The sequence below is a fragment of the Aythya fuligula genome, chromosome 22, assembly GCF_009819795.1.
Source record: "Aythya fuligula isolate bAytFul2 chromosome 22, bAytFul2.pri, whole genome shotgun sequence".
NCBI lineage: Eukaryota > Metazoa > Chordata > Aves > Anseriformes > Anatidae > Aythya > Aythya fuligula.
The window spans coordinates 7,263,098-7,335,186 of NC_045580.1; positions in this window are offsets into that span (position 1 = coordinate 7,263,098).

Below are 72,089 nucleotides of genomic sequence, written 5' to 3' on the forward strand. Positions count from 1 at the left end.
ATTGAAATGGCTAAAAAAAAAAAAAATCCTGAGAAAGGAAAGAACTGGAACCCAAACAAATACAAAATATAAATGACAGTTTTTGTAATGGCTTCTTCAAAAACACAATACCTGGAAGGATTTTAGAACTATATCAGCTACAACAGGGCAATCTGCTCTGTCAGTTGTACATGTGAAAATATAAGTACTGAGAAGTCTATCATTGCTTTTGTCTGCAGAGAATCACCTGCAATCATCTAAGCTCTTTTCAAAAGATTCAAACCGAGTCCAAGGAAAAGAAAAGAAAAATAAACTAGAAAAAAAAGAATGTTCTTTGTAAAAATACAGTGTTAGAATTTGTTGGATTAGTTGCTTCTTCTTAATATGAATCTGCATTTATGATGTTGTATTGCACTTCTCTTACCTACGAGATTACTGTCCTTGCAGGCCTGATGCTTAAAGTGCTGTCACACTTTTCTGGTGAGAGAGATTATTTCCCTGTACAAACACACCCTCCCTGTATGAGAACTGTGATAGTGAAACTGGCTGCAGGAAAGTGAGAGGCAATTTTTCAGCTGCCGAATATGGTTCTACTATCTCCATTTAGAGCAGAAAATCTCCCATTACCTTGGCTGTGCATAGCATACAAAAAAGCTCGTTTCATTTCCCAGGCAGGGCTGGAGTTGGGGAGAAGTGATATCAGCTAGAAGTAAAATATTTATGCAAATATTTCTTCCCAGAGCAATCTGTATTTTTAAAGCTCTCTCCTCACCACAGATATAATATCTGACTGTCAGCACTGAGCCTGCTGCTGGTCTTCCTAGAGGAGTCATCCTCTGCTAATGGCAAAGATTGTTAATGTCACTTCCCAGCACTAAAGGTTCCCCTGAATTTGTTTGGTCTGTTGCTGGTGATTATTCCTTTCTGCAGGCTGGGTCTGAAAGAACAAGAATATTGGATGCATTGTCCTGGGGAGTCCTGCGGCACAAGCAAAAAGAGATAAGATACAAGGGGCAGGGAAAGTAAAACCAGGTATCTCGTTGACAGCTGTCTCCAGCAGTGCAAACACATCCCTGTTGCTCGTCTGTTGAGGGTCTCTGTGGCCAATACAGATTTATGTGCTGTTACTGATCGGTATTGCAGATATCCACAGTACCAGCCAGGTGGGAAGTTAATGTATTGCTACAGCAACTCTTCCTTGGCCTAATTGAGCTGCAGACTTCAATGTGCTATTTGGCCCCTTAGGAAAAAACAGCCCTGTCTCTAAAGTGCTGTCTGTCTAATAGAGAGAGGAGAGAGCACATGGAGGCACTAGGGTCTAACTTACTGGAAGAGGGTGATGGTGGGTGACAGGGCCTGATGAACAGAGAGGCGATGCCTTCACGGTCACTCAAAGGCTGGCACAGAGCCTGCAGCTGAAGCCAGTTTACTTCAGTGCTTTAAGTGGCCCTAAAAACAACTTGTGAAAGGGGCTTTGCAAGCACCAGCAAGAGATTTCTCACCCAGTTGGGGTGAGAGATGGGGATGCTTTCTAATTAGGAAGAAAAGGAATTGTTCTCCACTAGCCCCCCCTGTGATCTCATCCCTTGTGCACAGGCAGGAATGTCAAGACACCGTCACAGAAAGGAGCACATTATTCCTTGCGTCTCTTGGCAAGGGGAGGTGAGGGACAGGTCAAGCATGAGAATGGGCTGGGGCAGCCCATGGGGCCCAGCAGACCCCCTGGGTGCTGAGCTTCTCTCAAAAAGCCCATCACCCACCCCGGGCCCACCAACTCCAAGGGAATCCCAGCTCCTCTGGTCATAGGCCTGGGACCTGCCCGGGGCCCATCTCAGTCCTTCCTCGTAGTGATTAAATATGCTGTCCCTAATAAGTGGTGACATGGCAATTTTCTCCATCATGTCAGTTGTCAAGGGGGACAGCAGATTCCCCTCACAGCCCAGAACTTCACTGTCAGCCTCCCTGAAACATGCTGAGGAGAAATAAATCAATTACGGAGCCCAGCAACTGCAATCTGCTTCACAGCAGCTGCCCCAGACGGATGGGACAACACTTCTGGCTCAGTGCTGGCAGCCTCCCCTGGACCAGAAACCCTCAGTGTCATGGGGCTGAGCAATACAGAGGTGATTTTCCCCTGTAAATGGTTCCTGGCCCCCAGTTGCCGCTCGCTCTCCTGGGGATGGCTAGGTGCTGGGCAAAGCACAGTTTGGGGGCTGTCTGCTCACAAAGCAAGCACCTGGGTTACTGCAGTTGTGGCATGGACATAGAGTGTATGTTCCTTTTTAATTGAAGAAGAAAAGACAAAGCTGATAGAGAGCATAAGGGTCTTGTGAGATGTACAGTCAGCCCAGGCATCAAGTGATGCTCTGTGCTGAGCACATGGGCCAAGTAACCCCACTCAGAAATTTGCTCTTGGTTTTCTGAGGACTACTCATCAAAACAGCCTTTTTATTTCAGTTCTTTTTTCCCCTTTGTATTCTTCACTTGCATCTGTTGTTTTCAGGGGCAGAACTGCTGGTACAAAAATTCCCTGGTTTATCAATCCCTCCTGAAATTAACCATCTAGAGCATTTGAGTCTGATTTCTGAGGATGTCTTCTGGTCAGAAGCAGTGGGGATAACGCTGATTTGTAAGAGTTAAGTGGCTCTTGTTGAAATTATGGGCTTTAATTTTCTCTGTTCCTCTTAGCATTCATTTACTGACACAACTAGCCACTTGCTACCTTTATTAGTGCAATTGGTGGGCAACTTTCCAAATCAATTAATGTTATTGTTTCATTTCTTAGGGCTGTAAAATCACAAGATTTATAAGAAATACGTAAGTCTATGAAGTATGCCATAGAACTATGGCAGAGATGGAGAGTAATTAGATCAGCTAGAGCCACTGCAATCCCATCTGCTGAGCATGTTCCATTAAAATACCTTTCTCTTTGCTTCAAGAAATATTATTAGCTTAAATATCACAGGAAGGGGGGAGGAAAACAAAACGGGCTTTCATATTAATGCTTCTTAGATACATTTGAAGGGGAAATGGCAAACAGCTCTTCTCTCTTGGGGTGTTTTTTCCCGTTAGAGCTAGTATCCTAAGCAGGACTTGGCACTGAAAGCAGACCTGTCAAGGAAGTGCCCTTGGCATTGGCTTGGCTTTCTTCCCATTTGAAGAGCTAAAAAATTTGGAGGGCGCCAGCCAAGCAAAGCCACAAGAGTGATGACCAGGTCCCCGGAGGCCTGATCTGCTGTGAACTGACAGAGGAACAAGCTGGCCTGGAGGTGCCCTGGCCTAAACACTCTCTTGTATCACACCCCAATTAAGACTGGATGGGATCTTTGGAGGTCTTTAGTCCAACCCCTGCTCCGAGCCAGGCTAACTACAAGGTTAGATGAGTTTGCTAACCTGACACAATAGATAAAGAACAGGTGGGATAAGAAGAGCAGCAGCAGAACAGAACAGGTAGGTGTCCAAGTGTCCGTGCTCTTGCCCAGATGCTGAACTACCCTTTGGCCTCTCTAGGTACAGCCCCAAAACTGGAGAAGTCTTTAGCTTTGTTGTACAGCAGCAGGAACAGTAGGGAGTGTTCACGAGCTGTCACAGCTCCAGCGCACACGGCTTCCATTCATCTTTTATCCTCAAAGAATAAATAGCCTGAAGGGGCTATAATAATGGTTAAATTGTGTAATGTAAATTAAAAGCAAAATGAAAGAGCAGAAGCCACTGAGACAGTGGAAAGCATCTCTCAGCAAGAAGGACTGAAATCAGCCATCCCAGGGTCCTCCAGCTGAACTTGCCCCTGGACTGGTATTAAAAGTCCTTTTGCGTCAGTGTTCCTTTTTTTTTCCTCATTGGTAAGCTGAGGGAATGAAACCTTTTCTCCAACCCTCAGTCTTGTCAATTTAGGCTTAGATTACAAGTCACAAGGCCCCGTTCTGCTCTTCTAAAGCGCTCTGTGATGGCACCATTTGAAGCAAGCGTTCACCACAGACCTCAGGACTGATGCAGCTGCATGCTGTTGTACAACACCTTGCTCCAGAGGTGGTTTCTTTTCAGCTTGCATTGATGTCCTCTCTTCATAACTTGGGTATCTGACTACACAGCTTGCTCAGTCTTGGTGCTTTTTCCATGACCACAAAAAAAGTGAATCACTTGGGGTGACTGCATTACTTGTTATCTTTAATAACCTAATTTTGACCACATAGGCAGATATCAATTCAAAGATTATAGAGGGAACAACAGCTTCATAGTTTTTAATGTTTCTTTACCTTCCTATATCTTCAGTGCCATTGCTTTTCTTTTTCTTTCTTTCCTGAATCAGCTTACTAGTGGATAATTGGATCAACCACCAAAAACCCCGGTTGCAGAATTTGTGGAATTATTAAACCTTGAGTTTGGAGGATTATTACCAGCAGGTGATTTTAATTTGCTGTAGTGGTCAGCAAAGGTAAAAATGATGTCAATACATTTGTAATCTTGTGTCGCTGCCTTAGTTATTTAATGTGTGTGGAAGGAATAAATTGTGGAGCAGTCTCTTATGGTGTTAAAGTACAAAGATTAAAGAAAAAAAATGACTGGTCATTTTAAGTATGAGATGCTTGTGTCTGAAATTTTAACATTTAAATTTTACAATAAAGTGATGCTTTAAGGAGTTACGAGCCGATTTGTGACAGGAACATTAGGTTCATCTGAGCTGAAGTGCTGGAGCTAAGCACTGCCTCAAAGACATCTTTGTGCGGCATTGCTAAGCAACCCCGTCCGCAGCTCTGTGGCTTGTTAATTTCAGAAGTAAGCTGCAGAAATGAAACTCCCAATTTCAGGAAGGGGATGAAGGAAGCACAAATGTTAATTTTGTCATCTGTTGTCTGCTTTTAAAGGGGGGCTGCAAAGTGGCAGCTGGTGGGATGGATCGGAAGTAATAGCCTTTTGCAGCCAACAGGCATTCCTCCTTGATGTTCAATGCCCGGAGCTTTCGGGATTACCAGGCTCCAAGAGGAACAGGAAAGGCTGATTGACTCGCCAGGAGGGGAACTGAGCCTGCTGTCTCTGCCCCACACATGGGGTCTAACAAACAAGAAAACCTTGGGAGCTTGGGAGCAGTGCTCACAGGGAGCTTATCACAGGAGGAGAGGGTTTGGTTTGGGGAAAGTTCAGGCCCCAGAGGCAGAAGTGAGGGGTGAGATAGCCCAGGAGAGGGGAGTCAGGATGCACAAAGCAAGAGAAACACACCAGTAACAGGATAAGGAATTTCCTTTAAGATATCCAGGCCCATCCTGCATGTGTAGCCTGCGGCCCAGTTTTCAGACTGATTCAGGTTGCACTGGTGACAGAGGCCAGGTGGGCCCAGGGGATGGATGAGTGACTGAAAAAATCAGATGCTCTTTCTCTGGAGCATAAGAAGCACGAGTAAGCGTTACATTATACAGGTCAGAAAGAGTCAGCTCCATTTACTGTGGTTGCACTTGTCTTTACAACAGGGCAGCTCAGCTTAGTGTTTGTTTGTTTGTTTTCTTAAATTGATTACCAGCTGACTTGGTCTGAACTGGAGGTATGAAATGAAACAGGAGCACCCACATTCCTCTGAGCACCAGTGAAGCAACACTGTTTTAAAATTTTTCCTTTAAATAAATCATGCTGACCTTCTTGTACATAAGAAAAATCAATCGCTGAGATAATCTTTCTTCCCCTACACCTGGCACGATCCTTCTTTCAGAACACAGAGCAGCACCCAAAGTGTTAAGGGAGGAGGGGGGACATGCAGGTAATTCAGGGTAACCCTTGGAGCTGGATGAGTCCAAAGGGAAAACCACCTTAATGTATACACACATCCTGGGTATGATACTGGAAACAAAGCTGCAGCGATACCAGGGGAGAATTTAGTTCTCAGGTATAATATTTTATTCTAGAAGGAGGGAAAAATAAATAAATAAATAAAAATAAAGGAAAAAAAAAAATGATGTGAACATTTTCCTCCTAATATTGTCAGACAACTACAGTAGCCATGGCAACCGGAGGAGCAAACGTCTCAGGGACTGTATGTCTGGTAAACATATTCTCTGGACTCCCATTTATTATGTTATTAAATAGCATGTTTGCGCCAAGACCCAGCACAATATATTATTACACTGTTATCACTAAGGGCCAAACCCACTGGTTGAGCACTCAGCAGAGCTACCATGCCTCAGTGCAGAAATTACAGCCCATGGTCCATGGACTCCTTGTGGGAAAACAAAGCTGGTGGCTCTGCCAACAGCCCAGCCTCCTGGGAGGCTTGGTGGCAAGGTCGGGCCTCTCACAAGAAAAGCCCAGACAGGCAGAAAAACCTTCATCGGCAAGGTTAGGGCTTGATCCTGCCCAGACTTGGGAGCTGGGAGGAAGTTTTGGTCCCTGCTCCCTGCCTGCTGCCCAGATGTGCTGCAAGCCATTAGCAGAAAAAAACAGGAGACTTCACACTTCTACAAAGGATTGGCTCCAGATGTTATAACACAGCACTCTATGTCTTTCCTCAGTGTAGATGCTGAAGAATATATTTTACCATTTTACTGCTCCCCACCTCTCCTCCCTGCTGCTGGTTGTACTGCAAAAAATAACACAAGAAGAGCAGTAAAGCTGACCCCAGTGAATGCAGCTCTGGGCAGTTCAGGAGCAGGAGGCTGAATCCTGTAACTGTTTTTCAGTGCTGCAGGTACATGTGTAAATGAAACAGAATCCCTTTCTGCACACCCCTACGGTGTCCTACGGTGTGTGCTTCTCTGTGGAATGAGACGAGCCCTCAGTTCAGGAGCACCATCCAGCTGAGCATGACCTCCCTCCAGGTCCCCGTCCTCCTTGCCCTGCGACAACCCCAGCTCTGCCACCTCTCAAAAATATTGACCTCATCTGCTTAAAAACAAACAGTGGAGTGAAGCCTTGGTCTTCCACTGTTTCCCACTACTCCAGTAGGTCTGCTAAATACTGTTATTATTGTGGTAGGTTACTTGAATGTAAACCCTTCTCAAGACCTGAAAGTCGAGTAATTTCCCTTCTGTTCCTGCAAGCATTGTTTTAGGAGCTTTTTCAGGCTGGAGGCTCCATTCCATGCTAATCCTATAAGCAGCCCTGTCAGGTTTCATGGTGGGAGTCAAGAGGGGAATGAAGAAGAAATTCAAGCAATGCTCAGCCCACCTGAAAATCCAACCTGAGCAGCCCCCAGACAGAGCCTTTGTCCAAGTTTATTTCCCTTCAGCCACCGGGTGCAATCAGCAGATGTGGCCTCATTTCAAAGGCTGCTTTTCCTCGAAGACCAAGGAAGTGCTTGTTGCTCTGCCTTTATTTTGTCTTTGCTTTTCTGCAACAAGTCTGTCTTATGGCTGGCTACCAAAGGAAACCTAAAAAGCTCTGCCTCCTGCTGCACTGCTCTCGAAACTATGCTCTCTTGAAAGCAGAACCTTGAAGTTTGCTGAATACAGTTTCTTGAATACAGTAGTAAAAGGTTCACGCACATTTATTTTTAAAAAGAGAAGGAAAAGAAATGAGAATTTAGCATGCTCCTCTAATAATCAAATTAACTGTAACTTGGCCTGCTGCCCTTGTCTTCCTAATTTTGACAGTAGCTTCTGGGAATTAAACAATCTAAGCTGAGGACCAGGCAGGCAGCATGCAGGATTCTCATTTTAAAAAAAATAGTCTTTCAAGGGAGCATGAATGCTTACAAAGCAGAGACATACTTCTAATATTTTTCTTTACAAACACACTGTTTTTATCCCAGGAAACCCACTGAGAATAAGCGAATCTGGGGCACAAATAATGGTAGGTTGTAGAAAGGGATAGGGATAGAGCAGGGCTGTCAGCGTGGCACAGTGCTTCAGGAGCAAGGTTCACTGAAAGGTTGAATTTGATGTTTCACTCCTCCATTTCCCAGTAAAAAACAAATGTCTTGCTGAGGAAAATCCCCCAGAGGAAAGACCCTCTGAAGGGTCTCAAGGCAAAGTCAGGTCCTACCTCTCTCAGATGGGCATGGAAGGGGCTGGGGCAGGCAGCCAGGGCACAGAGGCTTTTCTTAAACAATCCCTCTCTCATTCCCCTCCCTCCCTCAAAACAAAGTTTTTCCCTCCCTCCTTGGGCTTCTCCTCAGCCTTCCTCATTCCCATCTGCTTCTAAATCAGGACCACACCAAGATGCTGTACACGGTGAGCATTGACTGAGCATTCAATAGCAAACGTGTTCTGATTTTCTCCCCTTGATTAATTTTGTTAGAGAGGTGATGAACTCCACCTCTGACCTTCCCTCCCCGCCTGTCAGTCGGCTTTCACTGATGCAGGCAGCTTTTAAGCGACTCTGGTAACTTAATCATCCCTGCAGAGCCTTTTTGTGGCCGGGAATAGAACATCTTTTGTCCACAATGGGGAAGTGAGATTAATGACTCTGAGTGGCCCCAGTGATTTCAATATTCATGTTGTGGGTAAATGTGCTAATGCTGATGGAGTGACCTACAGCATCATGTTGTAACATTGCTGATTAACTCCACCTCTGGTTCTTGAAGTCTAAGCTGGGGGAGCTCAATTGTGTGGGAAAGGTAAAATTGATTTGCTCTTCCCTTGCTTCCCCCGTTTCTCTTGCATAATATCACTGCTGTTCCACTGCTTACAGCATGGCTTTTGAATGCTACCATGTTTTGTAGTCCAGATGTGGAAGCATCATGCTGTGCACCTGTACAAGACTTGGCCCAACTCTCTGGACCTTGGGCTTCACCTCCTCTTGAAGCCCAGTCCAAAGAGCAAGTATCTCAGCCAAGCCTCAGTGCGAGATCTTGCAGTGCTCCAAGGATCTCTCTGCCTGTGCTGATTTCACCCTTGGGGCACCAAGAAACAAACAGAGCTCTTCTCCCACCTTTCCTGATCCACGCTGTTCCTACTCCTTCACCTGCCAGGGTTTTTACCTTCCCTCTGGCTCCACCTTCACGAATCAAAATGCTTTCTGGAGCATAATAACTCCTTGCTACCTGAACACCAGACTTCATTCATTTCTGTGTACAGTGGGAGCACCTGGAAGCTCTCAGTGGTCCTAAAAATTCCTCTGCTAAGCCCTATGCAAACAAAGACTTTGAGCAAAACTTTTTTTTTTTTTTTTTTTTAAAGATCTGGCAAAGTATTTAACTTTGTCCAGAGCTTGGTATAAGAATGGAGACTTTAAGAAGGCTACCAGCCAGAGTTTGGGGTTTGCATATAATTTGTAAAAGGCCTGGGATTTAAGGGACAGAAATAAACAGAAATGTTGAAAAATTTGCAGATTTTCTTTCTATTAATAGCATAGGGTGTTTAGATAGAGAAACAGAAAGAATCCTAGACAGAGGTGCTGTGGGGAGCTGACAGTCATCTAATTTATTTGACAAAGAGAAGCGGTTCATCAAATGAGACTGTTATTAAAGGTTCTGGACCTGTTCAGAAGAGCAGAGCTGGCTGTGCCATCCCCGGGCTGGCTCTGCAACCCCTCACTGCTGGGAGAAGCCCACTTGTCCTAGAGATAGTTTGGCTTCGTCCCTGCCATTTGCTGTGCAGAGCTGAACATAAACCAAGTCAGAGGCTGCCCTGGGGAAGGTGAGGGGAGGAACAGGCATAATGTAACCCTCTATCAGGGAAATGAGAGCACTGTCCTCACTGAGGGTTGCCACTCCTGCAAGAAATCAATTCAGCTGAATCAATGATGCTGAGAGGAGAGAAAGAAAAAATAAAAATAAAATAAAATAAAATAAAATAAAATAAAATAAAATAAAATAAAATAAAATAAAATAAAATAAAATAAAAAAATAAAATAAAATAAAATAAAATAAAATAAAATAAAATAAAATAATAAAATAAAATAAAATAAAATAAAATAAAATAAAATAAAATAAAATAAAATAAAATAAAATAAAATAAAATAAAATAGCCACAGAGAGCTGTGCATTTGCACATGCACAAATCACACAAGGGGTTCATTAATGATACAAACTGCAAAAGGAGCACAATGTACCTGCCCAGGTAGGAGCATTTTAATCTGTGAAAAGATGCATCAAAGCAAGACTGGAGAAAGTGAGAGAGGAGCAAAGGACAGGTGAGTGGAAAGTAGGCCAAATTAGCAATGCAGGGAAGACTCCAGCAATCAGCAGATGTCCTAGGGCAAAGTCAAAGCCCCCTTTACATGGCAATCATTTTCTTTAGAAGTACAAACTTCCAGCAGCCGCGTACAGAAAACCACCCCAAATCTCCACTATTTTGTCAAAAACATACCACCACCCCTCATCTCATCCATGCTGCATTAAAATGGACAACCTCTTAGCAGAAGGGGGGAGAAAAGCATTAAAACCAGAAGAAAATAACCTGGCGAGATGGTAGGGCAATCAATTAACAGATGAGAATGACAGCTCATTGCAGCAGGCACTGGGCACAATGCAGCCCGAGCAGGCAGGGAAGCCCCAGCCTGAGATCCAAGAGCTCCTGCACTTGCAGCAAAACACCAGCACAAACCCCTGGAGATGCCCAAAAGGTCAGAGAAAATAGGCTCCTGTATTAAAACACTGTTGTTGTTTCTGAAATAAAATTAACTCTAGGGAAACACAAGCTCTGATGAACATACTCTGCAGTGGGCTTGACACAAAAATCTGAAGTTTAGATCAATATTTTGAAACATGCTGACAAACACCCTCTTGTTTTGACTCAAGCTGATCTTTTTGTTGCATTTGTTCTCCCTCTCCAAAACAAATAGGGTAAACGTGCCGTTCTGGTCAGCCTTTCCCTGCGCCATTCCTGCTCCTCCGTTGCACATCTGCTAAACCTTTCCAGGAAACATTTTTATTTTTATTTTTTATATTACCTATGCCAGAGCTAAGACGGGTTACCAAGAGCCGTACCTGGGACTTGTAACACCTCTGCCACTGTCCCCTGGCTGGAGCAGTGCCTGCAGCCATGCCACAGCGGGGCTGAGCATCCCTTGTCAGCAATAGTCCTGGTTACTCTCTCTGATCAGCTAACAGGCAGGGACAAATGAGGCAGGTGGCTTTTAGGAGAGCCATAACAGAAAAAAAAAAAAAAAAGACAGCTCCTCGTTCCCCCAGCTCTGACCAGGTCAGAGGCTGGAGCAGCAGCACCCATGGAGGGCAGCGCAGGAGCCACGTTGCAGCCTGCAAGGATGGAAATTTGTTACTGGGGCTGCTCCTTCCAGTGCCGCGATGACAGGGAGCAGCAGGGCCACATCCTGCCCGGGTCACGTCACTCAGCCAACGGGACAGTAGCTGCTGGCTGCTGCTAAAAGCATCTGTAACTTAGTGCCTCTGGCTCCTGCTCAAGTAAAGGAAATACAATTAAAGCCAGGAGTGACAAGGCTTTTCCCCAAAAGCCAGAGCACTGCGGCTGTGGGACTGAGAGGAAAGCTGCTTCTGCACAAACCCAAGGGCATGAGCTACTGATTTTCTCCCCTTTCCACCGAGTAAAGGACAAGCTGTCCCCAAAAAACAATTCTGAGTTGTGCTCCAGTGCTGCAGGAGCAGACTCTCACGGGAGGACAGGCTGCTGCCCCTCCTCAGCCATGGGTGCTCCCCAGAGCCCTGCAGGCAGAGCTCTTCCCTAAGGAATGGGATGCCAAACTAGGTGGTAGGAGAAGAAATGAGACTGGGATGTGAAATCAGTGGTGGCTATGAATGCAGGAGGCTTACACGTGCGCCGTGGGAAGCCTCATCCTCAGCTTTTTTTTTTTTTTTTTTTTCTGGGAAAGCTTCCAAGGTCAATATTTATATTCATATCAAGAGGTTTTCTGAACACCACTTACCATTAGCAGCTAAAATCTGGCCACCTGAAAAGGCTGCAAGACAAATCGTTGTCTGCTCGTCTCGGAGAGCTCCTTTTACAGACTGCAAGTGAGGAGGCTGCCTGGGGTGTGCATGAGCACACCTGAGCACCGTGCAGGATTTAATACTGCTTTCTGTGATGCTCCAGGGTGGACTCTGTAGGGTATTCTGGGAGACGATGCTCCAAACACAGGTGCCAGGACTCTGCTCAGCCCAGCACCATTTCCTGACATATAGGTGTGCCTGGTTCCAGAATATCAGGGATGTAGACTGAGAAACCAGCTCTCCACGGATTATTCCAGTATGAGTTACAGGCAGCCAATATGCTTTTCCCAACCAAGCCTGCACAAGTGTTGCTCAGGACCTTGCACAGCAGGTAACACACAGAGAAATATACATTATGCTTGGATTTGCTGGAGTGTTTGCCAGTTTATGAGGATAAAATTAATTAGCAAAGCTCATTAGTTTCAAAGAGAATTTCATTTGGGATGAATATACATTCCTTGGTCTCTTTCTGCAAAATACAGAATGATGAATTTGAGACTAATCTTCCATCCCACAGTAATGGTGAACATTAACGAAGTGGTGAGATTTAATCCAGGGACAGGTTTTGTTGCTGCAAACATCTGGATGCAAATCTCAGGCTGACAAATTTGGGGGCAGCATTAGTTATATCCATTATGATAATTTTAAAATCTATCATACAGGGCTGTGTTATTTTTTTTTTTCTGTTGTAGCATGTGTAGTACTAGTCAGACAGGATCTTGTGCAAAACCCGTGTACTGCAGAAGTCCCAGACATTAAAGCCTGGATGAATTGCTTCAGCATTGTCCTAGCGATGCAGCTTTTGAGGCATGCTTTCCCTTGTCTTGACAGGTTTATGCTAAAGAAGATTCAAGATAGCAAATATTTACAGGTGAAATATTAATCAGGCTTCTTACAGAGGATAAGACACAGGCCTAAAATCATTCATCAGAACAGTGGTAGCAAGGTGCACCTGCATAGAGTTAGCTCATATAGGACCTAGGCTGGCTGCTTGCCCTGAGGAGAGCTGTCTGGGTACAGGGGATCAGCAAGAGTTGCTCCAAGCTGCCAGGCACCCAAAGGAGCAAAGTGCACCCAAAGCGCATGCAAAAACCCCTTGCGTAATGAGGCCTGGTTGGGATATCTTTGCCTATCACCCCGGTTTTGATGCAGTGCCTATTCACTGGGTATTTATATATGTTTATGACATATCCACACATGCACGCCGTTCTGCATTGCGGTCCTCTCATTAGATACAGCTTGTGTACCGATGTTTCCCCGAGTTTCCCACTGGAAACAAATGCCAGGGGTGGGCTGCAGCCCTCCACCTGCAGGACAAGTCCCTTCTGGCCCCCCAAGGGCACACGGGGCCCAGCAGACCCTGCACAGTGACTGAAGGGTGGGAGCAGAGCCCAGCAGCTTCTCCTGCCAGGGTTACTGCTTGCACTGCAGACGTGAGCGAGAGCAGCAGCCTGATGTTTACAGCACCAAAAACCTCTGTGGGATCAGATTTATCTCCCTCCTCCTGCAGATGCAGCGGTTATTAATAGGAACAGACGGGGTACTCTGGGGCAGCTGTTGCAGAGATTACGCCTCTGACTTGAGCTGATTTCTCCTACTTGCTTAAGCCCTCAGCTTCTCTCCTGACAAGTTCTTCCTGACACAAAGCCACCTCAGCCTCACATCCTCTGCAAGCCGAGTGTGTGGGGGTGTCGAGGACACTCAGGAAGATGCTGTAACTTCTCTGCAAAGAAATTATCCCCCACATTGCTGAGCTTTCCCAATGCCTGTGCTCAGAGGATGCTGGGGACAAAAAGCCCTTCTCCTAGGGAAGGGACAGGCAACAGTGGGAGCAGCCCTGAGTCCTGCAGCATAGCAGTGTTTTGCTGTGAAATCCCTGGCTTAGGAAACAGCTGGGTAAGGAATAAGGACTCGTAGCTGTTCCTGAAGGCAGTGTCCTCTCTGTATGAGCAAGTATTTGGTGCTGAAGTAGCAAACCATTTTTGCCTGCTTCCTTGGATGGCTGAGCGCTTTGATGTGGCATTAGTCAAAACAAGGATGAGTAAGAGAGAAAAACTGTTCTTGGGGTGGGGGCACAACGATGACACTGGCTGTTTTTAAGCATTTGATGCATATGTTAGTCTGAAAATGAAACTGGATTTTTTCTGATGTTTCTTTCTTCCACTTCTCTACCACCTAAAGAAGTCTTACAGATCAGACACCAGCCCTTTCAATTTGTCACTATTCTGATTTAATCAGGACACCTCCGGAGAAACTACATCCCGATCAAAGCAAAGGAAAGGCAGCGTGTAGTGTCCTGATTTCTCTTCCCATATATATTCATACATATAGAACTATGGAAAGCAAATTAAGTTTGTATCAGTAGGAAAGCAAAGAAACCAGTAAGAAAGACAGCATAGTACTGAGTACCAAGAAGCTGCTGAACTCCCCACTGTGTGCAGTCCTGTTTGTGCTCACTCTGTAGGACTCACTCATTGCAAAGGTTTGGACGTTTCCCCTGAACTACTGGGGGCTGGGAAATCAACTGACTTGGCGTGGACCTGGATCCTCAGGGTTTTGATTCAATTTCTTTTTCAGGCAGAAATCGGGCATCAGGACCTGCTTCTATTCCCATAAAAGACTACACCCTCCATGCTGCAACCAGAACCAAGCTGACCTTAAACTAGCTCGGCTGGGTTTCACTTATAACAGCCCAGGCTTCACAGAAGGAAGCTGGAAAACTACCCAGAGACTTGGAGATCTACCCGGGCATCTGTGTTGAGCTCACATTTGCATGGGATGATTTTGCAATGTAACTCACGCTCTGAGTTATAACATGGCAATATCTATCATACATAGCATACAAGCCTCACCTATCTCCTCAGCTGAAATGACTTCCCCGGGCTCAGGGGTTACCCCTGAGAAGGACACGACACATGGGTAGTAAATGAACCCAAATTCTGGCTTCTCCTGATAAGCTGTGTAACTTGTCGGCTGGAGTTCTGCGTGGTTGCTGATGATAGGCAATCAGGCAGAAGCATGTATAAATGCCTCCACCACGGATCCCTTATTAGGGAACATTTCGTCTCCTGATGCTCCCAACAGCTTTACTTCAATGTAAGGCAAGTTCTGGAAAGGCTTTTAAAGGCAAGGGAGAGCAAGAGATTATGCTGTACTGCAAATCACTCGTATCTAATTTTCCCCACCCTTTTGCAACCTAAATCCTTCATGTTTTTTTTGTTTGTTTGTTTGTTTGTTTTTTTTTCCTCTTAGCCCTTGTGTACATGCAAAAAGACAAAAGAGAGAGGCTTCTTTCCTTGAAGAAAGTGTGCAAGTGAAGGAAGAACCAAAGCAGAGTAAATTTAGTATAAAATGGCATTACTAACCTCAAAGGAAAAGCAGCCTTTATGTCTCCTGTGTTTTGAAGTGCTTGCTGCTGTTCATTACCAGCATTTTTTATACATGGTCCTGTCCAAGAGCTGCCTCTCACCTGCTAGGTGATGTAAAAACATGCTTAAAGACATGGTCGCTGCCTTGGATGCTGTACTCCAAACAAACAAGTCAGATACGAAGAACTGAGGAATTAGAAAGGTAACCGTGGGTGGCCAAGAGCTGCTGCTGCTCACCCAGCCACCAGCATCCCCTGGCTACACTGAAGAAATTCAGCAAACCAGACCGGTTCCTCGGTGCCCAGCAAACTGGATGCAAGGGCAGCTGGTTTGCCTTGGATGTCTTTTTTGTTGAGATGCTCTCAGGTGCAAGACTCTCATTCATTGCAAGACTTTGTAACAAGAGGAAAAAAAAAAAAAAAAAAAAAAAAGAAGAAAAAAAAGAAAAAAAGAAAAAAAATCCTAGACAGCTCTCACAGCAGTTTTTCCACCGGACATCAGTAGTGTTTAACTTTTTTTTTTTTTTTTTAGAACAGCATAAAAAAGCCCTCTCATCATGGCAGAGCACAATTACCCTAGCTGTGAATGGAAAACAATAATATTGGCTGCATAACGAGAAACTGCTCCTGAAGGCACATCCTACTGGAAATCCTACCCGTTTCCAGCCTTCTTAAACTGCAGCATTTTGCTGTGCTATCATAGAAAAGGTTTTTTAAAGTTGTTTTGCTGAACACAACTCCCTGAGCAGCACCACTCCTGGAAGAACCATTTAATTACTTGTAAATCAACAGACTGACCTACAGCAGTCAGGGGAGGAGGGGGGAAAAGTAACCAGGAGGCTAGAAGCCCTGAAGAATCTGGATGTGCTCCTCTGCTGAGTACTGGAAATGCTCAGAGAAGACCTTAAAAATGGGCTCGCAGGTGCATGGGAAGGCTTCTCCCTGGGAGAGGCACCACTGTACTGCCTGCAGCTTCTGCAGAGGTACCCACATGATTTTCAGCTATAAAATCCTAATGCAGAGTGATATCCCAAAGGCTCACACCCTCCTTGGCTCAAACCCACATTGCTCTGCTCCCTGTGCTGCTGCACAAGCACCCAAGGCATGCCCTCCCTTGGTAGCAGAGGTTACACATGGGTTATGGTTCCCAAAGCAAAGTTTTCCCCCTAGCCCCGTTTCTGGGATGCTGAGGACAATGAGTGCAAGGAGCTATGCTGAGCAGGGGCTGAGCCACTCGAGGCTTCAGAGCACAGGAAATCAGGATCATCAGCTGAGCCTGCGCAAGTTGTCTGCACGCTCACCAAAAAAACCTTTCTGATGGAAATTTGGCTACCTATGCGGGGAGAGGAAATCGATCTCATCATCTGTTCTTCTTCTCGCCTCAGCTGGGGAAACCTGAAAGCCGCCAGCAGTTCCCCTCTGGGACACACAGAACAACTTGAGACAGATTCATTGAGAGGAGTCATCCGAGCAGCTTCCCCTCCAAGTACAGGAGCGATGTTTTGCTGACTTGCACTTGGGTTTGTTTCACAGCTGCATTAGCAGTCATCGCCTGGCTGGCACATGGGGACCAGCAAAATGCAGCTCACTTCCCATTCTAGGATCCAGATTTTAGAAGGCAAAGGGGTTAGCAGCAAGGATTTTGCAGCAAGATTTTCCACAGTAGGATGACCCAATAGAAATAAATAATTTAACCCGGTTAAATCACCAGGTTTTACAGGGTGCAAATAAATGTCTACCAAATATGCCTCCTGGCTCAATGATGCCTAAAATTGTGACCAACACACTCAACTAGTGGTCATAAATTTTCAATCTCTTTTTCTGGGTGTCACCCAGAGCCTTCCGTGTGATGCTACACTATTTATTGAGATCCAGAACACGATTTTTCCAGTTTACATGCACAACTGAGAAAATTCAACAAACATTTGACAAATTCCTACCAACTAGGGCAAAAAGGAGCTGTGAGAGTTTATCTGGACTCCGGTGCCTCAAGGCAGGATCAGCCTTGCCTGAACTCAAGTCTATTACTTCACATGATAATGATCCTACCAATTCATCAAACAATTTGTTCCTTGAACTATCCTACAGCTATAAACCTTTTCCTAATGTCTATCTTGAAACCAAATGCTGTATTTGAAATATTAAAAAAAAAAAAAAAAAAAGCAGTGATCAGAAAAGTGTCGAGCTCTGGCACTCAGACTGAGCAGGGGAGAAGAGCAATGGCCACTGGTGGGGGACAGCTGATGGACACATCTGCACGCCACTCACACGAGGAGCAGATGTGCATAAATAAATATTTATGTGATCGTTTCACACGAGTTCAACTGAGCTTTGTTTCTAACCTTAGAGTTTTCTTTCTCCAGTGCAAGGATTTCAGCAGCTCTCATAAAATCTCAGAGCTGACATTCCAGTAAACAACTCCCCAGCTTTCAGATCTCATTGCTGCTCCATCCCCCAGCTCCCCGTTGCTGTCTGTACTCGTGGATATGCTAACAAACAGGAGACCTAGAGCTGGCAAAGTGAGAACAGAAATCTATACCTCACTGTCTCTGCAACTCCAATTCCTGCAAGGATGTAATTATAATTTCTGGCACCTCAGCTGAGTTGTGTTGATGCCCTTCTGAGGCACTGTAGCAGATTTTATCAAGTATTTAACAGGAGTGTCATGCACTGATTCATCATTAATCATTTTGCCATGTAACAGATAAAATATTTTTTAAATCCGAAACACAACCAACTCAAGCAGAGCTGCGATACAGTTCCACCGTTCATTAAAGGATCACAAATTGATGTAGGGAATCATTAATATGTTGTATTTAATTATATTGTGTGCTGGTCACTTAGTGGTTCCTGTAGCTCCAGAAAACAGAATGCTGATGGAAAGGAATACATTCAGAAATTGATGAGATTAGTCACATAATTGATTTTTATAGCATCTGACCATCTTCAAACAAGTTTTTTTGTTGTTGTTGTTGTTGTTTTTTAAAAAAAAGGCAGCAAAAGGCTTGGACAAATTGTGCTACTCTGTATGTTGCCCTGTTTTGTGCAGGCAAGGAATAAAATAATAAAAAATGGAACCCAGCAATGTCTCAATCCCTGTCTACCCTAGGGAGATTCTTCAGCATCCATGAACACATGAAACACAAGCCTGAAGCTCACTTATTTATAATAGTCATGATTGAGCAGTCCGAACTCTCTTTATTTTGGGTTGTGGGGTCTCATCCTTCACAGAGTGCCTTTTTCATCACAATGCCATGATGTGCTTCTGAGGAGGATGGTTTACAAAGACCGTGCAGAGATGCTAATAACCAAGCCCATGCTTTCAGACCAGATTCCTCCTGCTCTCAGCCCACTCTTACATTCACTGCCAGTTCCTCCTCCACCTTGTGTGTGTCCTGCAACCAGACAGACTGCCAGGTCCCCGGGGAAAAGCAGCAAAGCCACTCGCCCCAAGCACAGAGGCAGTGATGACGCACAGGAGACAAAGTTGGCATTAAAGTCAGCACTTTGCAGTTGCAATGCTTCCTGTCATCTGCAGCTGCTGAGCAGAGCGAGGCACCCTTCTTGAAAAACAGCAATCATGGGCTGAGATCACATCTGCCAAACCCTCAGCTCCCTCGTGTTAGCTCCCCGTAAAGCTGGGCTGAGCAGATCTCGAGGGAGTTCTGACATCCTACTCACCTGCCTCGTTTCAGTGGCAATTGCCTTAATCAAGCCACAGCTCCAGGACTGGTTTATTTTAAGCACTTAAAACAAGCTGTCAGAACCCCATGAGAAACAAAGGTTTGAAGCACAGAAGGCAGAATGTGTTCAGTTGCTCCCAAAACAATCCCAGCCCACCATGTCTTTCTGCACTTCCCACTGCAGCGCGCTCAGCACTTTGCAGAGTGAAGTGGCTTGCCAGCAAAGGGCCTCGGTAGCAATTCACTCACATCAATAAACATCTTGCCACCAACTTAACAGGCATCAGATCTGTGCCTCCTCAGGACTCCTCCTCCCAGCCCTCCCCACTGTAGTACCAGCACTCCTTGAAACTGCATTAAGCTGCACAAGTGGCTTCCCCACTCATCTCCCTGCGAGGAATAATTCAACTTACTCTTTTCACTGCCGTTTAGATCCACTCTGTGTTGTTTCTTTTTATGTATTTATATGTATTTATTTCATGTGTTAGACATGCAGGGCTTTGCTTGGAATGACAAGGACGCAGCAAAGGAGAGTGGAAAGCTGTGACCAGATCCCATTGTGGATGTCCACGTCACCACCCTCTTGGGTTTAGAAACACCGTAGCAGGAGGTGGGACAACCCCAGCTATTTCAAGTGATCCTTTAGGTATCCCTTTCAGATCTCACAGTGCCTAGAGAATAAAAAGTGAGCCCGTGGTGAGCTCTTAGAAACCAGGGGGGGAGGCAGAGACAGGGCTTGCACACTCCTGACAACTGCCCCATGCCTTTTGAGAGCCACTTGGGGACTTCACAAGTTACCATAGCAAAGGTACTGTACACATGCAGCCTCCCTGGGGTGGCTCCCTCCTTTCTCGTGCCGTCAAGATTCTCAGGAAGAGATTTAAACCAATTGAAAAGGTTTTGCCTTGGGAATTTAAAATAAAAATATTCCAACCAAACAAAATAACTGACTTAAGTCAAATGTATATAACCATGAGATATGTTTTCCCAGACTATGGTGCTTATGCAAAGCAGGGAAAGTTTTTCAAATGAACTTCTCAGGCTAAAAATATCTTCAAAGTTCCTGTTAATTTTACATACACCATTTAAATAACTAGCATGAGCTCCAGCTGTCTTGGGGACTGATCATGGGCAGCTTTTCTTTGCACAGCGTTCCATCAGCTGAGACACTCTCACAGTCCTCCTGTTTGTGTGTCAAGAATTTGCCCTCCTGGTGTTTGTGACTGAACGTGGGAAGACGTTCAGAGGGACTAAGAGGGGGAAGGCATAATTTCCACCAGGTTCATCTGGAGCCTTTCCAAAAATGAAAACCTTTCACTTAGCTTTAGCAGGTTGTAGCGTGTGACTATACTGATAGCTGGACCACCTCGCTCAAACCTGGCGTAGATAGGAAGGCCTGATATCAGACACAGCTCAGGCAGAGAATTGGATGTGTAAATCTAGCATGATGAGACTAATTATGTGAGTAAGGAAACCCCAGACTGAAGAAGCCTTCTTACTGCCTGGCTGCACCAGCAGCTGGCACTAAATTCACCCCTACCTGTGCAAAGCTCCGGTTGAAGATATCCTCCGGAGACTGAGCACAAGCTGAGTGGCTGTTTGCAAAGCAGAGGAAGACAGCTGAAACCAAGGCTTGAGGAGGCTTGCACAGGGCATGAAAGGTCTTCAGACTGTATGTGGACAAGGTCTGCTGCAGCCAAGCGAAATTCATCAGCTCTCCAGCAGGCTGGATCATACAATATGCAGTGAGCAACTGCATGGCTGATCTCTGACTCTAGGAGCTGGTGGCAGGCTGAGCCTTGACAGCTCCTGCTGGTTGTTCTGACTGGCTTTCAGGAGGTGTGGGCACATGCACAGCAATGCACGGGTCACCCTTGCCTCATCTAACCCGACACATCTGCTTGAGTGAAACCTGACTAGCAAAGACAGGGAAACCATAACTTTTGGGTAGAACAGAGGCTGTGGACATGGTCATTTTCTATTTAGAAAAAATCCTAGCCTCAGCATAGAAAATGTCATTACAACTGCTTTAACGTGGCCATAAACACAGCCAAGATTTGAAGGCTCATAATTCTTTCATACAGATATTGTTTAAATATTTAATGCTATTAATGATATGCTAATCCTTCTGTAATGTATAAAGTTGCACTCGGTTGCATTAATTTTAAGTTGCTGGCTGTTTTGTTAAATCTCGTTATAGAGAGGCCATAGACAATGGCTTGTTGTCAACATGGCTGTTTGCTAATTGTCACCGCAATGTCTGCACCAACAACCCTTTAGTAGCAACCTTCAGTTCAATGAAATAAAAGTTCATAAAAGAGACTGGTGTTGCCTTTCTAACTGGGAGCTGCAATCCTATCCTTCCTGTTTCTTTATGCTATAGGATCTGTTAGATGCCAACTCGTCAGCCATGCCAGCCCCTGAGCACTAAGCTGAAAACAAAACTTTGCAAGAACCTGGGCTTGAGCTGGGCTGGGTCTCTGCCTGGAGACATCTCAACCCTCGGCAGAGGGCGGACAGAGCACATGGGGTTGTGCAGGCACAAGGGGGCTGCTCTCAGCAGCATGCCACCTTAAAATATATGGATACCAATGCCAGAGAAAATGGAGAGTGCAAGTTAGGTGAAATCCCTCAGGATTCTTCCTACATCATATTTTGTTTTTCTTTAATCCCATTTTCTAAATGGCCAGAGTATTTGGTCTAGGCAGATCAAATACCTTCACACTTGAGATGCCAGATGCTTCAGAATTCCCAAAGCCTCCAAAAAATTAACAAGACAGTTCTGAGGCACTCTTTGCTAGTGCAGGATACTGGTTAAAACAACCTGGGCTGCCACCCAAGAGCAATTAACATGCGTGCACACATTTTTCCTGTGCTTTTACTCTGAAGCTGCTCCTTGAATCAAGGAGGAAGCCCCAGTGCTCAGCAAAGCCCCCTCCTCTGCTATAAGCACACTGAAATTTGGGACAGGATATTCTGCCTCTGGTCAGGACAAGCGATTTTAATTCTGACATGTTGATTAGCTCCTTGTTGTGCTCTCAAGTTTTGGCAACTTCTATCAGTGAATGCTGAAGTCTAACCCACGCAGTGAATGGGAACTAATAAGAAGCAATGATATATGGAAAAAAATCCAAATTTATTCACTGAGGATGTGGTTCCTACCACTGAATGAATGAGAAGTATTGCTACACTTCTGCAGCTGGACAGATACAGAGGTGGTTCTGTTAAATACACGGTGCACAAGAAAACCATTTCTGGATTTTCCTATCTTCTTTTTTCCAAAGCCTGACTGGCTTTTGGCTCCCGGGGCTTCTAGGCAAGGCAAATCATCTTGCTAACAAAGCTGACCTGTGACTAACATTTGTTCAAAACAGAAGTAAGAGCAGGGTGGCCAGATGAATGCCACGAGTGCTGCTGGAAAGCACGTTTCTGCCACCTGACACAACTCTAAGACATAGGAAAATAAACCAGGCTTTCTGTGTGCGAAACCTCCCTGTTAGGTCACATGAGAGAGGTGGGAATAATGTCTGCTTAACCCCTGCAAAGGCAGCAGCTCATCACGCGCAACGTGTTTTCATTTGTTGTCAGATGTAATTACCCAGAAACAAAAACGAGTGGGGACAGAGGTTTTGGGGTCCGACAGGTTATCTGCAGCCAGTTGCAGCGAGCAGACCGTTCCCATGGCTCAGCAGAGGCTGGGGCAGGACCACCCACACATCACCTGCCTCCATCACCGAGATGAACAACTTACATTTTTACAGAATCTATTTTGACTGCAAATGTTGGGAAATTCCTAAGTCATAGCATGGGAAGAACATTTCCACTCTTGACACAGAGCATCCTTCGCCAACCTCCTGCTTTTTGCCACTACAGGTTTAGGTGCAGGACTTGACAGAAGCTGTCAGGGCCTGAGGAACACTCACATGTCACGGAGGAGACACAGGAGGTGCTCATCCTACTTGTATCATGTGCAAATCAAAGCAAGGCTGTTTGTTTCTCTCTGATTTTAATAACCTTAATTTCCCCTACAGATTTCTCCTATAGATTTCCACATTAACTAAGTTCCTCATTATGACAAATGCATCCACCTAGCTGTTGACCAGGACTTTTATCGTCCGTGGTTATTCTTGTTCCATGGCCGTGTTCCAACTAAACAACCATCGATGGATCAATAATTCTGCTTTTTTGCTCCCTGAGCCTGGTTGGAAAGCTGTCTGCTGGGTGTGATTCATGCACCTCACCAGTGGGAAAAGGAACTGGAAGCAGGAGGAGGTGTGGGGAGTCAGGATCTGTACAGTACATCCATTGGGTATATTAACAGGGAAAGATATTAAGCCATCCTCAACAGCAGCCCTTTCCCTGGCATGTATCATCATTTACAGAGGGGTTTCCTTCCACAGGGATGAGACTTCATCTCTGTGCTTGGGGGTTCACCTGGGCCAGCAGCAGCCCATTCTCACACTGTCAGAGGGTCCAGCTGGAAGCTAAGATTTGGCATCACAGACACTGCTGCTGTGGATGTATTTCTGTGCTCACAGCCCCTGTCCCTGTGCAGGGAGCCTTTAGAAGGTCTAGATACGCCTGCTAGGCACAGAGGGGCTTACATCAAATAGGTCACAGACAAGCCTAAGTTCAGCCTCAGACCTAAAATTTGCAACGCACAATGATAGTGTCTTATGAAGCAAAACCACAGAGCAAACACAGCTCTGCTAGATAAAGCTGATGAAAAAGAACAAAATGTTCATTTATTATTATTATTATTTTAAAGTGTGTTTGCTGTGACGACACACAACCAATGATCAAATACCTGTTTGCAGGGACAGGCTTACTCATTCCCTTCTCTTCTCTTTTTATTATATGCTTGATATGGCATTTTACAGTGCTTTAATCTGTTTACCAGGCTGAATTTATATTAACAAAAGGAATGTTTAACAGCAGGGTTAATGAAGATTTGCTACCAGGTAATTTAGTATTTGGCGTCACAGACGCAGTGTGTGAAGACTGTTAGTGGCAACAGAGGAAGGGGAGGAGATGGGATAATGAAACTTCAGAGGAAAAAAGGCATGTTTTCAGCACCTGAAACAGGGACATCTTCCCTTCATTGCTCTGCCTTTCACAGAACTGATGGTTCAGAGTCCCCTTCCCATGCCCTACCAGGAGGGCTTCCAGGCCCTCCACAAGGCCACTGCCTGCTGGTGGCTCAGCAGGTGAAGGGAACACCAGTTCTGGGGAAAGCAGGACATCAGCTCTGCATTTCAGTGTTGCATGGTCATGCAGACAAGTTTCTCTCGTTTACCAATGCCAGGCAGTTCTGATTTCCCCAGGAAATCAGCGTCTTCTCTTACAGGTTCTGAGGCAAGTCCTGTGCACGTTCAGTGCTGTATGAGTGCGCAAGAAACACTTGTTAATTCTAATTCATGTTAATAAATGCACGTATTTGCAATCAGGCTGGTTATTATAGGATCCCTTGAGAAGTTTGGTGAAAGCTAGAGACAAAATGTCCAATTGCTGGGGTAATTCTGAAGGGTGGGAAGATGATTATTATGTTTTTCTTTAATAGCAAGAGTCCATGCCACTAAAGGACCTGTCACTTACAAAGACTGCACACGCTGCAAGCAGCAGAGAAGAGAAAAAAAACATCCTTATGCCAACATTTGGCTGTTCAGGGGAGAAAGAAAAGACAAGTCCAGCAGGATGGTCCTCCTGCAGTTCTGCAAAGTCCCTCACGCATCTCCTTTGGTGGGGTTGTGCATAACGTAATGGTGAGCACCAAGAACTCCCTGGGGCAAGCTATCAGATAGTTACAGTAAAAAGAGGGGCATAAATAGCCCAGATGATACAGCATTCTCCGCAAAGTATAGTCCTTTTTCTGCAATTGCTGAAGGTGCAAATGTGGCTGAGACAAAACAAGAACCTCTAAAAAAAAACCACCACAACATTAGTCATGAAGCCAAACTCATGCTTGGATATACCTCTTCTTGGAAAACACATACAGGCAGAGTGGTTGGGCCAATTGGTCCTATCCAGACACATTTTGCACCTGCTTCACTTTAGACTTCACTGCATTTGTGTACCTTCCTCCTGTGTCTCTGGGTCTCTGCTTGAAATTAGATGTCAGTTTAACTCTGTTTTCTCAGCTAGGTCCCTGTCTCTTTGTCATGGTCTCTCTATAACTTGATGGCCACATCTTGATTTCTGCCTCTTAGTGGACTCCTTGTAGACCTGTGCTGTAATTTAACAGTGCAGCAGAGTGGCAGTAACAACAGACCTCCTGAGACCAGTGCAGAAGCCAGCAAGGTATTTTTATGAAGTCTTTTGCGTTGTAGCTGGACCTTCTTTTCTGGATATACCCCGAACCTCTATTCTTGTTCAGGGAATTCGTCTTCTCAGGAAGGCACTTAGAAAATGAGGAGGGATATAAAATACCTAAGCTCTGCCCGGTTCTCCTGATGCAGTGATCAGATTTGATGGATGCTATCTAAGCTCTTATCCTTGCAATTGCTCAGAACCGTAGAAACTGCCTTTAGGAAAATGAATTTTTTCTCACTATTCTCTGCTAGTTTCCCCTGAAACTCAGTGAAGTCTGTAGGAAAGCTTGTGCTGATCCTATGGCTCGAGCCCCAGTAAGGGTCCCTTGCAATCCTACTGTGAAACCAAATGCAAATCAGGAAAACTCCCTGTGCTTTTCAAGCAGTAGTTGACATACATCTCGCCTCCCTGCTAAGCCTATTTGTAGCAATAAGGGCTGCAAAAAAGCACAATCATTTTTATCCATGCATGTGAATGCTTTTTGCTAATTCAAGATCATTTGGAATAGCAAAATATATCTCAAGGACAAATATTTTTCTCTAACACAGAACCTGGTAGGATTAGCAGCCAAATGTGTGCTAATGTGAGTCTGGAGTTCTTGCCCCAGGGTGATAGCATGGACAGGACTGAGCCTCAGCCTTTGACAACCACACAAGGAGCAGATCCTAGGACACTTTTTCAATCCTGTGTGCAGTTCGAAGTTTTTCTAAGGTCTTTGAGATGCTTTCAGGGTGAAGACAGCTGAGAGGAACACTGATTTTTACCATGGATCTGGTTTTTTTGTTTGTTTGTTTGTTTTTAACACATTTGAATCATGCAGCAGGAAAGCCCTCTGAGACCCCAGGGAAGGCAGGATGCAGCTGACTGGAGCACACATCTGCTGTAAGAAGCACTGAACCAAACACCAGCCACAAAATGTGGCTGTTAGGGAAGCTCTCACCCAGACAAGTCACCCAATTCACTGTGTGCAAGCAAAGCAAAGCACACCCAGCTCTAATACCAGCCTGGCACGGGGCAGGAAGGACAAAGCCTTTCCCACAGCAGTGAGCAAACATTCCTCATCTCCAAACACAACAGAGTCTGGGCTCCATTAGGGAGCTCTAAGTGTTTTTCTTTTAATAACTGCAAGATGCACACAGAGCTCCTAAACTTTCTGCAAGTTCAGGAAAAAAGGAATATGCATCTAAAGCAGTTTCTGGTTATTAGATTTCTTTTTCCTGTGACTTTTAGCTTAAATATTAATATTCCTCTTTACACATAAAGTGCTTTACATTTCCTGCTCTACTGTAAGGCACAAAACCTTTGATAGAATGTCCTGGCTTCAGCACAACTATTGTCTAATCAATGTCAGACAGCATGTCTGCGAGACAGCTTGTTTCACCGCTGAAAAAATAAACCCCTCCAGCTAGGGCCCTTCAGCTAAGCACCGAGCTGCAGGCCTGGGTTTCTGTCGCGCAGTAAGAGACAAGATCTTTGGCTGATAGAAGTTAATGGATCCGGCTTTGCTGCAAGCTGCTAAGATCTCTACTGGTTTGGCTCTCATTTGAAAGGGTGGAAAATTTTCCATTTCTGTTTGGTATCTGGAATAAGGCCATATCTGGAAACCATTGGCTTAGCAGGGGACAGCTAAAAGCTATCTTTCCTCATGGAAGAAAAGAGCTTTTAACTCATTCTTGTGGAAGAGGATTATTTTATTTTTTTTTTCTACTGGTTTTCCAGACAACGATGGCTCTCTATATACAAGTAATATCCAGAAGCTGTAAGTGAAAGAGGAGTTTGTCTCTAAGACTTCACAAGGGACAGTTCTGCACCAGTAAAATTAAAAGTGAGGTTGTCAAAGCATACAGGGAAGTTAGGATTCATTATCCTTCTTAATATGTGGCTTGTGCAGGGGTTACCTGACCTTCCTTTAGGGAGGTTCTGACAGCCAGGAATGAGAACTGAATCCTCATCACAAGAGGCGTGCTATTAAGCCCTTCCTTCTCATCTTTAAACCTAACCTTTTGAAGACAGGACTTCTCTTCCCACAGCCCACAACTTTCATTACAAGAGCATGAAGGATGTGCTACGCTGACAACCAGCAAGGCAGAACAGGGGAGAAGCCAGGCTCATTTCTGCAAGGAAAAAGTAGCTTCCTCTGTCCAGAGATGAAAACCCTGCAGAATAAATCCTGTTCAAAAAAAGGTTTGTTTTTCACAACTACAGAAAGTGGTTTGGTCAGCAAAGACAGATCAAAACCCTGTAAGCCAGTGAAACCAGGCCCAGACTTGTTACTTCTTTGTTCTCTTGTTCCTGGCAATTTATGTTTATAAGCCCACTAAAACAGTAATGGGTATTTCACATTGATTTCTATTTATGATCCAATAGATTCCCCTCGAGGTAATTGGTCACTTTTGTTAATATTAACCTTTCAGGTCGAAGCCTAGAATATTGCAGACTCAATATATTTCATATTATGGGTAGCTGTTGCCTTGGGCCGGTTGCACAAGGTTATGGAGGGCCAGCTCAGGCATGGCACTGAAGCAACTTTTATTTTTTTCCTTTTTTTTTTTATTTTTATTTTTTTCTGCAGCTGGAGAATAATTTTAGCTCGATTGCTCTGTTTGCATAGGTCTAAATCAAGAAGCATTTATGGCCTTTGTAAACAAGAAACAGAAAATTCAAACATATTGCAGGATTCCTGAGAAACATTTTTTCCTATTTTATCACACTTTAATAATGGGAAAGAAATGATTCATTCTAAATACAGAAGTGCTGATCCCATTTATTTTAGACAGATACAATATTTGAGTGGGAAAATTAGATTAATCTAACAGGAGAAGATGCTGAAAGACAAAGTTCATTACAAATAATTCAGAATAAGAAATAGTAATTAAACAATTTTAGAGTAACATGTGCTCTGGGTATTTTTTTGTGAAGGAAAATTAGTTGCTGATGAAGTCTGAAATATATTATTTAATCACAGTAACGTCCAACAGCTTCTTTCTGCAAACCACACACGAATGGAAGTTATACCCCTGGGAAGAGACCAAGCCCTCTGAGCCAGCAGGGGATTTGCCAGCTGTAGTGAAAATGAGGAAGGAGTTTCTGAAGTTTTTCTGCCAAAAAGCCCTCCCTACGTGGCAGCAGCCAAGAACTAGTCAGAGGCCCAAGGGTCGCGTGAAAAGAAATGCAAGTAAATGAGAAGAGGCTTCGCTTGAGGTGACACCACAGAAAAGTTGAAGAGGCAATGAGAAGAGGCTGGTGATTTTCTCTGGAGCCGGTACTTGCCGGCAAGAGAAATAGACAGAGCCTTTGCCAAAACCCTCCTCCTCGCCTTTCAAATTTGGAAATGAATGCTCCCCTAACCTTCAGGTCGAATGCTGAAACTGAATCCCAGTTTCCATGAGTCGTGTACCACAGTTAAAACTGCAAAAAATGCTCAGGTCACGTTTCAGGCTCCGTCACAACTCCCTTTGTTTGTTTCTCTGTGGGCTCCGCACTGCTTTTTCCAATACTGGAAATCTGCTGGAGATGTCATTCTCAAACTTATGTGTAATCACTCCCAGCTTCTAACACTTGTGCCCAAGATACACATTTCCCCAAGCTGAGTTTCTAACGTTTATAAAACACATTCAGTTCCTTCAGGCTACTTCAGGCCTTTTAATTTCCTAGGCACAATGGACTGATAAGTATTAATAATAATACCTAGCACAAAGGGAACAAGAAGAGATTGGTTATTACAATTCTGCGATAATAGTCCACTCCCCACCTTTAAAGAAGACAGAAAATGCAGAGAGAATTAATTTTTTTCCAACAAAAGATTAAAAAACTTCTGATAGATTAGATCAACCGGTAGGGAGAGGAGAGAGCACAGCCATTGTAAAAGTATCTCCCTGACACTGTGGAGATGTCATAGAAACTCCCGGGAAGGATGAACAAGCCCTGGCTTTGAACAATGCCAGACATTTCTGCTTGTCATGTAATGCCAAAAGAGAAGCTCAGGTAGGTAGGTGGAGCAAAACAGAAATCAGTCTTAATAAAAATCCTAGCTAGAATAAAAAAGCCTTTCTGAAAAATCAGGGTAGAGCCCAAGCACCCGTGATATGTCTGTGCTGATGTAAATTCATACATTTTAAGGCCAGAAAAGATCATTGCGATCACTTAATCCGACCTCCCACTGGTCAGACCCTAGGTTTCCATGCAGGGACTTCAAATAACTGAAAATCTTCATAGCACAGATGAGAAACGTTTCCCTGAGTTCCAGCTGGAATTTGTCTGTCTTACATTATAGCCTCTTCACCCCATTTTTCCGCTGCAGACATGAAAGACCCTTCTGTTATCAGAAATCGCCTTCCACGCACAGCTATGGGGCATGCTTCCCACCCCCATTGCCCCCTGAAATTGGCTGACCTATTCCATCCACAAGACACAACGCTGGGGCCTGGCCAGATCTGCAGCTGGGCTGCAGAGGATTTCTCCTTTAGGAGATAAATCCTAGAGAAATACTCTGCTACAGGAGAAGCAAAAGTAAGAGAAAACAGCATCAGTTGCTAATTCTGGACTGGGACTGGCTAAGGCAGTGAGCGCTTCTGAACATCACAAGGACAAGGGGACCAGACTTGACAGAGACAGCAGAAGCTGGAAGCAGCGCAGGTACAGAGATGAGTTTGGAGGTTCAGAACCAACTGCAGCTTGGCAAAAGCCACATCAATGTGTTTCATGTCCCAGAGACTGAACAGATTCCTAGCATCAAGGTCAGTGCCAAAGATGGAGAGAGGAAAGACATGACAGATGCAGGCCTGTGAGAACTGCAGAGGGTGGGCAGATAAGGCTCACAAAGCCAAGAGAAAAACAACTTTTCATATTTGCTGAACTACCTTGCACTTTCCCAGGGCCTCCTAATTGTCAGCCCACCGTGTTCAGCTGAAGGGCAAGTTGAGAACAGCTCAAAAAAGAACTTCTCTCTGTGATGGCATCCAGACTGTCCTTGTGCCCTGCCCCTTCTGCCCTCAGATGTCCAATGGTGGCACTCAGAAGTGAGCACAACATTACAGCAATTAAGACCAGACCATTTAAAGGTGATTAAGAGTGTCTCCCCAAATTCCTTGCATCCTGCCCAGCAGTCAGTGTGCTCTGAAGGGAGATGTTGCCCCAAAGCCAGGTTTCCCTTGCTTCCCTTATAGCATGGGATCTCTTAAATTCAGATTGCCCTTTCTTTTTAAAAGCCTCCATAGGATATAGCTTTAGTCTACAAGCCTCACCTACCATCACTGGGGCTGCCTGGCTGGTGACCAGCTCCAGCCCAGGGGCTGCCTCCGCTGGGTTTTCTCGCAGCCAGAGCTCCAAGTCTCAGCTTGTGAGGTGGGGAGCTGCTTCCCCGGGCTGCAGCTGCAGGGCCAGGCATCAGCACCCCCTGACACAGTTCCATTTTTGTGCTACCATAATCCTGTTTACACTGCAGGCACACACTGAGGGCCAGCCTCCTGTTCCTGGCTGAGAGCCTGCTTCTGGTCCCCCTCCCTCCGTCGCGAGGGTGTCTGGGGGGTTTCAGCATGAGCTGGAGCAGGACCAGGCTGCGATATGCTCCCCACCTCCAGGAGGAACACCCCCACTGCAGACAGCCCACTGGAAAACAGCTAGCGTATTGCAGGTACCTCCCCCCACGTATAAATGATGACAATTAAACCCCCTCGATGCTGCAGCGACAGGCGCAATTAGCCATGGATTATTGCCACTGTTTTTTCACAAAAGTTTGGAAGGGCAAAGCATCTCTTCCCAGCTCAACACCCTCTTGCCTCCAAATGAGCTGTCAGCATCCTAATCACAGGCTGTGTCCTTTGCTTAGCACTTCGGGGTCAGGATGAGAGGTACTCCCTTGCTGAGGCTCTGGTGCAGCTGAGCACTGTGTGCAAAGGACACGCTGCTCTAAGGACTCACACTTGCATGGAAGTTTAAGCAACGTATGTGAGCACAAGTTATAGGTCATCCAGGACCCTGCATGCCTCCTTCGCTGCAATGCAAATCCCACTGGCAAGCCCATAGAAATGTGTTTTCTTATTGTAAGTGTTGCAAATGTCTAGGTGGGATGTTTGGAATAACATAGCTGGCTGGTGGTACATGTATCTGTTACAAGGATTTCAGAAAGTGAGGGCTAAGCTGTACTTCAGCCGTAGGCTTCATGTACCACCACAGAAAAACAGCCTGCTTTATGTAACAGTGGGATACAAAATGCTTCCTTTCACCCATCTTTTGTCCTTCTTACACACCTCTACTACCAGCTTTTTGCATGGACATTTATTTATTGTGACAGTAACCAGTCTGAGGAGAAACAACAGTTTTGGTCTTTTTTTGTTGTTGTTTCTATGTAATTATACAGTCAGTCACAGCATTTACGTTAGCCAGAATAGAGTCTTGAATCTCAGCCTCCCATATGTCAGCTGCATGTGCTATGCATACACCTCTGGACGTCCCAGGGCCTCCTACAGCCTAGAGCCACGTCCCTTGGTAAGCACCAGCAGTCAACGAGGGACTGCAAACACGAGGAGTTCCCTGCAGCCTCACTCACCATTGCATCAGAGAGCAGCACTCTAAGAATAAGAGCCTGAACTGTGTGAATTATGTCTGATCGCCAAAATAACCCAGGCATTCTTGGAACACGAGGCACCAGGGCTCAAGATGCTGCTCCAACACCATCAGCTGGGAGCCAGCAGAGTGCCCTCGGGGAGCCATGACTGCTGCATCCCTCTGCTTTCATCTCCCCTTTCCTGGCAGCAGCAGCAGGTATCGGTGCAGACTGGGGAGGCTGTCAGGCAGGAGGCAAAGAGTTAAACAGCTGGGAAAACCTCTCTGCAGTCGTGCTGCAGCTCAAACACATTTACCCAGGACAACGAGGGAGCTGAGCACATTTACACAGTCGGGTTTGTTTAATGCTTTTTAGAGGAATCATAACCAGTTAAATACCCAGGGTATTAATGCTTTAAACATGATTGAATGTAAATATAACAGGAGATAAAATCCATTTGGTCTCTAGAACTATGAAGTTGGGGGTTATGGAGGCTCGTTAGAATAGAACAGCTCTAAACAGATGTTTGCTTTCACAGCACGTTTGGGGGTGATTAAAAAGTGTCATATAATGGACTAGATCCTGAAGAGGTGCAGAGTGACCCACATCTACTAAAAGCATTAGATCACATTCATTTACACTGCTTAGATATTTCACCCAGTATCTCCATGACAATGAACTAAGAAAATGAACTAAGAGTATACATTTCTTTGCTTTTCCATAAAGTACTTTTTTGCCCTAAAACCAAGGTGAGATGTAGAAAGTTCTGATAACCCCTCTGGACAGCTAAATATATTTTTCAGATGTCCTTTTCTAAGAGGCACAGACTGCTAGAAGTGAAACAAAATTCTGATCACTTGAAATCTTTCTTTGCTTCTCATTCTCAATTTCACTTAAATAAAGAAAAAAAAATCATGCTGGTGGGAAGAACTTGCCTGTCACTCCAATGCCTACAGTTCTGGCACAGACTGGATTTCTCCTCTCTTTATTCAAATTGCATTCAGACCTCTTCTCCTGGAGTCACATTAGAGCCTCAGCATTATCCTTCCTAGCCTCAGAAAACCATTTATTTTATGAGCTCAGAAGATTAAGGTAATTTTTTTCCAGAGGCTGTCATTCCATCAGAGCTTGGGCCATGATATACCAATAGGTTTTGAACATCTAATTCATTTTAAGTTCCTAGTTATCTTCACAGCTGACATCCTTTTACCACTTCTCCTCTGCAGATTTCTTCATTGGTTTGGAATTTTTGCACCGTTTGGGGATACCTGGTGGCAGGTCCCACAACCTACACGTTCTGTCCTCACAAGGAAGGCGTTATTTGTGTTCTGGCACACTCAGTGCCATTACAGGGAATCAAATCTGGAGCATCAGCAGGGTCAGTCTGAACAGTCCTGAGGAACGCAAGGGCAACCTCTGCCCTGTTTCCCAGCCTCAGTTACCCGGACACTTCATGTCTGCAATGGAACAATTTGCCAAAACTCCTTCCTTTTTTGGTGACACTCACCAAATTCATCTGCTATTGTGGCAGCTCAGATGACTTAGGTTATCATTAACCACAGCACCCATTGGTTAAACGCAAGCACGTTTAGCACATCTCCAAAATTAGCCTGCCTTGTTAAAAGCACCCCTGGTTTTGTTGTGTTTCTAAATTGAAACAAGTCCCTGGATGAGGGAGACCTGCATCCCGTTACCATAGGAACGAGAGGAGGCCTTGGCCTGCCAGCAGCATCTCGGCCATGACAAGGGATGCTTCAGAGGAGCTGAGCACCACAGCCTGATAAACAGGGGCAAAACTCGCAGAAGCCCCTGCCAGCAGCACACATGCATATTACAGCATGTGTCATACAGCTGTGCTACAGCATCCGTGGAGGAGCTCTGCCAGGCATTTCCAAGCATTATGTCCGTTTTGGTCATGTCCTTGATGTCCTCACCCTGTTTGACGAACACAGGGGCAGCCAGCACACATCCTGCTGTGTGTACAACCTGAGAGGAGCACACCCAGCTCCAAAGGACCCAGACCAGACGCAAAGCATTAGGAGCAGCCACGCACAGCAAACTAGCACTCTTGTTCATTCCTGAGGGGTAAGAGCACATTTTGAAAACAAAACAATGAGAAAAGCACCACCCTGCCAAAGCTATTCTGTACCCTTGATAACAACTTGTCGTGGCTTCCCACAGGGCTTAAAAGCTGCAGTGAGGCTGGCAGAAGCCTAAATGGCAGCGGGTAACTCATCTGAACGTGACAGTCTGAGTTGTGCAAAGGAGGGCAGGCCCCTTCTTCCCTTCTGCAAAATCCTCTGAATGCAGCAAAATGTATTTTACATTATCACAGAATCACAGAATTTCTAGGTTGGAAGAGACCTCAAGATCGAGTCCAACCTCTGACCTAACACTAACAGTCCCCACTAAACCATATCCCTAAGCTCTGCATCTAAACGTCTCTTAAAGACTTCCAGGGATGGTGACTCCACCACTTCCCTGGGCAGCCTGTTCCAGTGTCCAACAACCCTTTCAGTACAGAAGTTCTTCCTAAAATCCAACCTAAAACTCCCCTGGCGCAACTTAAGCCCATTCCCCCTCGTCCTGCCACCAGGCACGTGGGAGAACAGACCAACCCCCACCTCGCTACAGCCTCCTTTAAGGTACCTGTAGAGAGCGATAAGGTCGCCCCTGAGCCTCCTCTTCTCCAGGCTGAACAAGCCCAGCTCCCTCAGCTGCTCCTCGTAGGACTTGTTCTCCAGGCCCCTCACCAGCTTCGTCGCCCTTCTCTAGACTCGCTCGAGCACCTCGATGTCCTTCTTGTAGCGAGGGGCCCAAAACCGAACACAGTACTTGAGGTGCGGCCTCACCAGAGCTGAGTACAGGGGGACGATCACCTCCCTAGACCTGCTGGTCACACTGTTTCTGATACAAGCCAGGATGCCGTTGGCCTTCTTGGCCACCTGAGCACACTGCTGGCTCATATTCAGCCGACTATCAACCATCACTCCCAGGTCCTTCTCTGCCAGGCAGCTTTCCAACCACTCGTCTCCCAGCCTGTAGCACTGCTTGGGGTTGTTGTGCCCCAGGTGCAGGACCTGGCACTCGGCCTTCTTGAACTTCATGCAGTTGACCTCAGCCCATTGGTCCAGCCTATCCAGATCCTCCTGCAGAGCCTTCCTACCCTCGAGCAGATTGACACACACACCTAACTTGGTGTCATCTGCAAACTTGCTGAGGGTGCACTCGATCCCCTCACCCAGATCATTGATAAAGATATTAAAGAGGACTGGCCCCAGTACCGAGCCCTGGGGGGACTATAATTACATGTAGCTTGGTCACAATGCATCTTTGTGACTTTGTCTGAGTCAGCTTGTGTCTAAGATTTAGGGAAAAAAATCTGGTTTTATTTGCAGATCCTACCTGCTTTTGAAATTCACAATCTGACAGAAATCACTCTGCAGTTCCCCCAGAAAATTGTAACCTTTGAGACTTTGCATTTTCAAAAGGATCTTCATGAACTCATCTCATCCCCTGGCAGGAGGATGAGCAGTAGCTCACTTTGCACAGCCAGCACTGGGGTGACCTGAGGCAGTGACAACCCCAACGTGACCCAGGGGCTTCCCCTCACTGTGTGGCTGTGAAGTGATCAGAGGCCCTGCTTGTCACAGCCATCAGCGTACAAGACCTCATTTAGTCCTGCAAATCCACCTACATGCTGGAGGGATGGTGGCATTTAGACTAATTAAACAGATTCTTACCACTGCATCATTGCGGGCATTAATTATTTATGTGCAGGGACAGCAGGAAAACCAACCACACTTGCTTGGATGCTGCACAGAGAGAGAAGGTGACGACAGAGAGCTCAAAAATGCACTTGCAGCTCCTGATCCTTGCAACAACCCCACAGAAATACCATGAAGTCCCCCTCGACTAAATAAGAACAAGAGGAACCTTGCTGCAATGCGCCAGGGTGGAACAGAAGGAAGGGGGGAGATTTCCTTCCTTGTCCCCAGTTCACCCTGAAAAAAGCCCTGAGTCAAGGTAAAAGACTGCCGGTCCAGGAATAGCCACACCATCTGCTTGGAGCGGGGACAAACTGCCCCTACCTGCTGCTCACAAGCAGCATGGCACAGCATGAGATGGAGGGGGGGCTGACACCACAGCTCCCACCAGGCACCAGCCAGCAAATCTGCCCTGCTCGGTTTCATACCCTGCTACACTGGACCAGCAGCAGGGCATCGTTTACAAAGCTGGGCACTCCACGACGGAGCTTGGAGCCAAATCCTCAGCTGAGGACATCTCCTCTGGCCTTTGCACTGTGATGTTTGTCAGCACCAACACAGGCTCGCAATTCTTTGCAGTGTTCATCACCCAAGTCAAAATAAAAGCAAAAAGAGACCCTAATGAGCTGCTACACTTGCCAAATAGAACAGACGCTCAAAAAAGGCACCGCGCAGCCAGCACTATTTTAAAATAAATTTTTTAGGTTAAGTCTTAAAGGAAAAGAGGCAGGCAGGTTTGGAACCTCCTGCTTGCCATGGTTCCTTCCAAAGCTTTTAATTGCCTGTTCTTATCTGAGAAAAGCATCTACATATATTGATACTTATTCATGAGCACTAACGCTGTATCAGAGCAAACACCTCTCTGGTCAGAGATCAAAGCAGGGAAGGTTTTGAGGAGCAGAGCCTGGCACTTGTATTTTGAGGTGCCCACCTCACTAGGGACTTCCCTTGGATCCTCCTTCATTCTCCTTGCACTGTCAGTGTCTGCCAAACACTCAGCTCTCCAAACTCTGTACAAGAAAAAAAAAAAAAAAATTCCCCTTTTGTCTTTGGGGTTTGTTTTAGCACATCCAGAGAAGACCTCACAGCAGGCAGCAGCAGCCCAGGTCTCACAAATGCCCCAGCACAGAGGAACAGCGGGTGCCCGGGGCAGGACCAGGGGCATCAGCACACACCTGGCTCCACAGACAGAGGCACAGGCACTGCCCAAGTGCATTCACAGGGCACCGAGGGCATTTTGTGCAGCGCTCAGATGTAGCTGCTGCCAGAGCTGCCCACGATCCTATCAGGCTAACTCCTCTGACTCATTTATTAAGTACCCAGAGTACTCCAAACTGATAAACAACATCCACAGCTCTCCCCACCCCACCTCTTGCACCACAACCGCATTAGAAAGAAGCTGCAAAACCCGAATACAATACTAGGATTACTGAAATAACTCCCCATTTCCCTATAATTAACAGATAGCACTGGGACTTTATTTAATTGTTTCTGGATTAATATATTCATGGCTCTTTTTACTTTTGATACCATTCCAAAACTCAGCTAGAATTGGAAAGAGGCCTGGATTGGCAAGCCTAGAGCAAAGCTGAATTTAACAGGCTGGGGCAAGGGGAAGGATTAGATGTAATATGAAAAATGTTATTTAGCCCCCTTTTTTTTTTTCCAGAAATGTCATGCTAAGTGGTAGGCTGGCCCCCTGCCAAAGCTTGATGCATCAAGGGTCACAGTGGCTTCAGAATGGCAGTAATTTTTTATTATTATTTTTTTTTTTATGCTGAGCCTCCGTAATTTGATTGTTCAAGCTGATAGATTTACATCACATCGGAGCAGGGGATGCTAAGATGCTGACTATCAATTTAAAGGGCAGAGCATTTGTGTGTGCAGAGAAACACTTAAGTGTGGGCTTGGAAGCACTGAAGGCTTGCTTTTCCTTCTGGATGAACAAATGTTGTTGATTGTGAGATAAGGAGCAGAGGGGCAGAGATATGGGTGAGATACGGCATTTTGGGAAGCCAGAGAATAACTGGATGACTGAATGGATGTGACTGCTGGAGGTACCTCACTGCCTTCCAGTTCAAGCCTTGTAGAGCAGAAGAGGCTTCGCAACACTCCCAGTTGCACACAATGCTCCCTTTTTGCTACTGTTTTTTGGATGAGAAATGAGTTGTGCCTGCTCTCTCATAAATCATCGTAGAAATTTTAATCAGTGACAAAAAGGGGCTGAGCAAACAGGGATGAGGGAGAGTCTGGGACAGAGAAACAGATCAGGAATGGGACCTGGGCAGGTCTCCAGGTGCCAGAGTGACCAGTCACCATGCTGGCCTCCCTTCCTCCTCCCAGGTGTTGTCCTCAGCATCTGCCCTCGTTCCCTGCCTCCAGATGGCCACTGCTAATGACTGGTATTTTGCATCCACCATTACCTGATAGCATACTATCCTCACGATGATTTAATTTGCCTGATTGCTGCTTCTAACAGGCAGACAGAAAGGCCCGTGATTCGTGTGACTCTGATTGAACTGGTAATGATGCCATCGCATGTGCTAATTAACATTTGGGTGTCCTTCACGAACATGCCACACAAATTCTGAGTTTGGATCTCCAGCATCATTAGAAAAAAAACATTGCTCTCAGCAGCAGCTCACTGCAAGCTGCTTCCATGCTGGTTTTGTCATTTGGATGCAGGATTTTTCCTGTAGACTGCTTGTTAGCATGTTGTGTTTGGACATACAAGTTCTTTTTCCCCCCTTAGTCTTTTAGCTACTCTGCAGAATCTCAGAAGCAATTAGCACTTCCACACGTGGACACACGAAAGGGATGTGTGATATCCGAATAAAGATACTTAAAATCAGATTTAGAAGTACCAGCAGGGCTGGAAAAGAGCTTGGGAGGTCAGCTCATTCCTTGCTTCTCTTGTTAATCAAAAGGACACAAAACTTTAAAAAAAATAATAATAAAATGAAATTTAAAAAAAAAAAAAGAAAGAAAAGAAAAGAAAATCTAAGGTCTGGTTAATCTTCTTGATAAAATCACAGCCCATCTTACACTGTTTTCCCCTACCTGTATTAGCATGCATGGTTCATTAGCACTGCAACCACTTTGGTGATCCTTCCCAGGTATTTTATGACCTCTAGCAAATGCAGACCATGCTGGAATCCCACTCTTGTACAGTCCGGTGCTTTAAAAAAAGATCAACAATAGCTGAACCATTCCTAGAAGTGTTTTTCCTACAGTTTCCTTAAAAGTCTTCCGGGGAGAATTTGCCATATCTCACATATTTACTGGCCTGAGTCAAAGCAGAAACTATTAACTATTAAAGAATGTCCAAAATATGCAAAATGTATATAATTTTGGAGTCATACCATTTCAGGTTGATCTAAAACTTTTTCACTGTTAAATCTGATTTTCAGCTTGATTTGTCTTTGGAAAGAAGTCCTGTTAAAATATACATTTCTATCTCCTCATTTTTGGTATAGCTGAGACAAGCTACAACTGTGAAAAGTAGCTGAACAAACTGCTAGAATACCTTACTTACTGAGAGCAGAGTGTTTAACTTATTATTCTTAACTAAAGAGAAGAAAGGACAACACTCATTACTGATGTAAGTACTGTGATTTCTGCTCACAACCACAGAGCATATAGGCTGCAATTATACTGTGACCCCACTACTGTTAAGCCTTCCTTATTACTATACAACTAACATACCTGGAGATTAAGATTTAAATTTTCCAGGCCACTTACAGGCTTTAGAGAACCATTTCCAAAAATTAAAATGAATGGGAGCTGGGTGTCTGCCTCTGTTTAGAAATGCTAATTTACAGGTCTTCCAGCACATGTTCCCTGTGGCAGGAGAGCTATGAGGTGCACTGCTCACTGTGCTTTGGTGATAATCATGCCCTGGAGAGACCAGGTGACAAAACCAGAGAGAAAATTGGAAAGATAGCCCTGCAGATTTCTGGAGGATGAGCAATCCTGCATCTACCCTTCCTGCTGCTCTGGGTTATTGAGGGCTTCCTAAAGGCTGTGGTACTCCATGCCAAGAACTGCTTTTCAACAACTTTAAGCTGAATTCCATTAAATTAAAAATACATAAAGCCTAAACCTTGTTTTCTTTCAATTTTAGTGTTCAGAGAAGTAGAAAGGATTGATATGTCAGTAATAGCAGACTGGTGAGAGAAGAATTTATGACCGTAGAAATGCTGAGGCACCGCAATATAAAGAAACACTTAAGCTTTTCTATTAAAGTTACTCATATTAAAAAGTAATAGAAGTTTGGGGTTCTTTGAGGCTTTCCTTATTTCATTGGAGTGATACCAATGAGCAGCAATTTGTCAGAACCAGAGAGCTGAAGCCATCGCCCTGCCCTCAGCAAGCAGCTCTAGCACAGCACAGGAACATACGGCTGGAAGAGATGCAGCTGCTCAGGGGTGTCCCGCAGGAGCATCAGCTTTGTGCAGGACTGTGCTGGCTTTGAGCACCCTTCTGTGACTTCTCTCTGGCTCCTAATTAAAAAAAAAAAAAAAAAAAAAAAAAAAGAAGTCTGGGTTTGATCTCTGCAGAGCTGTAAGATGGGGTGAATCCAGTCCAGAAGTCTGGCAAATAAAACATGGCGAGCTCGCCTGCGAGGCTGCTTCCTATTAGGGAAATTCAACCTTTCACTGCAACCAACAAACAGCAACAAACCTGATAAGTGTGCAAAATCTAGATGCCAAAAGAAAGAGAAGTGGGTTAGGCTGGACAGAGGGGAGAAGATGAAGCATGATGGGATAGAAATAAACCTGGGACAACACTTGGAGTGGACAGCACCGGTACATGCTGATGAGTTCCTTTGACACAGCGTGTTCCGAGGTAAATGATGGTCTCTGGTTATGCTTAAAGACGCATGTTAATGCTCATTCAAGAACTTCAGGAAGGTTTCTGGGGAGGTCAAAGTGGGAATTACACAACCTAGACCTCACCCTGTACAGGATAATGATATTCGTAAAATAAAATTGATCTGTTTCCTCAAATGAGCTCTTAGGAAGAACAGCTATTGCCTAAGATGCTGAGAAAAAAATTTACTGCTAACCCATCCTCAGAAATATAAATAAATGATCCTAACCACTCTTTCAGCTCTCATCTCTATGATTCAGTCCCCTGCTGCCCTGTTCCTCCTCCACTAATAACAGCTCCAGTATTAAAAATCCGCAAAAGGAGGAATATTGGGTTGAGTTTCCTTAGCACTATGGTTAATGCTTTCCAAAGAGAGAGAGAGAGACCAAATTTTTATTTATTCTTCAAATGCCTTGGCACATCAACATATGACATCTTGACCAAATATCATTTTCCCAGGGAGGAAAAAGATCTAAATTTGGATTTATCAAAGAAAATCTACGTTTTTTCTTATAGGAAGGATGGAGATGAGCAGTATCGTAAATTGAGTTTCTTTCTCCAAATAGTTTATAAGTGGCCACGTCTCAGCCAAAGCAATCCAGCAGCTCTCAAAAAAAAAAAAAAAGCTTCTAGCAAGACTGAATGTTTTGCAATTCCGATGCACACTAATAAATATTTTCCCCCCCGTTTTGCTTGTGCTACATAACCAGCTGGTATTGCACACACAAGCAGTTCTGCAGGTACAGGGTTCTGCAGGTACAGGGTTCTGCAGAGAGAGTTTTACTTCATCCAAGGTCAGAAAGTTGTTCTAGGTGAGGAGTTTTCCTTAATGTTGAGACATTACCATTTGCCCTGCTGATGCACATAAAGTTGGACTTGTCAGATCTAATTGATTTGCAGTCCTTGTGGTCAGAGGGTGAGCTAGACTTAAATACCAGGGGAAAAGGTTAGTTCAATACCCTTCTGCATTATCTCTCACTGCTCTGAGAGAAAAGGTACTTCCTCAATTCATTTACAGTACAACATTTTGCCACTCCTAGTCTATTTTAGTCAGTTTTCACTTTGTTTACTGTATTTGTGTCAGAAGGAATGTGTTTGTCACAACAACATGGGACTACCCAACTCTACGTGATGAACTGAGGAGCAGGAGTAGCCCAGTAACTCCTAGAAATAGTTTCTGAATAGTCCCGACCTCACCATGATCTATTTGGTACATTTCAACTTCTATTTTTAGCAGTTTCCATTCATTCAGCATTTCATCAAAGTCAGGGCTCCATTAACAACTGTCAAAGAAGTAAAACTACCTAATGTGGGAGAAAAGGAACAAGAGAACTAGAAGAAGAAAAACATGAGGGTTGGCACAGTGTACTTGCCACCCAAGGCTGCAACTCCCCCAGCTGCCTCATTCCTACAATGACTAGGATTATGCTCAACTCCCTCAAGCTGATATGGGATGATATCTGAATGGGATATGAATATTGGATATCTCAACTGCCAAAATGCTTTCAGTTGCATACCTAGGGTACTTTTGGTCTTACATCTGTGTTCTTGGATTCAATTTTTTGCAAGGGGAAAAGACAGATCACCAAAATCATAGCTTTTTTTTTCCCTCTAGCTTATTGAGCAGTTCCCTGGTCCTGTTGAGTTTACTGGCCTTCGTACTTTCATTCTTTCTTTACTTCTTTTTGTCATTCTCCTTATACTTTTCACTCTACTGATTCTACTTTATTCTTACACATGCCAGCTCCCATTTTCCTTGTTTATGTTCTCCATTTTCTTGTTTTTTTTAGGTGATGCTATAGATATGGTGTCAGGTCTCCTTGTCAAGCCATCACATGGGAGTCTCTATGGAGATAGCAATCACAGCACTTGGAAGGACCTCCTAAGTCCATCTACTTTACACCAACCCTTCCTGAAGGACATATGGGCAACCTGTACTAAAATCTAATACAAACACATCAGGAAAGGGTCTGTGCAAGATTCACACAGACTCTGTGCCTCTAGACTGCTGAGCCCTGGAAGCAGAGATTTTGGGGACTCAGTCCCCACACTATCCAGCCTTCTTGTTCAAAAATAGCTTTGAAAACTGGGCTTCCCTGTCTGTGCAAGTAGGACAAGTCTCCAGAGAAGGTGATGCTCTCAGACAAGCCCTGCAAATTCCCAACGTTGCCATGAAAACTGCACATACATTCTATTTTGTCAAATGTTAATTGCCTTCTTAAAGCATAGCTTTTACCACCCCCACAGCTTTACACACTAAAAGCTCTTTTATGTATAAATAAAATCTGCTTTGCTTTTGGGTGGGTTTTAATTGAGAAAAAAAATGCACTTAGTATTCCATGCTCTGCTCCTTTTCCCCCACCCAGTTGAGAATAGGATGGAGTCTCCTCTGGTGATACAGAAAGCAACGCAAGGACTGCCAAGAGAGACCCAACAGCTGTGAGATCACAACCTGCAGAATAGAAAAGGGGATGTCACATGTATAAAGAGCTCTGGAAATGCACCTTTTTCTCTGATATTGTATTTTTCTCCCATCATGCAAAATTATCTCAGTCTTGCTTCCTTCTGCAAACATATTGCTTTTCCTCATGCCATCCCATTGCAGCAGTTCTAGCTGGCAACACTCCCTTCCATCGCATCACTGCCCTGGCACCATTTATCAGCTCCCACCAGCTGAAATGGAGCTCCCAATGTTTGGGAGCAGAGAGGTTGATAAGTTTCAGCACAGAGGTTGATAAGTTTTGTTTTTACCCTGACTAAGAGTGAGAGAGTACAGCCTGAGAGCGTATTATTTGACTCACAATTTTAAACCTTGGAATATTACTTTTTATTATTATTCTAGAATGAGGTAACAATGCATCACTGATTTTTACAGTGAGTCAGCACTGCTATTTTTCAAAGCAACCTTTTATCTGCCCTTATTAATCACATTTGATACCACACTTATATCTGCCTCTGCCACATCCAAGGAGCGTGTTCCTTCCCTTTTGGGAGGAACAAAACCCAGGACCTGGAGCTGTTTGTTTGAAAGGTGGGGGCTCAGGAGCAGTTTCCCTTCTCTTTCCCTTGGCACAGTCAGTGAAGAAGGCTGTAATGGCAGTCAGAGCAGCACCCTTTTCTTTTCAGACAGATTTTTTCCTTGTGTACACCAGAAGAGCTAACCTGTCTCTTTAAGGATCAGAAATAGCTGTGATAGCCTTTCCCAGTCCTTGCCTCCTCCAAGTCTTTCAGCCGCCCCTTTCCTTACAGGGCCTGCTTGCTGCCCACCTCCATCTGGCTCCCTGGCCAGGCATGAAGGTGCCAGCTCTGCTGGTCTGGCAGTTGCTGCTTATTAGCACTTCCCAGAGGCTAACGGGGTAGCTTTCTTGGGGGAAATCATCCACACAACAGCAGTACAGACTGAAGCAAGTGATATTTGAAAAGGGGAGATACTAGAGAGGATAATACACGAGTTTGCTCATCAGATCTTGGTTTGAAAATCAGACTGGATTTGCATATGGTAGCTGACTTGAACCTTACAAAAACTGTCCCAAACTCTGTCTTCAACCCTCATTACCATCTACCCTTGTCCTGAGGTCTGCGTTTTGTGGTCAGGCACAGGCTGTGGTGCCTGTTGCAAGATCAGTGACAAGAAAGCAAGATGCTGAAAACAAGCAGAAAAGATGAACATTCCTTGCTCAAATAATGGGCTATCATGTCCTATCTCCTCATTACTAGCGGTCCATCAGATGTCCAAAAGAGGTGATTTTGGTTACTATCTCTGCCAGCCCATTTCAGACCAGCAAGTTACCTCCAGCAGCAGAAGGGGGCTCACAACCTCTTGCTGCTAACTACGCCGAGTTCCTCTCTCTTCTGAGTACACATGAGGATGGGTGTCTGTGGTGGCCTAGGACCTCTAGCGAGACCATGACATCTCACAGATTTAGGGGTTTTGCAACATGCATAAACATCTACTCGAGCCTGGCCTAAGTCACCCAACTGGTGCTGCCAATGGCTCAGCACCAGCCCCTCTCCCTCTTGCTGCAAATGTTTACATTGCACTGAGAGATTCAGCTGGATTTGGAGCCTGGGCAGTCAGAACATTAATCAGGCTGCAGAAATCGACAGGCAAAAGCACCGACCAGAGAAGCAGGATGCCAAAAAACAGAATTAGTTCCAGGGATCAGGGGAGAAACAAGCACATTTAACATTTTACTCCAGCGGCTGCAGCAGCTAATCTTTCTGCCGCTGAGGAATGTTTATGTCCCTGAGTTACGGAAATGTTTGCTCTAGAAGCAGTGCCAGAATGTTTTGAAACAGGGAAATGAAAGGACAACAAATAAGTCCATTTGATAACAAAGCAAGACAGAGCTCAAAGAGATTCTACGGGCTTTAAGGGCGCATGAGCAGATGCCTGCCGAAGGCTGCAGCCAACACCCGGTTAGAGCACCATTCACAGAGCAGGAGCTCCCAAAAACACTGCCACAGAGGACTTGTGACTACAAAACTTGGCAAGTCAACAGCCTCCTTCCTCAGCAGCTTCTGTGCAGTTTTAGGGACCCATAGAAATAGAAAATGCACTTTTGGTATTGTCAATAATATTTGTCTCTTTCGGATGCGCTGGCTCTATTATGTTAATTGCTTCCCTCTCTACACTTTATTTTAAGGTGAGCATTAATTGATTTCTAACTGTAATCACAATTATGGCGTGTTATTCTGATTAATGAAGGGCTTGATTAACAGATAAGAAGGTGCTACTGTTTTCATTTTTGGAAGAAGAGATGAAATATGTTTTTACTCCATGGCTGAAGTGCTAATTTCACTAGAGAAAGCGGTGCTAATGCAAGGCAATTAATCATCTATTTTGGTAATTTACAGTAATAAATTATTACTCATGGCATAGAACTTGCATCTGTAGATTAAACTCAGAGCTGCAGGATATGGCTATCTCTAGGTACTACACGGTTTAGCTCTTAGCATACTTGATGCAGCTCTTTGGAATTCCCAGGCAAGGAACACTCCTGGCGATGCAGCTCTCAGAGGGGACAAGAACCGGCCACCCCGTCCCCTTCCCGATGTCCCTGTCTCACTGCCATCCTGCAAATCCAGGTTGCAGGGTCAGCCATAGGGCTGGGCTTTCCCCCCCCCCCCCCAGAGTCTAAACAATATGATAGCACCCTGACTTGGAGATTCATCATGACTTCTCTTTATAGTGCTGCCCTTAACGGAAACCAAGGCAGGGCCTTGGGAAGAGGGCAGGACCACAGTCATCTCTAACCCAGCATTTTCAAAGGATACAATTTTAAAATTGATCTTGGGAGGATTCTCACTTATTTTTCTCTGGGTAAACATGGCCTCAAAAAGGGAAAGCAAAACAAAAATAGCTGAAAGCCTTAATTACAGGGCAGCTGACTTCCAGAGGGCTAAAATTCAAAGACTCTGCCCACCAAGAAAAGCAAGGAGGAGTGCCTGCTGCCATCCCACACCTGGAGGCTTTGTCCTCTGCACCAGGACTGAGAAAACAGCCAAGGACCAACCCAGAGCCTGATGCCCGCTGGCACCAATAGGGCTCATTTGGCAAAGAACCTGCTCCAGAGTCTGGAAAAACACAAAAAGATTTGTCTTTTAGGCTAAATATTATGGCTCAGCCTAGCACGCGCAGCCCATAGCTCCCCATGTCACACTGCCCCTGCAGTGCTGCTACCTACAAGCCTGCTCGTGACCCCGTGCCCAACAAAACCACAGTTCACGCTGTCCCCCAGGGCTGGATGAACCCTTCCAACCATGAGCAGCCACATTCCCAGGCAAAGGCTGGAAGAGCTTATTTGACATGCTGCCAGCTGCAGAGCAATGATGAGGATAAATTATCTGCTCCCTGCTGCTATCATTTCATGGACAGCTTCATTAGCTCAGCTCGCAAGTGCAGCCTTGGTGGGGGAGCTTAATATTGACAAGTGATTTTAAGGTTTTCCACTGCAGCAGCACTTCACAGCCTGATGCACGGTCCAGGTCTGCATGGCATCTATCACTGGGAATGCCTTTGCTTTTAAGGAGCTGTGCTTCTGCCAAGCAAGCGAAGTTTAGGGTGATTGGAACTATTTGCAAATTCAGCTGTTCCACAAATAAAAGAAATTACAGCTAGAAAAGAATGTTATCATGGGCCAGATCACTGCCAGCACATCTGTCCATACATGATGAAAACAATTTGTTTTCCATTATTTTGCTTAGGGATTAAAACCCCACCAGAAATACCAGGCAGGGCAAATCACCACAGCTCATGAAGCAAGTGGAACCAAACCATATCACTTTACACCCCAGCACGACACAGAGTTAACGCTGTGTCAGACTGCTTATTTCTTCCTGTTTGTGCAGAAGGGTGCAGTCACATGGCTGAGCCAGGCAGCTAGAGAAGAGATGCCTTCCTTGCAGGATTTTCATGAGGCCCAAGTCACGATGCTCTGAGCCAGAACAGCCACTGCAGCGGGGCTGATAAGGATGCGCACAATTGCCTTGTAGAATCAGAGACTTATTACTCACGCTCCGCTCCGTTATGTTTACTTGGAGAAGAATGGCAACTCCGCACAAGGTACCAGAAGAGCAGATAAACTTGTTCTGGCTCTGTTCTGCACCACCAGAAAGAGCTGATCCATTCTTCCCAGGTGCTTACAGCGTGCCCGCTGTGCCATGTGCATGTTTGCTTTGTAGCAATGGGCAGCAGATATGCTTGAAAGGAAACAACGGGCAAGAATAAACAAAAAATATCTAATTTTACAATGGGCACATCTGCTGAATAGCAGCTTTCTAGCCAGACGTCCTAATCACAGTTTTATGGATTGGTATTAGAGCAAAATAAAACCTCAGTTCTGCCTGAGCATAGAAAATAGGGCAGGGACAGAGCAGCCGCATTTCAGCCGTAATGTCTGGTACTATTCGCAGGCCTGTTTTTGGTTCTGGTTTGTGGTGTTTGTTTTTTTGTCTTTTTTTTTTCCTTTTTTTTTTTTTTTTTTTTTTTTTGAGATAACACCTCTCTTCTCAACCGAAGTCTCAATTTGCATTCAGCATCATTCCCAATCATCTGTTGTTTTCCTTATAATCAAGTCAGTGAGTTATAGATCTCAGTGGTAGCAAAAGACATCTCAGTGCGTCAGGAAGGCTGCGCTGTCAACACCCCTTAGTGAGCTGAAAAAAATCAGGTTCACCTTCCTTGCATCAGGACCGAGGTACACAACCCATTTCTGCCACAGCCACACCAATGGAAAGCAAGTCAAACTCCACCCCAAGAGTAAGGTCATACATATAGGGGAAAAAAAGAGAATAATTGCTGGAAACATCCCCAAATGCAGTTTTTAAGTTGCAGCTGTTTTTGTGTACATGTCTGCTGCTGCTCTAGGCTTTATGAACACAAGTCAGCGATTTTGAGGCCAGAAGGGACTATCAGATCATTTAAACTGACCTCCCATCTAACACAGGGCAAATAATTCCTTGCTACTTCTTTACAGAGCCTGACAAATTGCATTGGGCAAGAGCACGTCTTCCCACAAGGCATTCAGTCCTGAAGTGATAACTTGGGAGAGATCACTTTCATCTGGCAGTTTTGTTTAAATCATTTACCGCCCTCATTGACTGTAATAATACCAAAATAAATAATACTTCATATCGTCCAATTTTCTTCTTTTTGAAGGACTCGAGGTCCTTTGCAGCAGTGGATATACAAAGCAGCAACCCCCTTCTCACATGGGCAGGAGATGGATGCTCTTCCTGTTGAAGGCAACCATAAGAGGCTTAAGTGGAAAGTCTGCTGCTGTTTGATGGGCACTGCTGTCTGACATCCTTTACGTGTATGAAATTATTATCAATTAGTCTAGAAAATAGCACCCTGCAACACATAGTATTATGAGTTCACTGACAATGCCACAGCATGAGCTTGTTAAACCCAACTGAATCCTGATTATGCAACTGGAAAGGGAAATAGAAATTGCTCCAAAGATAAAAGCTTCCAAGGGGATGCAAAAAAAAAAAAAAATTAGAGCAGAATTGTTTTCCTTCATCATCCTGCTTTAAATTAGTTTGCTTTCTCTGTAGCAAAGTGTAGCAGCTTTACACTTCCAGCCTCTTTTCAAAGGCAACTTAGATGGGTGGAGAACAGTACTAAAGAAGTTTTTATTCTAATTGCTCTTTTAGGAAAACATCACTGACTGAAACTGTTTTTTCATTGCCAGCCCAGTTGGTATATTTATGCCTGCCAGGCAGCACAAAAACAGGCCAGATCACAGCATGCCATCAGGACAGGGGTCACTTCGCACCAACTCATCCAGGCAGGATCTCCACTCAGCTCCTTCTCATCCCCTTCCCAGCACCAGGCAAAGCCAAATGCACAAGCAAGGGCTTTCCTGCTCCAAGTGTCAGCACAGCCAGGAGGGTTCCGCTGCTTATCCCAGTCCCCTGAAACTAGGGAAAAATACTTGTTTAGAAGTAGTGGCATAACCATCCTCTAACACTTGGGTCACCTCCTGCTAAACAAGCCTAACAGTTATTGTACACTTGGTCACAGACTGCATAAGGTGGAAACAAATCTTGAGAATTACCTCTCTATTGCAAAGTTAACCTTTGCAGAATGGACAGGTACATTTGAAGAGCTGGATCTCTTCTTTCTCAAGCAAGCAGAAAGCTTTCATTTCCTCAGCTAGTTTCCTGAGCTCAGAATCACTTAAGTTGGAAAGGACCTCTTGGAGGTCATTTGCTCCAAGCCCTGCTCAAGTAGGGCAGGTTGCCCAGGCCCATTAGCTGCTTTCTCTACTACCACCATTAGCAAAACAAAACCCACACAATCAGCCAACCAACCAACCTCATGACTTCCACACATCCTGCTTTTACAGTTTGGAAGAGCAGCTCTGGAGTCAAGATCTGCTATTAAGATGCTTCAGATCTCCCAGTCCTGGCAACAACTTATTCCAGGAGGTTATATGAGGGATCACCAGAGATCACTCTCAGCCAGTTATCTGGTATCTGATCTTCTACACTTCTTTCTGTGCCTAACATTGCATATGTACAAAAAAAATACGCAAGTAAACATATGATGGATACACACGATATACATGACATCAAGCACAGCAGGCAGCTTGTCTTAGAGTTTCTATACAGCTGTGGTAGCACAGCAAGAGTCTAATAATTAAGATTTTATTTTCTGTTCTCGTTAAGCACATAGCATACAACACATGTGGCAGACAGTTTTTCGTCTCACTTTTAACTAGGCAGACAGAAAAAAAAATCTTCAGGCTGCCCCAAAAGACAGAGGAAATGGATTTAAAGTCATTAATCCTTAAAAGCATCTACCATCTGTGCTGCAAGCACTGCCCTGCCTGGAAGATTGAGCAGGACAAGGCTCAGCCGATCACAGCCCAGCAGCCTCACCTATGTGCCTGTGCCAGCAGGTGCAAATCTGGTGTCACAAAGCTTCCCTTTCCAACACCACAGCCAAATCTTCTGATGGAGGAGAAAGCACAGAGCCAACACTTAGGCCCAGGACATTCCCACCCTTGCCAAAGATAAGTATGATCCTATTAAGGAGACCTGAAGCTGCTACACCCCACTTTAAATGCCTCATTTAAATGTCTGCAATTAGGTAGGTTGAGTTCAGGCACAAGTGCCTGAAATGCAGATTCATTAATCCTCCAACTCGTGCTGGTTCCTTTCCAAAAGGCATTCTATAACAAGGACTGTATCACACACTGCTCACTGATTCTCCAACCACACCCCCTAATGAAAGGAATTTAGAAATACTCTCTTCCTATTTGCTTATAAACACTTTATTAATTTGCCTGATGATACGTTTACAACATTAGCATGCTGTTAATTTTCAACAACGTATTCTTGAACCATCCATCCATTCTGAGAGACTGAGCTCTTAAAAGATCTGCCTCCATTTCATTATAGTTTATTATTGTATTTCATTCAGTATGTACAGTGCAAATTAGAAAACCTGCAAAGCTTTCTCATCACAGAAATAATTACTGCCTGGTGGTCTAGAAAGTAAAAAAAGTAATCTGTGCTAATTGAAACAGTAAAATATGCACTTCTCAGAATCAGCTTGTTCAATACCTTGAATAAAACACACAGCCCCCTGAATTTGGCTCCTGCGCTCTGGATTATAAATTCTCCTCCTTTTCTATCTTTCATACCACTTAAAAACTGGAAGTGCTGGTATTAATTATTTTAAGATATTTTTTTTTGGCAGTCACTTCCTCTAATAAAATTCTACTCCCCTAGGGAATTATACATCATTTAATTCAACTTTTCCTGTGTCTCTTTCATGAGAGCAGACGTGAAAGGAAGCTGTCATTCCAGCCTGTATTCCAGCCTTCAATTCCCTCACATCTTTTGAGGGTCACATCAACAGGAAACGATTTTTTCCCCCCAAACACACTCATACTAAGCTCTAGAAAAGTGGTCCAGCTGCAGCTCCCTGCAGGTTCTCACACAGGCACTGGGCAGACCTAGCCCAAGCTGCCTGGTTCTCCTCTGTGTGTTCACACAACTGTGGGAAGTTTGTATTGAACTAATAATCCTGTATGATTTTTAATCCTTGAAAAAGTTTACTTCTGGAGCTCAGAGTCAGCACAGCTCAGCATCTTGGTGACACACAGAAAAGGCATCATGCAAAACACCCACATTCCAGAGGCTGGGACATACACAGGCACTGAGGGAATTGGGTGTCCTGTGACAAGAGGTGAATTTGTATTTTTTGAAGTCATGAAATTATGATAAGTATACACTTGTACCACAGCCTGAGTTGAAGCACTAAGCAGTACACCCCTAGGTCATGCTGACAGCAGCAGGTTGATGCTCTGCTTCTGTTTCCTCTTCATAGTGCGAGAGAATAAACTATTAGTTCTTACCCAGTGTTTAGAGCTTCCCTCCTCAGCAGAGAAGGAAGATACAGGCAAAAGGTAGGGCAATATTTTACAACATCCTCAGGGCTGCAAGAGGTAGTAAAATGTGCCTGCCAAGTTCTAGGGGTGAGCTGACACCCAGTCCTGCTCACAGGAAAGCAGCATGCTCAGAAAACGCTGCAGCCTGCACTACAGGGGTCCATGCTTCTCCCACCCTTGATCCTTTGCTCTGGGGTCCATCTGGTGCAGCCACCCCAGCACTAGAGTGTCACTTCCACACATTTTCTGTGAAAATCTGGGGACTACTTTCCTTTTCTTCCCCTGCCAAAAAGAATCAAGCTACTTGAAATGCTTACCTCTCACTTCCTGATGTGACAGAGAGCTGAGCTACGACCTGAGAAATACATAACCACTTGAAGTGAAGGCAAATAAATGGTGCTTGCAGAAAGAGCTTATTAGCATGGTGCACTATTTTCTGATAGTCACAAGAGGCAATACATTTTAAGTACTTCAAGAGAAGCAGAAAGTGTTCCTTGGATGAGTTCAAACAGAACACCAGCTAGGTATATCCAGGGTGTCTGGGCAAGTGCGGATTGCTTGTTTTTAGAAACTGAGGATCAGATCATCTTTGTGTTGTCCTGAATCTCAGAGTCCAAAGGACAGTGCACAGCAGCTGTGGCTGGAACATGAGATTAAGGCTCATGAAATCAGAACCTCAACTCTCCTCCTGAGAACCTCACTCATTTTACCCTTTCCTCCCACTTACATAAGGTTCAAAGGTTTTTGGCAAGAGCCTGTCCCTTGTTCTGTTTCTTTAGGGTACATTTGTAGCTGTTCCTGTCATACAGCTTCTAAATTTGTAGAAGTGCCCTGAGCTTGAACTCTTGAAGTCCACTCCCAAGCATCCTAGGAGCATTGTGGAATTGCCAGGAGTGATGCCTCAAGCCACAGAAGCAACCACTTTAGCAGCCACAATGCTAGTGAACAATTAGGATCTGTACAAACCCGAAGTGTTTGCCTCTAACAAGAACTCTCTCCATCACCAAGTTCAGAACTAAAAAGCAAAATGCTTGTTGCTGCACCACAGCCCTATGCATCAACAGTAGGAAAGGAGGAAGCTCTGAGTTCTCATCCCCAGTGTTTACTTTTATATAAATATGGTCCTAATTGCAGTATCAGCTTCAAAGCCCAAAGGCCTTTATCTCCCGAGAATGCTTTGAAACCATCTTGCTTTGAGAACAGACACATTCCATCAGAAAAGCCAAAGCCACAAACCATCATTCACATCTCTGGGTGGCTTTTGTATAAAAACAAACTGTTTGGAGATGCTTGTGCTGTTCCTCTGGAGATGGTAGGGCACATAGCCCCAGTCTATGTATAAACTATCTAATTTCTCCACAAATATCATTCTTTTCATGGTCTTGAAAGTGTTTCCGGCTTCCCAAAGCTGTTTATATTTGACTCAGTCATAGCCCCCCAGCCCTGCACTATCTAAAGGAGGGAAGATATGTACTGTATCAAGCAGCCACGTGTTTGTTCTTCATCCCAGCCACACAACCAATTTCATTTTTCACAGTTTTCCTCAGCACTTCATCATAAAATGGCATCAAGTACAGAGAGCCCCAGATCTTTGTCTACAAAAGGCAAAGTCCTACGGCCAGTGGTGCTAGTGGTCTCCCTGAGCTCTGGCAGGGCAATTGGGAGTGCAAAAAGTTTGGAAGAGTATAACCTCCATTTTCATAGGTCCAGAGTATAAATGAAGAACTGAATTCTCGACAGCTCAGATCTCAAGAAGATTTGAATGCCTTGATAAAAAGTTAATTAAGCATTTTTAAAAGCCCCATCAGAGCTTAGAAAATATCATCTGTAAGTCTCCCTGCTGCCTCACCAGCCTTTAGGGCAGCAGCCTCCAGTAAATCAATCAATTTAAAAAAAAAAAAAACGAGGAGGATTCAAGATTATTCGGAAATTTATATTCATAGCTTTGATGACTGAAAGAAAAACCAATGTTCTCTAAATTCCCCACTTCGAAGAAACACACGTAGCTGAAGGGCTGAGCATCCGCTTCACCTCGTAATGCGAAGTCGAAGGCCTGGCTTCTGCTCTCCCAGTCTGATGCATTTCCACTTTTCTCCCCATTCTCCTCATAGATAACTCACACTTTCCCTTGAGAGACTTCAAACTTCAGTCTAAATGGCCTGCTAGGAGAATTGGACTGCTACAATCTGAGGGTAAGAACAGAAATGTGATGACTGAAGACTTGTGGCCAAAAGAATTACCAGAGTATAACTCATGGCTAAAAGGCGACTGATACAGAGGCATGTAGGAAAACACACTGAAACGTTTAATTCCAAAAAGCAAAAGAGACAGTACTAAAGCAGAGACTCAATCAGATTTTGAACCAGTTTTGACCAGGGTGCACCGTGCTGCAGACCCACAGCCCCACCTTAGGCCGAGTCTGTGCTAATCGTCCCCAGCTGCGGGTGCTCCCCTCCTCTGCACTGACCCCATCGACGTTATTTGCCCGGGTGTGCTGTTCCTCCCCTCCTGGGAGCAGCATTCAGAGCTCACACGTGGCTCTCCTCGGAGCATCGATAAGGCAAAGGCTGGGTCAGGGAGCAGCTGCCTGGGTGGGCTCAGAGGTGGTGCATCCACCCAGCATCCTCCCAAGCGTACCTCCCCCAGGGGGAAGCATGGCAAACGCCTCCCCGTCCTCACAGGGGAGTTCTTCTAGTAAGACATTTGCATTTCTTTCTAATTCCCCATTAGCCGATCTGCAAAGCCGTTACAACCTTGGATATTGAAATGAAATTCTTTGACTTGAAGCCAGCGCAAAGCGATGCTCAATTCAAGTGCGGCTGGGGGCATTTGCATGCAAAAGCTGTTAACAATGCGGGGAGGAGGCGCTGCTAAACATCGTGCTTGAAGTCAGATCGGTGACTGTCAGCACGAGACCCCTTATTTACACCCTAATTACCCAGTGCTTCTAATTACCAAGTAGGAAGAATTGCCCGTCCCTTGTCACACCACGGAGATTTTGTCACTTGCAGTACTTAAAGAAAGCGAAAAACGCTTTGCAGCGTTTGAATATTCATTCAGTCTCCCTTCAAGGCTCCTGCGGAGTCCAGTGGAGACCCAGATGCTCACCGTGTTTGTAAATCAGCCCCAGAGAGCTTGTGTGCCTCTGGAAACGCTCATGGGTGACTGCTCTCACACAGCCTTATGCCAGACCACCAAGGCATACTGCTCCACTCAGAAGGGTATCCGCGATTTTGGAACGAAAGGATTTTTATTCGAGAATCAAGCATCATTTCCTTAGCACTAGACATCTTCAGACTTCCAGAATTAACTCTCATGAGCATGATCCTCTCCTATTCAGCTGAGCTGACAATTTTTCCCTCTTTCATAGAGGTGCCACCCAGGGTTTTCAAAGTCAAAGTGACCCAAGATGGACATCAGCTTTATTTGTTCAGCTATTTGTTGTGCTGTCCTTTGTGCACTGAGTCAGTATAAAAAAACTAAGATTCCTAATTTTTACTACACATCTCCTCTTAAAGTTTAAGCTTTGCCTTATTAGCCTTCCTGATTTATGAGTGTTTATTGGCAGCAGCATCCCACACAGAACCAGGATGTCCTGAAGCAAAGGACACTACTTTCACCACCATAAAAACATTTAAAGGACTGTATGTAAATTCATTGTCTGGGAACATTTAAACTCATTCCCATTAGCACAAGTATTCATACAAAATTCATGTCATTCCCACTTTTCCAAGGCAGAGACAGCACTTAGACTGGCTTCAGAGTGGCCATTCACCATCCATGAAGGAAGCATCGGAGGCACAGTGACATTAGGAGCATGTCTCCTTTGATTTTTCTAGGGTTCACAGTGATGTGGGGCTGTTTGGCCCTGTCACCACCACGCAGGAGCCTGTGCAAACTCACAGCATGATGCTTTCCGTTATCTCTGGCTTCCACAAACAACTCCTGGGCTGACCTTTCCGAAAGAATCGACCCATGACAAGCAGGAATGACATAACTAATCTAATCCTCTGGAAACAATATTTGCTTGGCTTGAGCTCCCCGGGAGGTTTTGATATGAAGCAGGGGGAAGGGTGGAGGAGATGTGGAGGGGAGGGAAAAGCTGTTAAGGAAGGAGCATCACAATCTCCTTCTAGGTATAAACTTTTCCTAACAAGGCGGTAGAACAATGAACTCCTAAAAGTACACAGCCAATTTCTATTTCTTCCCTTTCTTTCCTCTCTTAAGGCCAAAATCAATATATAGCAGGCCAAAAGCTATATTTCTGCAAAATGCATACACAGAGTAGGGTGGGGTTTGTACCCCTACCCATTAGATAATTCTTTTCACAGCTTAAGCTCAACTGCTACAAACAACACTGAACCAGGAGCTCCTGCAGACATCAGAACTGAGCAGGCACCAAACACCGATGATGCTCTGCACAACCCCTTGGCAGAGTTTCTTCTCCTACATTTCTTGCCTTATTCTCTCTGCTAGAGAAGTGCAAATTAGGCAAGGTACCCAAACACTCAGAAAACATTTGTGCCATTGAAGTCACTGAGAAATCTGATGCCTGTGGAGTCAGGACTCAGCCGAGGAGCTACATGCCTTGCACAAGCAGCAATTGCTCAATCCAGCCCAGAAAGATAATAAACAGGTTTGGTTCTCTGGAGAGAGACCAGCCACAGATGTTTCTATTTCAAATAAAATCAAACTGCAGAGACATGAGGGGGAAAAAGAGACAGCAAAGAAAATGACCCCCAAGCCACAGAAAGAGGGACCAAGCTTTTACCTGCAGCAGATGCAGGTAGGTAAGTGAGAGCCGCAGCCAGACTGAATTTGCCAGCCCAGAGCAGCCCCTTTCAGCTGCTGTGGCAGGGCAGATGCTGCTGAGAGTCTCCTGACCATGCAAAGAGCTCCCCCAGCTGCTGTCCACGCTGTTTGCCCTCATCCCAGGCACCTGCTTGGTGACAGATAAATCTTCCTGTTGGGGTGAGAGCAGCAGCCCCAGAGGCTGAGCCTTGCACAGCTGCTGGGAGAAGCCTGTAAACTGTCCCTTCCCAAGCAGAAGCATGCTTCAGAAGTAAAGGACCTCACTGTTCCTCTGAGGAGCTGTGTCCCCTTTTACTTTTTTTTTTTTTTAAGCTGTGAAACTCCTGAGGGTAATTTACTACTAAGGCACAAAGCACACAACACTGAAAAATGCTTAACAGCAGAACTGGTGGCTGCAGAGACCTCCCTACAGAGACAGGCAGCCCCAGAGATGGCAGCAGGCCAGCCAAAACACAATGTCTTCTATCTGACACTTGCAAGCATCTCGGCTGGAGCCACAGCCACTTTGCTAGGAGCAGAGCTTTTATTTGGGTTTCTTGTCTGGCTAATTGCATAAATAATAACATCAAAAACCTACATTTTCTTCAGTAAACAGTGCAGCTCAGGGTATGATTTGCGTGGCCAGCACCATATGCATCCCATCCTTACTTTCAGACACCTTGGCACAAGCCCATCCTCCATACAAATAGCTTAACTGATAGAGGCCAAAGCCTGCGCCCGTGACTGACCACCATCCGCCTTGTGGGGAAGCCTGCCAGGCCCACGAGCTATTTATATACATTATCCCCTCTGTAGCCTTTGTGAAGAGTCACGAAGAAGACAGGATTTTTTTTTTTTTTAGTGCAGAATCTCTTAACATAAATATTTAATCAATACTAAATGTGAAGGCAAAAATAAACAAACAATCAATCCCCGGCCACCGAATAGTGCCAGAATTCAAAAAGAGCAAAGCTGATGCAGTAGCATGAAGTAAGAGACAAGGCGAGCAGATGGTAATCACAGAAACTTTGCCTGCTTTCCAGTTGGTATCTGCTAGCTCACAAAATGGAGCTCTAATTGTTGTGGAATACTGAAAGCCACCATGACCAGGTTGCTTGCAGTAAGAAATTGGAGAGAGATGGTGAATTGCAGCAGGCAGGAGACCTGACTAGACAGCAATGGAGAAAATTATTACATGGAAGAAACTTCCTGGCTGTGTTCATTCCAGAGCTCCAGATCTTCTTAACAAAACTGCCATCTCATTTATTTACATAAGTTGTTGTATGAGAGGCTTTAAATGGAGCTTCATGAAAACCTTGCCCTGTTGTGCTGCCATTCTCATGTGACTTATTTGAGATGTTCTGAGCTGGGACAGCTCTGGCTTGAGGCAGATCTGCGTGCTTTGAAGGAGTACAGTAGAGTCTTAAAAGGGCTGGGGGCAATCAGATAGCATAGAAGGAATAAACTGCTTGAAATTTTGGAGCTTTGCACAGTGTAAAGAGGCTACTCCACACAGTATGGAGAAATGGCTGGATGGAGATGTGAAGGTGGATGAAGGATAAAACGACCTTCCTTATGATTTGTGAAGATTCTTGCCACAGGGAAGAACTTCAGTGTTCCAGCCAGACGGCAAAAGCTTCTTCCTGCTCATTATCATCATCTTTAGGATGAAGTTATTTCCATTAGTACTGAGAAAGAGTAATAAGCTAGCACTATGGTATGTACTACAGGAAAAACCATCTGCGCCAGGGAAATAAATGGAGCCTGGCACCTCACCCTGTCTCAGTTATACCTGCAAGCATCCCCTTTCATACTTACTCTGTCCTGCTACCTCCTTCCTTCCCTGCCTCTGTCACCTCTTGTGCAATTAAGAGCAGAGGACAAGTGTCCTGCAGGCTCAGCACCAGGCACCTCCTGTGCAGCCCGTTTATCTGTGTGCAGCATGCTGACCTCATCTGAAAAATCATAAGACACATGTTAATGTCTTAGAGACTGCTCAGGCCTACAGGAAAAAGGGCAGAAAAAAAAGTTCTCACCACCTAGGAGCTGTGGCTGGTATGAGGTACAGCATGGCCTACCCAACTAATGAGCAATGAAACCTAAATTTTGCTGTGAATCTGCGGACTAAGGTCATCTGGTCTTTCCTGCAGGAAATGGGCAATCCCAAAATCCTCTATGGGAGCGTGCACTGCATAGCCCACACAAATAACTCACTGATCTCTCTCACCAGTTAATGACATAAAACGCTATCTCAAACTCAGCCTCAGTTCACACCCACACTTTAAGTTCTTTAGCCAAATCCTTCTAAAGGAATGAGTTTGGAGAAGCTGAAGTTTTTACAATTGGACCTGCATTTTTTTCCTCTTTCAGGTGATAAAATGTACAAGGAGATTGAGCCAGCCAAGAAAATATCCCATTCCAAGACGAACTCAAGCAACATGCATCTTAAGAGGCACACTGGGACCCTGGCTGCAGAATTAGTAGCTATCAGTGAAAAGCTGCTCTCCTGCATGCCTTCTTACCCAGTGTGATCTCCACTTTCACCCATCAGAAGGGGTACAAGCAAGGTGAACATGTGTCAGGATCAGAGAACTTGGCTTGTGACCCTCTTAGCTGGTGAGGAATTGTCAGTGCATCAGAGAAAGGGCAGAAGCAACAGTGAGATCATGATGTAACTAAATAGTAATTAAAGTTTTAAATGTAATTAAAGATTAAGTGATTAGGAGAGATGCACATAAGATCTGCACACTGCGCTAAAATGTTCCCCCTCCTTTTTTTTTTTTTTTTTTTTGATTTGATGTAGGAAAGTTAAATACAAGATAGCTTTTAAAGGAAAAATAATGTTAAATACAGTCAGGCTTGAGAATCTCAAAGCTGCTAAGTAATTCTGGTTTTTCAGCTTCTGACCAGAATGTAGTGAGAAAGGAAGATAAAATGGGAAAGGAAGATGGATTCTGGGATTCAGACTGCTGTTAGCTCATCCTGCACAACCTGTGGGGAATCAGTCTTTTTGTTCCAAAGGATGTTCACTGGCTTCTTTGCTATTTTTGCTATTCCTTTGCAGCCACAACACACTGAATAGGTACCATGCACAAAGAACACTTGTTATCATTTTAGGTTACTGGCTACAAAGGGAAGAGTTTTGAAAGAAGGGGAAGCATTTCAGACTGAGATAGAAGAGTCCCATTACCATGAGTTGGGACAACTTTTTGGGGGAATACTGCTTACTAGCTGGTGAGCTACATGAGAAACATGCACCTAGTTTGTCCCTTGAAAACCCAGTATAGAAATCACTTCTTTCCTCCAAGGACCAACTCCCAAATGGCTCTTTCATGTCTCAGCCAGGACAGTGGGAGTCATTGTACAGAGCTGTGCTTTTCTGGATATGTTGGGCTAGGGTGAGAGCTGCTCGATTTTTTTTTTCCTCTCCTGTGGAATAATTAAAACTGAGTGACCTAGTTCATGAAGCGTTACGTCACTCTAGCTGCATGAGTTGGGTCCATTTGGCTGACCTTATTTGGCAGCCCATTTTTATAGATACGCAAAGAAACCCAACCCTTCAATTTTACCATGCTTTTTTTTTTATTAAAACCAATCCAATCTTATGATTCTCCAGTGACAACAGATTCCAACAGTGATATTCACATGTGTTAGAAGTCCACTGTTGGAGCTGGAGACTTTTCGAAAGTACAAAAGGCAATACCTGTGTTTCACTGGAAAGGATTTTATTATTTCCCTATCAATGCTTCACTCAGATGTCTAAATTGGGAGCCTCGGTGCCTTACATACACAGGAGATACAAGCTTATCCAAAGCACTGCTTTTTCCTCTTTCCACCAATGAGAGCCTGGATCCTACCCCAGAAATAAACCTTGCATTATACAAGAGCCCACAAGTCAAACAGGCACCCAGCTAAACAAATTAGCATATCCCAGCTAAACTGCAGTACCTGTCGACATGCACCCTGCTAGTCCATGGCAAAGGAAAGGTAATTGAGCTTAACTTAAACCTTTCTTCTCATCAACTGGATTCAGACACATTTCCTTGCATTTGTCTGAGGTTACAACCCATGCAGTCACCGCATCTCATCTGACACATGGTTACTCATTAAGGAGCAATAAATTGATCATGCACCTGCAGCCTTAACACCAACATCTTTGTTGTTGTTCAATCCAGCATAAACAATAAAAAAAAGTAACAAAGGAAAAGATCTCGCTGCTAGAGGCAAAGGAAGAAAGGAGTCAGAGCTGGCAGTTTGCTGAGCTGTGGAATTAAATAAGCAAGACTTCATGAACTGCTGCTTTTTCCTCTCTTCTCCCAAGAAAAAAATTGTTAGTTCTGCAAGAGTCATGAGTTAAATGCAGATAAATTGATAGAGTTCGCACAAGAACTGGAGGTCAAAATTAAATTTGACTCATCCTGAAGAAATCAAAGCTGTTTGTTGCATTTTTGTGGATGTGAGGGTGCAGACCTCCTCCCACCCCCCTTCCACAGGACCTCCAGAGCCTGCCATGCACCAAGCAGCTGCAGGGTGTGCAATTTGAGCTCCTGGGGCACACAAAACAGGGAGAGGAGCTGCTGAAACAGCAGCTGCAAGAAGTCTGAGCCCCATAGTGAGGTCCCCAGGTGCTGGTGTTGGTTTCACCAGCTGAGGGCACAGGATATGAGCAGGGCTGGTGTACAACCAAGTCAGTGTTTCAAGCAGAAATTTGGAAGTCACACAGTGTTTGCCCCCAGCCAGATGCATGGCAGATAAGCAGCAGTCCTGGCAGGTGGGCTTCATGGAGCAGCAGCTGGGAGGACACAGCTGTGGGAGAGCCTGATGGCTGGAGCAAATACCTAACTGCAAGATAAGAGCTGGAGCAGCATAGCTGGGCCCCAGAGACCCATGCTTATAGCAACCAGGGCTGGAGGCCTGATAGAATAAAGTCATGAAACTCAGAAATAGGAGGATTTCCCTCTCTCCCCAGACTTCTTGCCAGCAGAGGCAAATGTTGGAAAATGGACACAATCAGCCCCATCCATCCTAGATACATTTGTTAACGAGAAGGCATGCCCAATGTGAGCAAGGCACAGCTCTTCTCTGCTGCAGCCCCTGGGAAACTGAAGTGATAAAGAATGTTTTCCCTTGGATAAAATCAAAGCTCGTACATAATTTACCTAAGAGGTAAGTGTCTTTCTTTGTCAGTCTTGCAAAAATAAAAAGGAAGTGCCTTGTATAACCGCCTGATGTGGAACTGAAGAGGCTCCTCACACTATTTCTTTATTTAGATATGGAAAGAACAACTTTTTATTACAACATAAAACGTTTATCACCTTTGTTACAAAAGAAAAATCACCTCTCTTCCTTGGAAATAATATAAAAATCTCTCTGGAAGGAAGCAAGGTCCTAAGATGGCTGTGACTTGACTTGGGTGGGCTCCTGCCAGTACCCTCCCCTGAGCAGGATCAGCACAGTGGTCCTGACCAGTTAACTCCAGTTACCCTCCCATCTCCTCCTCTGCACCTCCTATCTTCCTCTCCATGCAACAAGCTCCAGATAACTGGGCACACAAGGCACCACATAATAAAGCCCTAAGACTTCAATATGGAGCAACAGTTGGTTAAAATTCAATAACAGAGCTGTCAAATCTGCTTTGTACATTCAAATGATGTGCTGAACAAATGCTTTTAATCTTTAAAGGTCACGTTGAAAGCAATGTTCCCTACACCCTTTCACACCCCTTATGACACATCACTCCCCTCAAGCCTCCTGGAGATGCTTGTTGTGTCATGGTTAAGCTGGATGTTTAGTATGGAACAGGGGAAGTGGCTTGTTTCAATTTTAGTTTAAATATTTAGACACAATTTACATCTAATTAACATGCTCATCACAGTTGGTTACAAAAACACATACACAGAGCCTGCAATGGCTTTGTTAAAGTGTCATATCCAAGACAATGCTGGTACGATGTGACAGCTTACCTCCTCTCACCTCAAAATTGCAACAACACTGTTGGAGAAGGATGGTTTTACCTGATGTGCCGATCATCTCCCCTGTCTCTCAGAGAAGAACGTCTTTGGAAAATTCTTGAAGGGCCCAAATGTTGAGATGGAGACTCAAACATTCCAAGGCAAACCCACCCCAATTAATATTGGATGGCATAAGCAGAGAAACACTGCTAATGAAGAGACACTGATCTAAAAGCATGTTTTGCCACTGTAACCTATAACAGCTCCACCTGTTAAGTGATCCATATCAAAAAGATACTTTTAACCCACTATGACCATTATACAAAGGAGCTACAGAAGTCACATAACAGAAAAAGAAAGGCTCGCCCAAGCATTGCAGCCTGTCCAGCAGCCCCAGCTGTATTCAGCTCAGAGCCCTACACTTCCAGACTGGAAAGTGTAGATGCAAAATCCAGTATGAAAAAATTCTAAATATTTACTCCTCTGGGAGAACAACTGTACGTGGGCAAGAAAAGTCCAAGCAGAACAGCATAATGGCATTTAGCACATCCTGATTACCATTTCATGATCTATTCCTGTTTTTTCCTTGCCTCTCTATTTATGTTAGGAAGTAAAAAAGCAATTGCATATTATTCACACCACCAGAATATCCCCCATCACACAGATGTAAAAGGAATATACTTGAGCTGAATTAACATAAACCTAGTTGGAGAAAAAAGGCAATGAGTAGTATAAATAGCATCAGCTCTACCTGCCAGTATTGACAACACATTGACTGCTCTGTGGGAAGCCAGCAGCAGCCTCCAGCACCTGCTCCAGCTCGCTCATGCTACATATGAAGGGGTGGAAGAGCTAAAACTGAAGTCTTCTGGGAGTCTCAGCTGCTTTCTAGCCCATCTTTCTCTTTGGTGATCTGCCAGTCTCCCTCTCTGGCCTTATTCATCTGTCCAGTTGACTTCAGGTGCAAACTGAGCTGCCTAGGGAAATAAACCTAAAATTGATATAAACATTTCAAAAACTAGGAGACAAAGGGACTTATCTTCAAAACTATCTTTAATGCTTAGCTATCTTTAATGCTTGAAAAGGAAAAAAGAGTATGTATGAAAAGACCTATGGACAGCAAGAAAGATGATTAAAAAGTGTCCATTGAAGCATGTCCAAATCAGAGAACAATCTGGCAAGCATCAGGAAGCGAACAGGGGCATGGTTCACCCCAGACACAAAACATTCCCACTCCCTGACTCTCACAAAGGGCCTGAGAAGTAATAAGGCATTTTCTCAGTTTGGAGAATGGTTTCCAACACAATACACTTCTATAATAGATGGAAGATGTAAAGCTAATCAGACAAGACATATTCATAGAAATCAAACATGAGGAACCTGCCACCTTGACAGACTTTTCTATTGGTAATTTCTTGACCTTTTTTTTTTTTTTTTCTCCCTTGCAGAGGGTTTTGCTCCCTCACATTCACTTTCAACGGACCATTCTCTTGTTTTGAAGCACTGCACTTGTCTCCTGGATGGTTTCAGTGATGGGGAAAAAAAAAAAATGGGAGAGCTTTGTGAGGCTGAGATCACAAGTCTGGGGAACAATGAAGGGCAAAGTGGCTCGCACAAAACTTCTGCAGCAAGCTATTCCTAGTTTGGTTCTTTTTCAAGGGCCTATCTTCCTTCAGGTGAATATTAATAAAACATGACAAAAAGAGTTGGTGCTGAGGAGCTTGCAGGCTGATTATGTTAATCGATATGTACTCAGGATATCTTCACACAGCAAGATCCACAGCCAGTGTAAATCATCACAATTCTTTAGAAAGCTTGTTCTGATAGAGTTTGTCATTCCAGCAGCTAAAATTAGAAAAGATCAGTGCCAGGGGAGGGTCTGGTCAAATCTGGTCTTGCTTTCAGTTTAAGTGAGCTCCCAGAAGCCTTCTCCTTTGCTCTGGGAAGTTGCTGGAGAGGGAAATGCATCACCTCATCAGGCAAGCAGGAATAGGAGAAAAAAGAGTATGTCCAGAAAGTGTGGATAGAATCAGATCCCAGAGCAGAAGGACACACTGGAGAAATGGATAATGCATTAGAAGGAGGTAGAGTGGGTTGAAGAGCAAGCTCTGTGCCATCAATCCTGAGGGGTGAGGTTGATACCTACACTGACACCATCAAAATGCATCCCATTTATCTTGCACACCCTGCAGCCTGCCTGTGAGCAGCCTCACTCCAGCCAGAAGCAGGTGAAGGAGAAGCAGGGAAAGCATCACAGTACCCCTGTTCCTGGGAACAGCACCCTGACATCAGGGAATAAGGTCCAGGCTGGAAGCATTTAGTTCCAGTTATTTCATGTCTTTGATATGGAGTCAAGGCCTTTTTGGAGGATCACTTCAGACACATACCCCTTGACTCCATTACAGCTCTATTTAGAGCACAGCAAACACAGGTTGCCCACATCACCCTGATAAACAAAGTACATTTGACATTGAAAGTTGCCTAAACAGGCATTATCCAGTATCTAGCTGTGCTTTTCTCTCCCCCCACCTCAAGTGTTTGCCACTGAGAGTGAAGTGCAAGGAAACAGCAGACGTCTCAGCAGCTAAATCTGCAGCAGTACCAACACCAACATCGTGCCCAGAAGTTGGAGAGACTCATGAGTTTTGTCACATCACAAGCGCCAGTGATCAGCATTAGGGATGGAAAGCCCGTAACTCGCCTTGGGCTGCCTGTCTGCGACATCAAGCTTGAAGATTTTTTGGTGCTCTTCATTTTGGCTCAATGAACTTGCTCACTTTTAATGGCAGAGTTTATTGCCTAATTGTGAAAATGACTGTACCCATCTATTAAGCAATATTCTTTATGAAAAAATCTGTTTGTCAGAATGAATGTCCCCACTCTTCACACAGCAGGTGTTAATTTGTTTTGTGTGAATAGGTAGATAGCTCCTTAAGTACCTAGGTATGCATTAGGAACTCACTTTTATTTGACTGCTGCCTTTCCCAGCACTGGAAATGACAGATGTTCTCCAGGCAAGGCAAACACAGCCCTCCCTGCTGCTCCCAAACACTGCTTCCCTCATCTTTATTGATTAGGCTCCTTGCAACACCTCTGCAAAGTACGGCAGAGTTTTATCCCTTTTTTACGAATTGGAAAGAAAGGTGGTATGAAATAAAATAATATGCATGAGATCCCACGGGAGGCTGGTGGCAGGACACAGGACCTTCAGGAAGCTGCTGTGACCACAAGGTGCAGCTTTAGGGGAACCATACCCTGATCACTGCAAGCGAGGGACACTGATGAAGTTTCTTTCTTCCTTCCCTGGCTGGACCCATTGGTGTTTCTGCCCCTGTGCAGTGGGATCCCTCCTGCCTCAGCAAGCATTTTGCACTCCTGCTGCCTCCTCTGAGAGAAGTGGACACCTCAGCCTCCCTGAGAGGGACCGGATCCTACCTAATTCCTTGCAGCCCTGTGCCCTGCAGGTGCACTGCTGGCCTGCAGACTAGTGCTCAGCAGCAAAGCAGGAGCACTTGGCACAGCTTCTGCCCTTCTCAGCTCCCACCACAGTGCTGCAACACCCCCTGAATGGAAAGGGACCAAGCAAGGGTTCACCAACCCTGCCAAGCCTGGAACCCATCCTAGCAGCCACTGCTAACACAGAGTAAATGCCCTATAAATAATCAAAGGGGAAGAATCATTAGCTAGCCATCTTGTAATAATAATTTTAAATGAATGCGTAATTTATAGAGAGAATTATGAGACAAGGCCCTTTAACCATAACGAATGTGCTCAGATAATGCTAGCTCCTGTAGGCTCAGGCCTGCCTGGGGAAGCCTGTGTTTTCCTCTGGAATAAAAGGCCAAATCCCATTCATAGATGATGGTGCATGGGAAATAATGAGGCCAGGTGTCCAGGAGCCTAAAACACACCAGCATCTTTAGGAAATGTACCTGAGAGGCAAATCAAACTTTCACCAGATGAAATTCCTTTGTTTGCCTGTGCTGCACCCACAAGAGTTCCTAACTGCAGCCAGTGACTTATCTGGGCACAGCAGCAGCTCTTGCATCAAGCTACATCCCGGAGGGAGACTACCTAATGAAACCTAATGGAGCAGGTGAAATAAGGAGCAGAGGACTTCTCTGCCTCATGCAGCAGCTGTTGTATCATTGTTCATTGTAGCCAGCAGCTTGCCTGAACACTGGCAAGAGAAGAACACTGTTCTAGACTTAATCTTCCATTTCTGAGCTACTTCCCTGAATTCTGAAGGCTAATAACCTGACTCCCAGCTTGGCCAGTTTGGAAGCAGAAGCTGCTGCTCTGGAGTGTAGTAAGTCCCCATGGAAATGCCCAGCTCCAGCAGATCCTCAGCATCTAATCTGCCAGGAACTTTTTTTTTTAATCTTCAGTTGCACATTTCTTCCCTTCTGCTCCCAATGGAGAGCTAAGGATAGCAAGGCTGATGCCAAACATAACACCAGGCTTTCCCAGATAATAAACAGGTCTGCGGAGTCTCAAAGCAGCAGGGATCAGCTCATCCCGGAGACATTTTGGAAGCAAATGCATTGGACAATTGAGCAGCAGTAATAACACCACAACGTGCTATCAGAGCTCCCATGCAACCGGAACTCAAAAACTGATTTCTGCTCATTTACAGCCAACACAGGAATGACACAGCTCTCCTCCCATCAGCAGCATCCAAGCAGTAATGAGATGGGGCTGGCAAGAGAATTTTCAACAGCTACCTATGCTGTAACATGCATTTTTGCATGTTTCAGATGAAGCTCCCTGAGGAGAGCAGATAGCTAACCAAAATCTGCATTTAAACTGCACTGGGAGTCTAAGTGAGAGCCCAGGGGCATGAGCTGGGTGAAAGCTAACCCCCTACCATCCCTTAACCAGCAGCCACCAGTCCCACTCCACACCAACATACAAACAGCATTGATGGTCAAGCAGCCACACCATGAACTTGAACTCCCAATTAAGGTGATAGTACTGGTAACCATTGCCTTATTCTCCCCCGCATACAGCTCAGAACTCATCACCATCAGCCACAGGCAGCCTCACATCCGTCAGTTCTGCAGAGAGGCTTCGAGGTTGCCCCTTCACAATGCGGAGTGGTTGAGCAATGATGGCGTTTGAGCTTTCATCATGCTAACAAGTATCAATAATGATGCTTCAAGCTAAACACACGCAGCCACTTATCAGAACACTGCTATTGCAGCACAGCTCAGCAGGAGCAATTTTATTAGCTGAGATAGCACTGCAGCATTGTTTCCCTCATCAAGGCAAGACCCCAGATTTGACAGCACCATTTGTTAATTTTACTGCCAAGGCACCAAGTTCACCAGCACAGCCTCCGTCAAGCCTGCCCAAAGTACTTGTATTTGGGAGCCACTGTAATGGCTCTGTGATACATCAGCCAAGCTTGCTGGAGTATGGATGGGTTGCTGGTAGTAGAGATAATCAATGTCAGGGAAGAGAGGTGAGAACCATACGGATAATATGTTAAGAACACAAGGGCACAATTGCTCACCTAATTTACTCCCTGCTGTGGCAGTGATTGCTCCTGCAAATTGGCTGCTCAAACAGAAAATAGCCAATTTTGTCAACATGCCTTTGCAAGGTCTTGATGAGGTGTAATTGTCTCCACCCCCCTTCCCCCCCCCCCCCCAGTCACTTCCAAGGCACCCTTTAACAAAACATCCCAGCCCCTTACTTGGGCTGCCACATTCTCAGGGTGAGAAACCTGTACTGTAACTGGAGGTGCAGTCCAGCGCACCTCAGTACCAAGGGCTTAGGATAAGGTCAAGGAGAAAAAACTGAATCCTCCCCAGCTTTGGGTTGGAGTTTCAAAGGGAGAATTTCAAGGGTGAGAGAATTTGGCTGCTGCTGGGCTAACCACAGCCGGCTGTGGCAGCAGTCAGGGGTCAAGGCACAGGCTGCCAGCTCCCATGGGAGGCTGTAGGGCTTGCTATGGGCAGATTTAGCAGTGGGGTAGAGCTTGCTGTGACTTATAATAGCCAGTTCTGCATCAAAGAGATACACAGGGAGACCAGCACTGAAAAAGAAATGCATTTAAGTTGTCCTATAAAGAGGCAGCAAGGAACTTGCTGCTGTTTGAGTGGGTCAAGAGGGGGCTGAAATATGAAAGAAGTGCAGGCACAGATCTCAGAGCTCTGCCTAGCAGGATCTTGGTGTTGGAAGCACACTGACAGCTCCTGGGACACCCCAAGCAGTGCGGTCATTTGCAGGACCCTGTCACACCCACTGCTCCAAAGGGAGTGCTTCTCCAGCCCAGTTCATAAGTACAGTGGACAGTAACACAGCAATCAGACAGCTGGAAAATATTTCCAGCTATCCAGTGCAGGCTCTCTGGCAACCTTTCTGCAGGAGAATTCCTTTGCCTACTTGTGAGAGGCTCAGAGATCACAGAGCTCCAGCTTCTGCCCAGCTCTAACTGAACACCCCTCAGCAAAACAGATGCCTGCAGGCTTTCAGTTGCAGATGAAGAGGATCTGAAGTAGTGCTTTATTGGAGGCCTACCCCAGCACACACATACATTATAAAACATGGGAAGGAAGCACCTTTTCTTCTTTTATCCTGCAGCTTGGCTCAGGCCCCGCTGAAGCCCCCTCTATGCTAACAGCTTCCCACTGCTCAGCCCTGCTGTTTTCTCCAACACCCCAGTAAGCAGCGTGGAGGACAAATCCAGAGGCATGAGGATGCCACCACAGGAACTGAGAGGCCATTATGTTTGTTGACTGAACTGAATAATCTATATCACTTGATTAACTGGTCCCTTACCATTCTAAGCAGCTTTTCCCTGTCCACTGCCATTCATCTGACTAGACTTGTACTCACTGGTCTTTTTAAAGACATATTGAGGCCCAAACTTAGTTTATGAACACGATCTAAAGTCTTCCCATTTTTTTCCCCCTTTAGAAGCTGCTTACTGTAGGGCTAGCAGCCCTACAGGAGGGCTTCGTGCCACTGTACATGTTACTCACACACATGCTGCATTCCCACCTTGCTGTCCTGCCTGCTCCTGATGATGGAGCTCTGCTCTTTCATTGCTTTCATTTCACCATGGAGGTGTTCATGTCTTCCATATGGTTGCAACCCCAACAACTTCTTGGATCTCTCTCAGTGGGTTTCCCACTCCAGGGCCTCACCTGGTGAGCAACAACCTCTGGTGGACATCACCACACAGGAGAAGGACATGGGAGCCCCAGCAGGCTCCAGTTGTGCTCCATGGCTCCTCCAGCTCAGATGGGGCCCAGAGGCCACTCATCAGTTGATGCTGGAGCAAGAGAGGCCGAGGGAGTTGTGTTTCATAGGTGCCTGGAGATGACAAAGCCCTGACAGCATCCTGTGTGACAAGAACACCCTGCAGCCCTGGGATGGCAGGCTTACTTGATTAATGAGACAACTAATAAGTAATGTCACTGGGACTGAGACATGCTCTGTGCTCCAAGCCTCGCAGCAATGTCCTAGGCACGAACACCCAGCAGATCCATGGTGGCACAGGCTGAACTGAAGTTACATTTAGAGCCAAGTTTCTAAGGAAATTCACAGTTCCTTCAGCTGGACAGAGTATGCTAAGTTTAAAATGCATCTAGATCCTACAACCATCATGAAAGCCATCAGAGCAATGAGGCTGTACTAGTGCCCCACAGAGAGGGCTTGGCACTGACCACCATAAACATGGAGAATCTCATTCCTCCTTTGATGTAGTCTTCAGGTGTGTGAAAAGGTATCACATCTACTCTGTCTTCTCCTCTCTAGACTAAACAAGCACATTTCACTCAATCTCCCCTCATACTTTCCAGCCCTCTGAGCATTCCTGTAGCTCTCCCCCATTAGTCAGGTGAGTGTAGCCATGCAGACACCAGAAGTACTGACCAGCATAGAAGGATAAGCCCATGCCTCTCCCAGTCTGCTTCTGACCTCTGTACCACCACCTGGCTGCCTCATGGGGCATGTGAGCTGCTGCTGCAGCCCATTCCCCCCCCCCCCCCCCCCCCCATTCCCCTGCTGCCCTGTCACTCCTTCCCCTTCTGGCCTTCAGGCAATTTTCTCTGCTATATCACTCCACATGTTCTCCCAAAGCATCCTCCAGTTCATCCACAGGGAAGCAAACTGGTTGGACTGGCATGGCCTGCTCCTGATGAACTTATGTGAGCTTGTTTGAGCAGGAAGCAGTTTTCTTGCCTTCATCCATATTGTGAACTCCCAAGACCAAAGAAAAACATGCAGGCACCCACTTGTGCCATTTCATGTGTAGGCACTATGGGAACATGATCAGCCTTATAAAAAATGAAGGTTAGCCTGAACTTGGACACTATAGTTAGCTTGCCTGGAAAAGGACAGACTTCTGGAGGAAACGTGCCAGTAACTGGACTTCCAAGTTGTTAAAAAGTAAAAATATACTCTTTAATTTAGAGCCATTGTGACCTGGCAATTAGTCATAGGATAGGCTCCATCTCAATTAAGACAAACAGCCCAGAGTAATGGAAATGGTAATGCGACCAACAGGAGCAACCTGAGTTATAGTCTCAATTTTCTCCATGCCTGATGGATTTAAAATAAGTTCAGAGAAGGTCAAGTGGTTGACTTTTCATTTGCTGATCTCACACAAAGTTTTTCTATCCATTTCTCTCTCCTTGTGAACTGTCTCTGGCCTCTTGTCAGCACTCTTCTGTCTCCCAGGGCCTAAGCTCCCCCAGCTGCATCTGTGCTGTGGAGGAGATGCAAAACTGAATCCAGGAGAGGGGGAACCTGAAAACTTTCTGAGCACTGTCCATAAAAGGCATCATTTCTCATTCTCCTTTCAGATCTTCCATCTAGTGTTTCTCACTTCACCATTTCACATTTAAAAGCTCAGATTCCAAAAGGGAGCAAAAAGCTAAGCCCAGTCCTTGCAGATATCTCCCCTGACCACCCAGCACAAAGCAAAAAAAGATCACAGGGTCTGAGGCCATCTCAGTACACCCAAGACTGCAAGGGCTGGAAGCAGAAATAACCATTCAGCTTGACTACAAGAATGCAAACCAGGTACATGGTGCAGGCACAGGAACAGCAGCAATAGGGTTTTTTTGTCAATTTATATATGTCAGAGACAAACCCATAGCACTGGTGTGCTTGCTCACCACATAGAGGTTGAAGAGGTAATGGAAATACTGGAACTAAACACAAGAATCCAGAATCAGACCTATATCCCCAAAGAACACTGATTTCTCACAACTCCAGCTGGAATTTAATTATCCCAGCCAACTTCTTCCCTGTGCCAAGACAGCTCAGAGATGTTTTCCTCCCACAGCACCCCCACCTTGCCTGGGCTGTTTCCTGTGCTGTCCCTCCACTGCTGAGAGATGCTGGTAGGAACAGCACATTGGCATCCTTGCAGCAAGATCCACAAAGTAGTCTTACAAAGAATAGTGAGATGAGGCTGGAGACAAAGCAGCCACCAACTGCTTCAGGGTGCTTCTGTGAAGCCTCTATAAGAAAGGGACTGGTCTCACCGAAGGGCTTGAGGAGTCAGCAATCCAGTCCCAGTCTATCTTGGGATTTAAAAATAGTAACAGGGCTCTCAGTGGGAGCCTTCTACTTTGGATGAGGGCACCTCCTGCTCTCAACCTTCCCCTGTATATTGCAGGGTGGCCAATCTCCTTTCTATCTGAGAGGTTGGGAAAGTGGCACAGCCTCCTTGTCATAGGGAACGTGCCAGAGATGAAGGTGTCCTGTACTGCTCCTTGCTATAGAACACCCGCAATTACACACGCCTGTTTTCCTAAGGCTGGAGGAGACCAGCATAAGAGCAGCAAGAAGCCAGCAGGAGCGCCATGTCAGGCTCCATCATCCCTTTTTACCTCCCGGATCACTGCAGCTCCGCTAGCGGCTGAGCAGGGCAGCAGTGCCACCCGGCGGCTGCAGCCCCCACCCCGGGGCACATCAGCCCGGAGCCCCCCGCTGCAGCTCAGCAAATCCCCCCTGAGCCGGCTGCTGAATGCTGCAGGGCCACGAGGACCACTACTTGGGCATTAGCACGGGTGCAGGAAGGCGATATTGCAGTAATGTGCTGTCCAACAGAGCTGCTTGTTACCT